General features: G+C 47.1%; 1 long non-coding RNA gene across 1 annotated transcript; it reads right to left on the bottom strand.

Annotated features, from left to right (window-relative positions):
* Positions 1-20,555: 20,555 nt before the first annotated feature.
* Positions 20,556-71,622, bottom strand: LOC141264485 (uncharacterized). Its single transcript, XR_012319965.1, has 3 exons — positions 71,540-71,622; positions 33,942-34,129; positions 20,556-21,049 (listed from the first exon to the last, which is right to left on the bottom strand). It is a non-coding gene; the product is annotated as an uncharacterized lncRNA (long non-coding RNA).
* Between the last annotated feature and the right edge of the window lie 467 nt (positions 71,623-72,089).

The following is a 72,089-nucleotide window of genomic DNA, read 5'->3' as shown; positions in this document are numbered from 1 at the left end:
GCATACTTGTGCTTGTATTGCAAGGAATGGGGGAGGTACAATTGAACACTGCCCTGGGACTATAACTTGCATTGGGATAGTTGCAAATCTGCATCTTCTGATGCGGCAAGGATCACTTATGATGGGCACACTTTTAGACAGTGACCTGGGAGTCAGAGATGCTTCCAGGGGTCTTCCCCATGCTGTTCCCATGTCTTTTCAGCACTTTATGCATGTGTCACACAGCACATGGCCAGATAAGGTTGTAAAATGTTAAAATGACATTTCCCGGTGAATGCATTTGTCATAGTTGAAAGCAATACAAAAGTGCAAAAACGCATAAAAAATGCTACTTGTGAACATAGCCGAAGGTGTGGAGGAGTATTTTTGTTTTTGGTCATTTATTTTAACTTATACACAAGTCTTTTCCCTGGAAAGGATGTTCCTTAACATATTTCACAGGAAAAAAGTTTCACTTTCGTTTTATTGTGAGCCTGTAAAAGTGGCTTAATACCTCTGACCACGTTGTTGACAGCAGTGACCTGGGGGTCAGAAATGCTTCCTGGGGCGATCCCCATGCTGTCCCCATGTCATTTGAGCACTGTCACTATCGTTTTGGGCACTTGTTAGGCTTTTAAAAGACTGCCGGGGGTGCCACCGCAAAAATGCTCGAGTCTCCCATAGACTAACATTGGGCTCGTTGCTCGGGTCGAGCACCAGAGTATCACGGCGAGCTCTGCCTGAGCTTCGAGCACCCGAGCATTTTAGTGCTCGCTCAACACTAATATGCATTATTCCCACAGACCCAATATGTGGCTGATGGCAGGTCCCATAAAGCAGAGTGCAGTAATACTAATTTATGTACCAAATCGATAAAAACTGTGTTATTTGATAACATACACCATGAAGACATTTGACCCAGGGGGCTACAATATCCAACATCCGGATTTCCACATGTTGGATCACTAGGCTTATATTCAGAAAATTCATGTTTTACTGCTGTTGGAGTCGTCAGGAGCACTTGGTATGGTCCGTCATACAATGGTTCTAGTCCATGTTTCTGAACATGCTTCTTCACATACAGATAATCTCCAGGTTTGAGGGTATGACAACCTTCTGCATCAGCTGGATCTGGAATAGAAGATGATACTAATGCATGGGTGTTAGTTAAGGCTTTGGCAAGCTGAATCACATATTGCACAACATGATCTATTTCTTCTGATAATTGTTGTGGGGTAAATCTAGCTATGGCTGGTTGTGACCCAAATAGTATCTCATAGGGTGACAGTTTGTGTTTCCCTATGGGGGTGGTGCGTATGTGATATAGCGCAATGGGAAGGAGCGCAGGCCACTGGGCCATAGTCTCCTGCATCAGTTTGGTTAATTGCCTTTTCAGTATGCCATTCAATCTCTCCACCTTGCCACTTGACTGTGGATGGTAAGGAGTATGTAACGCTACTGTTGATCCGATCATGGTATTTCTTGATATACGCATGAGGAAAAGGCTGGTCCTTGATCACTTTCTGGGACTCCATACCGGCAAACAACTTCAGAGACCAGCTTCTTGGCAGTGGTAAGGTTGCAGCCTCTACCAATGTATCTTCAGTTGTGACAACATATCCAGTATGAAACCTGCCAGAGGTGTCAACATATCTGGATCCATCCGTATATAACGTAAGTTATGGATCATCCAAGGGTACTTCCGCCACTAAAACAAGTGGAGTTGACTCTGCAGTAATTTGTTCCAGACAATCATGCGTTGGAGCCTCTTTCCCCTCTCCTTCAGGTGCTGGTAGCAGGGTGGCCGGGTTGATGGTGGTGCACCGGTGTAATTTCACATTTTCTGGCAACATCAACGAACTCTGCAGCCGCAGGTGTCTCTGTGTGGACAGATGTGTAGGTTGCTGTAAAGCCAGAACAGCCGCAATATCGTGCGGAGCATAAATGTGAGTCTCATGTCCAAGGATGATGTCCGCCATTTTTTCAAGCAATTGCTGTGTGGCGTGAACCGCTCTTGGACAGCTGGGGGAGGCCCTGGCTACCGGGTCCAGATGCGCTGAGTAATAACCGACTGGGCGCTGCTTTGTACAGTGTCTCTGCGTGAGTACTCCGGCTGCATGCCCTCCTGTTTCAGAGACATACAAATGGAAAGGTTGAGGATAGTCCGGGTTTCCAAGGGCAGGGGCTGTCATTATCCTTGACTTTAGTTGCTTAAAAGGCTTGTTGCAGCAGTTCTTGGTGGTCCTTGTTGTTTACATCAGCCAGAGTGTCTTCTTTTAATGCATCATATAGGGGCTGCATCAGATGTGAGGCGTCTGGGATCCATTGTCTGCAATATGTACATAGTCCAAGGAACCATTGCAGCTCTATGGGATCTTTTGGGAATGGTAGTAGGTAGATGGCCGTCTTCCTTTCTTCTGTGAGATGTCTGGCAACCTGAGTAAGGCAGTGGCCTAAGAAAATCACTTGACCAAGGCAAAACTGAAGTTTAGAGGCTGAGACTCGACAATTCAGTTCTGCTAGATGCTTGAGGAGGCTAACATTGGCCCTGATGGACATTTGCTCCGTGGGGGCACACAAGAGAAGATCATCCACGCATTGTAATAGTACTACCTCACAGTTGTCCAGCTGCCATGGCAGCAGACAGCTAGACATGTTCTTTGCAAACTGATTAGGCAAAGATACTGATAGAAATAAATGGCAGGGCTAGGATTGGGACCGCATGAAGCTGTGATGCGTATGCTATGGTGTTTTGAATTGTTTCTGTAAGCAGGTGTTGTGACCTGGGTACATCCAGGGGATCATATTTTGGTCCCACCATTTGTATAACATACTGACATGATGATCTTCATCATACACATTCTGGGTTTAGTGTGTATTGCTGCCTGTATTCCAGGTGTGCCAAGATAGCCGCCACCAAAGGGACATCTGGTCAGAGGCTGGAGGTGATGCAATGGGTGTAGCAACATGGCCGCTGCAGGAAGGGTTGGAAGTTTGGGCGGACATATGTATAACAGATGAGGATGGGGCACTAGGAGTGGCTTGGGTAGTAGCGAGGGGTGGGCCTCCTGGACGGGGCACGTGACATGCAACACAATAATCTGCTGACTGCAATTAGTACAGGTCCACCCCCCCCCGTCCGCCATTATCGGCAGTGGCTGGAGAGCAGTATCTTTGTAATACACATAACATGGCAGCTTTTCCTTACTGTCTGTATTTTCTTCCTCCATCCACTCTTGTTTGACAAATTCTCTGCTGTTCTATACCAAGCCAAAAGCTATTTGTAACAATCCTTTATCTTCTAACTTGCCCTTTTTCTTCTTCATAATGAACCGGCCCTTATCTGGTAGCTCGCATATTTTAGTTAACTGTTTAAGTTTCTGCACATCCTTTTTCCCTTCTTTCAACAAACTCAGCGCAGCCTTTTTTTCACATGTATGCACTTTCCAACAAGCCATTTATCTATCTCGTACTGTAATCTACCCACCCGGGTACGACCCACACAATGACATTACTCTTTTGGTTTTCTCTACATATTTCCTTCCTTCTATTTCAACATATCCTTCATCACAAATCTCATGTGCAACTTTCCTAAACTTTTCAGCATCTTCCAACAATCCACAGTCAACTAATCTTCCCCTTTTCTGACGAATTCCTACGTCCTACAATGCAGGCTTAAGTCTGCCCTGCACGGGAAAATTTAACACCTTAAACACTTTTGGTGCATTCTTAAATTATCTTTTCCCTTCTCGACAGATCATGATAGTCATCACGTCCTCACCCTCCTGCGGGGGAGACAAATTTTCTGCTCCACGGAAACATTGATTAATCACTACTGCCACCTCTCAACCAACAAAGATCCTTAGTTTTGTGCACAGCACGAGTCCGGCTGGACCTCCCAGCTGTTCCACTGACTTTACTTCACCCCCTCCCGTCGGGGGAGTCTCGAATGGCCAGATGAAAGGAGGAGAACTCTTGTGCGCAGCTCTCCGGACACTAAATATATGTATATCTGTGTGCGTGTCCTACTCAATCTTCGATCACTTGCCGCGACTGAAACTAACAATGTTCAGTCTCCTAAGGATCTTTGTCAGAAGTTAAGGAAGATTCACACAATATTCACTTGTCAATCCGAGGTGATACTGCTTTGAAAGTTATCAATATCAGACCCCTAATGGGACTACACCCCTTATAGTCTCACCTTTGACTATATCCAACCAAGACGTCCGGAGACACTGCAAACAACCACGCACTACATGGAAACCACACCAAATGGTCAGTATCACAAGTAAAGAACTGGTGCACTTACCGTGGCTTTTTGTGGGGGATGATCAGTCCCAATTCCAGTGGGGGAGGCTGAAAGCAAGTCTCTCTTTGTGGACGTCCAGAGGTGGTGTGGCGTCCCTGGTTAGGGATCCGAGTCACGGCACCAACTGTTGAGGGAGGGCACCAACGTCCCTTCACGGTTGACCAAATGAGTGTCAAATTATTATGTTGATTGCGCAATCCAACAGAAAACCAAACGGAGGCAGTGCTCTGTATGTGAGGATTCAGAGAATCTCTGATCCCATTTATTTTGCTTAGCATTTTATATTGTTTTGAGTATATCAATAGCCAATCACCTACAGCCATACTACAGTACTACAGGCTTGAGCCAATGTTAGTGCAATTATTACAGAAACACATATATGGTCATATTATCATCGTTAGTTCGAAGCACGATAGAAATTTACTAGGTCAATCCTGACCTAGACTAGTTAGATAACAGGAGCAGGGTGTCTGACAAAATGTTCTTGTGAAAAAAAGTTAGTGTGAGAAAGTTCCATGTAAAGCATGAGAAAAGAAGGAAAGAAGTATGTTATGCAAGGAGTGATAACATGATTTTGAAACAAGCAGACAAAATGGAGTTGCTATAGCATGAATATCAATATGTCCTTTACAATCTACTGGCGGACACAGAAAAGGGCCACTATTCAATATATGGGCCCTTTGCAGCCCAAGGGCTCCAAAAATGCAAAATTGCACCTGCTTTAGAGGTAGTAATGGGCCCCATTACCTCTTGGGCCCCTGTGCGGCCGCACAGGTTGCACCAATGATATGTCCGCCCCTGGTCAGATCCCACTGCTTGGTGCAGGCACCGGCGCTTAGCCCGCACTTTTCCAGGCAGATGTCACCTGAACTTTATAGCTGACATGTGCCCACAAGCGGGTGGAATCGTGATCCACCCTATGGCTGTTAACTAGTTAAATGCCGCTATCAATCTCTGACAGCGGCATTTAACTCACGCTTCCGGGAAGCACGTCATGGGACCTGCCCATCGGCGACCCCGTCACATGATCGCGGGTGGGTCGCCGATGGGTCGGCATGACAACCCAGGGTCTGCAAGAGACCACAGTGGTTGTCACTGCCAGATTGTTATGAGCGCCACCCAGCGGTCGGCGCTCATAGCAAGAGAGTAAATCTGCTACACACAGGCAATCTGATCATCGCCTGTGTGTAACAGAAGCAATCAGATAATTGCAGCTTCAAGTCTCCCATGGAGACTATTGAAGCATGCAAAAACTATAAAAAAATGTTTTTAAAAATATAAAAAAAATAAAAAATATCTAAAAGTTTAAATCACCCTCCTTTAGCCCCATTCAAAATAAAACATGAAAAAAAACCACACACATACACATATTTGGTATCGTCGCGTTCAGAATCGCCCGATCTATTAACCCCTTTATCCCCGAGGGTGGTTTGCACGTTAATGACCGGGACAATTTTAACAAATCTGACCACTGTCACTTTATGAGGTAATACCTCTGGAATGCTTCAACAGTTCCTTTCTGAGATTGTCTTTTAGTGACATATTGTACTTCATGATAGTGGTAACATTTCTTCGATATCACTTGCGTTTGTTTGTGAAAAAAATCTGAAATTTGGCGAAAATTTGGAAAATTTCACAATTTTCAAAATTTGAATTTTTATGCCCTTAAATCAGAGAGATATGTCACCCAAAATAGTTAATAAATATAATTTCCCACATGTCTATTTTATATCAGCACAATTTTGGAACCAACATTTTTTTTTATTAGGGAGCTATAAGGGTTAAAAGCTGACCAGCAATTTCTCATTTTTCCAACAAAATTTACAGTGGTGGCCAAAAGTATTGGCACCCCTGCAATTCTGTCAGATAATACTCAGTTTGTTCCTGAAAAGGATTGCAATCACAAATTCTTTGGTATTATTATCTTCATTTAATTTGTCTTCAATGAAAAAACACAAAAAGAATTGTCCTAAAGCCAAATTGTATACAATTCCACACCAAACCTAAAAAAGAGGGTGGACAAAAGTATTGGCACTGTTTGAAAAATCATGTGATGCTTCTCTAATTCGTGTAATTAACAGCACCTGTAACTTACCTGTGGCACCTAAGAGGTGTTGGCAATAACAATCACACTTGCAGCCAGTTAACATGGATTAAAGTTGACTCAACCTCTATCTTGTGTCCTTGTGTGTACCACATTGAGCATGGAGAAAAGAAAGAAGACCAAAGAACTGTCTGAGTACTTGAGAAACCAAATTGTGAGGAAGCATGAGCAATCTCAAGGCTACAAGTCCATCTCCAAAGACCTGAATGTTCCTGTGTCTTCCGTGCGCAGTGACATCAAGAAGTTTAAAGCCCATGGCACTATGGCTAACCTCCCTAGATGTGGACGGAAAAGAAAAATTGACGAGAGATTTCAACGCAAGATTGTGCGGATGGTGGATAAAGAACCTCGACTAACATCCAAACAAGTTCAAGCTGCCCTGCAGTCCGAGGGTACGACAGTGTCAACCCGTACTATCCGTCGGCGTCTAAATGAAAAGGGACTGTATGGTAGGATACCCAGGAAGACCCCACTTCTTACCCCGAGACATAAAAAGCCAGGCTGGAGTTTGCCAAAACTTACCTGAGAAAGCCTAAAACGTTTTGGAAGAATGTTCTCTGGTCAGATGAGACAAAAGTAGAGCTTTTTGGGAAAAAGCATAAACAGAGTGTACAGGAAAAAAAAAGAGGCATTCAAAGAAAAGAACACGGTCCCTACAGTCAAACATGGCGGAGGTTCCCTGATGTTTTGGGGTTTCTTTGCTGCCTCTGGCACTGGACTGCTTGATCGTGTGCATGGCATTATGAAGTCTGAAGACTACCAACAAATTTTGCAGCATAATGTAGGGCCCAGTGTGAGAAAGCTGGGTCTCCCTCAGAGGTCATGGGCCTTCCAGCAGGACAATGACCCAAAACACACTTCCAAAAGCACTATAAAATGGTTTGAGAGAAAGCACTGGAGACTTCTAAGGTGGCCAGCAATGAGTCCAGACCTGAATCCCATAGAACACCTGTGGAGAGATCTCAAAATGGCAGTTTGGAGAAGGCACCCTTCAAATATCAGGGACCTGGAGCAGTTTGCCAAAGAAGAATGGTCTACAATTCCAGCAGAGCATTGTAAGAAACTCATTGATGGTTACCGGAAGCGGTTGTTCGCAGTTATTTTGGCTAAAGGTTGTGCAACCAAGTATTAGGCTGAGGGTGCCAATACTTTTTTCTGGCCCATTTTTGGAGTTTTGTGTGAAATGATCAATGATTTGATTTTTGCTTCATTGTCTTTTGTGTTTTTTCCTTGCAAGCAAATTAAATGAAGATAATAATACCAAAGAATTTGTGATTGCAATCATTTTCAGGAAGAAACGGAGTATTATCTGACAGAATTGCTGGGGTGCCAATACTTTTGGCCACCACTGTACAAAACCATTTTTTTAGGGACCACATCACATTGGTAGTGACTTTGAGGGGCCTTTATGAGAGAAAATACCCAAAAGTGACACCATTCTAAAAACTACACTCCTCAAGGTGCTCAAAACCACATGCAAGAAGTTTATTAACCCTTCAGGTGCTTCACAGGAATTTTTGGAATGGGGAAGAAAAAAATGAACATTTAACTATTTTCACAAAAATGTTACTTTAGACCCAATTTTTCTTATTTTTGCAGGGATAATGACGTGCCCCTTGGGCCATGGGGATACCCGGAGCCGGGCCTTGCAGATGCTGGGGGTTGTAGTCACCGTGGCGGTGACCCGGTCCGTGACCGAGGGCGGTCAAACCAGTGGTAGTCTATGTGTATCTGGTTTAAATAGTTTGACTACGCCACCTGTGGAATGCGGTTATTTGGAACCACTGCTGCGGAGCAGTCCACTGAAGCTGTTGTTATGCGCAGCAAGGTAGTGTAACTCCCCACAGGAAGAGTGTAGCTTCAGTTCAGCGTGTATGGATGATGGTGGTGATAGTGCAGGGTGTCGCTGTGTAAGAAGAATCGCAGACTCCAGATGATGCAGTCCCAGATCTTTTACTCACGGTTAAGCAGTTCCACTTCCAGGGCCAGTGTAAGAGCCCACGGCGTCCTGTGCTCACGCAGTAAGGAGCTCGGTCGACCCTCAGGTATCTCTGGAGCATTTAGCAGGACCCCCTTCAGTGTGTCCTTTCCGGCCTCTCTCCTTGTACCTCACACCTAACGGCACCACTGTCCAGTGTCCTCGGGCCTTGGTGGGCGACGTGTGTTCCGTCCCCTGGCCCTATGTGGCTACCTTCCTTGTGGCTGGTGTGGACGGCTTGCTGTACTTGAAGTGCTGCAGCCTCCGGTTCCCAGTTGAGCCCTGTAGTCTCTGCTGGTTCAGGGATCCGGTTCTCTTCTTCTGGCCTGACCCCCCTACCTCCTGGCAGCGGCGGGCGTACGGGTGGCGGCTGCACGGCCCGTACCCCTAGGGTCCCTTCGGTTCCTGTCCTGGAGCCTTCTTGCTCCCCTTTCCACTCTTCTCTCCTTTCAGGATCAGGCCTCTTAACTAGGCCTGCCTGTGGAGCAGAGCTTGTGAAGAGCCCCTGCTCCTGTTACTTCTCCTCACTCTCCACTACACGACACTCCCCTGAACCAAAATGGTTCCTTCCTTTTATACCACCTACTACCGTGCTCCCAGGATCTACGTCCTCCACCCATTCACTACCTAGTTCCCCCTCTCTAGGTGGTTCCCCCCACTCTAGCCAGGGATCAGGGACTGTGCTCTCCCGTAGGAGCAATCTCGCCCTGTCCCCCGAAATGTGGTGTAGTGGATGTAGTTTTAGGGTCCTGAGCCATACTCCTTCCTTACCTGAGAGTGAGATACCACACCTCTGGGTGAGATGCAATACCTCTGTGGCGACCGAACCCTCAGGGGTGCCACAATAACGGGAAAAAATGGGCCCCAAAATTTGTTGTGCAATTTCCCCTGAGCACACAGATACCCCATATGTGGGGAAAAACCACTGTTTGGGCGCACGGAAGGAGCTCCATTTGACTTTTTGAATGCAAAATTTGCTTGAATAATTAGCGGAAGCCATGTTGCATTTAGAGAGCCCCTGATGTGCCTAAACAGTGGAAAACCCCCACGAGTGACACCATTTTGGAAACTAGACGCCTCAGGGAACTTATCTAGATGTGTTGGGAGCACCCTTAACCCCCAGGTGCTTCACAGAAGTTTATAACACGGAGCCATGAAAATAAAAAAATCGAACTTTTTCCACAAAAATTATCTTTTAGCCCCAATTTTTTTTATTTTCACAAGGGTAAGAGAAGAAAATGGAAACTAAAAACTGTTGTGCAATTTCTCCTGAGTACGCCAATACCCGTTATGTGGGGAAAATGCAATGTATGGGCGAACGTCAGGGTACAGAAGGGAAGGAGCACTGTGTGACTGTTTGAACGCAAAATTGTCTGGAATCAAGAGTGGACGCCATGTCGCATTTTGGGAGCCCCTGATGTGCCTAAATAGTGGAAACCCGCCCACAATTGACTACATTTTGAAAACTAGACCCCTCAAGGATTTTATCAAGGGGTATAGTGTACATTTTGAACCCAGAGGTACAACAGAATTTGATAACATTAGGTCATCATATTGAATAAGCTGTCATTAGTCTTGAACGCAAGTGCTCGCTACTTGAGTTTGCATCGGGTACTTTGTATGCACCATGTATCACGGGTGCTCGAGTGACATGTTCGAGTTCCTGCCACGCATGTTTCACGGTTGTTAGACACATAAAAAAAAACATGCGGGGATCGCTCGTGCATGGCAGGTGATCCCAGCAACTTTTTTTTGGCCGCGAAGCATATGGGGCAGAGACTCAAGCATGTCACTCAAGCACCCGCGATTCTCAGCGCATACCTGAGCACCCGATGCAAACTCAAGTAGCGAGCACTTGCGCTCAACACTGGTCGCCATATCGTCATCATTTTTTTTTCTGTACTTTTGAAAAAATCCCAACACTAACCCTAATACAACCCCAACCCTAACCCTAAACCTAGCCTAACCCTAGCCCAACCCTAACCCTAGCACAACCGTAACCCCAACCCTGATACAACACCAACCCTAGCACAACCCTAACCCTAGAGTTTATTTTTTTACGCCGTTCCTCGTGTGGTATTAGACAACTTTATTCTTCGGGTCAGTGTGATTACAGTGATACCAGATTCATATCGGGTTTTTATGATTGACAGCTGTCACACGCTAAAAGACGCTTTTTTTTTGCAAAGACTAGGTTTTGCATCGCCATATTTTGAGAGCTATAATTTTTCCATATTTTGGCCGAGAGAATCGTGTGATGGCTTGTTTTTTGCGGGATGACTTGACGTTTTTATTGGTACCATTTTCGGGCATGTGACTTTTTTATCGCTTTCTATTCCGATTTTTGTGAGGCAGAATAAACAAAAACCAGCAATTCCGGAATTGTTTTTTTTTTTATGCCATTCCACGTGTGGTAAAATTGATAAGGCAGCTTTATTCTTCGGGTCAGTACATTTACAACAGTATCGCATTTATATTTTTTTTATGTTTTGGCGCTTTTACACAATAAAAACTATTTTCTAGGAAAAATAATTCTTTTGTATCGCTTTATTCTGAGAGCTATAACTTTTTTATTTTTCGGATGATGGTGGCTTGTTTTTTGCGGGACAAGATGACGTTTTCAGTGGTATCATTTATATTTACATTCATCTTTTTGATCGCGTGTTATTCCATTTTTTGTTTGGTGGTATGATGATAAAGCGTTGTTTTTGGCTTCGTTTTTTAATTATTTTTTTTTACCATGTTCACTAAGGGGTTAACTAGTGGGACAGTTTTATAGATCAGGTCATTCTGGATGCGGCAATACCAAATATGTGTACTTTTATTGTTTTTTTTTTTTTCATAATAAATAAATATTATGGGTACAATATATTTTTATTTTTTGGGGATTATTTTTTTCATTTTTTTTAGATTTTTACAATTTTTTTTTTTCACTTTTTTTATTTTTACACTATGTCCCACTATGAGACTTTCACTTTTTGCAGCATGATCGGCTGTATAGCATAGAGAGCAGCAGCTCCCTATGCAGCCTGTCAGCTCCGCACACCGGGGAGACATTACTTTGGTCATGCACTGTGCCTGACCAAAATAACTTCCTACCTCCTGGTGACCCGGATGTTGTCATGACGACATCGGGTCGTCATGACAACATCTGGGAGCCGCCGCAGACATCGCTGGAGGCTGGAGAGGAGGTAAGTATCAGCGCTTACCTCCCCCCCTGCCCCCGCAATACTGCGATCGACTTAGATTGCAGCATTGCGGGGGTTAATGTGTCGGGACTGCTCCCTGCAAATAGAACCGGGTGTCAGTTGTGTGCGGACGATCGCATTATGCGTAATAGTACGTAGCTGGTCCATAAGTCCCAGGGCACAGCTACGTATTATTACGGACGTCGTCGGAAAGGGGTTAATATATAAAAAATAATTAATCCGATCAGTAAACAGCGTAATGAGAAAAAAATTCTAAATGCCAGAATTACGTTTTTTTGGTAGCCCCAACATTGCAATAAAATGCAATAACGGGTGATCAAAACATCGTATCTACCCCAAATGGTATCAATAAAAAAGTCAGCTTGGCGCGCAAAAAATAAGCCCTCACCCGGCCTCAGATCACGGAAAATGGAGATGCTGCGGGTCTCGGAAATGGCGCTTTTTTTTTTAGCAAACTTTGGATTTTTTTTCACGACTTAAATAAAAAAGAACCTATACATGTTTGGTATCTACTAACTTGTAATGACCTGGGGAATCATATTGGCAGGTCAGTTTTAGCATTCAGTGATTGTGGTAAAAAAAAAAAAAAGAAAAACAACTGTGGAATTGCACTTTTTTGCAATTTCACCACACTTTAAATTTTTTTCCCGTTTTTCAGTACACGAAATGGTAAAACCAGTGATGTCGTTCCAAAGTACAACTTGTCCCGCAAAAAGTCCTCACACGGCCATATTGACCAAAATAATAAAAAAAGTTATGGCTCTGGGTAGAAGGGGAGCAAAAAACGAAAACGCAAAAACGGAAAATGCTCCGATCATAAAGGGGTTAATATATTTCTCCGAATGGTCATAAATGTATCTGAGTAACAGAAAAAACCCAAAAACATAGCTTAAAGTTATGACATAATACTTGCCATTTGCATTCTTATTATAGTGCCGGCTTTTTAAGCATGTTTTCTCTGAAGTGCCCCATCATTTTAGAGTAAAACGTACATGGCTGAAATAACACAGAATGTCTGATATATGCTCCCGGAGGTTTGGGCAGCATGAACTGGTTAATGACAGTGGCTGTATGTTTAGAGTTGTTGTCCTGCTACAGAATAAATTTGGAGCCAATCGGAAGCCTCCCTGATATCTATCACAAAATAAGTAAGTATCTGTCTGAATTTCTCAACATGGAAAATACCAAGAAATCGGCAACAATGAGGAATGTGGACTCAGTGGTTGGCCAAGGAAACTGAGTGGAACAGATGAAATCGGAAGATGTCCAGCCGTGCCATCAGCTCAGAACTGGCAGCGACCAGTGAGACCCAGCTACATCCAGCTACTGTTTGGAGACGTCTGGCTAGAAGTGGTTTTCATAGAAGAATTGCATCCAAAAAGCAATGACTTTTACATGGAAACAAGGCCAAGTGACTCAACTGTGCACAAAACCATAAAAACTGGGGTTCAGAAAAATGGCACCAGGTGCCTTAGTCTGATGAGACAAAATGTGAGATATTTGGATGTAACAGAAGGCAGTTTATTTGCTGTAGGGCTTTAAAGTGGTACAATAACGAAAGTCTTCAGAAGTGCATTGGCTTATTTGTTACATCTTTTTTTGTCTCCAGCTCCTTCACTATTGTATCCCTCTGCTCTGTGTGAAATGGAGGGTCCTTCAGTGCTGCCATGCGACTACTGTAAACTACATTTCCCACAAGAGGGACAGAGCTGACAGGAAGAGACATGGTTAAATCCATAGTTAGGAATTAGTTTGTTATTAAGTATTAATATTTATGAACAGGTATATTAATAAATGTATTTTTATGTGTCCCCATCACCCATTCTTAATGGAAGAATTCTACATGTTATTCAGATTTATTTCCCCTGTGTCTTCTCCTATCTGATGCTTTAGTGGTCGGTACTTCTGTGGTTGCGGAGCTGCATTTATCGCACAGCCAACAGCATAGTTGGATAAGATGATAGATGTTCCTCGTAGTGCCCATGTTCTCCATGTGCAGTGAGGAGGGCATCATTGCATCTCATTGAATGGTACTAAGTGGATAGAAGAATAGCTGGCATCTACTGAGCGTGTGTGACCTGTCATGAAAGAACTAGAGGACTTATTCATGGGCAACCAGGTAAGCAAAAACCTCTGACATGCTGATTTTTCAGGGGTGATACCTGGAGCAGAAGCCACTTTTGGAAATTGATTGCATTCAACGAGTTTATTTATTTTAGGGTTTTAAACCACTGAACTATGATTGATATTGAGGGGATAATCCTTTAATGGTGTCCTCAATGCAGAGAAATACAGGCAGATACTTAGTTATTATGCAATACCATATGATAGGCTCCAAATGTATTCTGCAGCAGGACTACGACCGCAAACATACAGCCAATGTCATTAAGAACTATCTTCAGTGTAAATTAGAACAATGGGTCATATAACTGATGATATGGCTCCAACAGAGTCCTGATCTTAACATCATCAAATCTGTCTGGGGTTACATGAAGAAACAGAATGATTTGCGCAAGCCTGCAGCCACAGAAGATCTCCAAGATGTTTGGAACAACCTCCTTGCCAAGTTTTTTCAAAAACTGTATGCAAATATACCTAGAAGAATTGATTAATAATAATCTTTATTTTTATATAGCGCCAACATATTCCGCAGCGCTTTACATACATTATCATCGCTGTCCCCATTGGGGCTCACAATCTACCTTCCCTATCAGGATGTCTTTGGAGTTTGGGAGGAAACTGGAGAACCCGGAGGAAACCCACACAAACACGGGGAGAACATACAAACTCCTTGCAGATGTTGTCCTTGCTGGGACCCCAGCACTGCAAGGCTTCAGTGCTAACCATGAGCCACCATGCTGCCCTCTGTTTTGAAGGTAATGGGCGGTCACCAAATATTCATTTGATTTAGATGTTTGTATGTGATGTCTACTTTCACTGACAGTTAAGAATGGATCAATCATGGAACCCGTGATATGGCCATTTCTCCTTGAGACATTTTTCAATATGACAACACCAGGTTGCAGGTTGCTCCTGCTACTGTGAGCAACCTGCATTGCATGAACATGCCACAATGGCGATCTCCAGGGTCTCCAGATTAGTCTCCCATCGAGCACATTCGGGACATCATTGGTCGGCACTTGCAAAGGGAATTGCCAGCAGCGGATCTTGATGATTTCAATGCACAATGCATTCCTCAGACATCCATTAAGAACCATTGATAGCAGCAAAGGCATGTAAGTTTGGGGATTTCTGCAAGTGGCACTTATTCTTGATACTGAACAAATCAAGATGTTTTAAAAATTTTACTTCCAGTTTTTCATCATTTACATGTCATCAATATGTCTGTCAATCCCGTGATGTCCATAATTCCAGGATTTTCCTTCTTGGTGTTGCAATTTGAATATTGAAGATAAGGCTTACTACGTCACTGTTTGAATCTGTACATAGTGGGTGGCGATGCTGTTGCAGACCACCAATATTTAACCCCTTTACCCCGAAGATTGTTTGCACGTTAACCCCTTTACCCCCGAGGGTGGTTTGCACGTTAATGACCGGGCCAATTTTTACAATTCTGACCACTGTCACTTTATGAGGTAATTACTCTGGAACGCTTCAACGGATCCCCCTGATTCTGAGATTGTTTTTTCGGGACATATTGTACTTCATCATAGTGGTAAAAAATTTTTCGATATGACTTGCTCTTATTTGTGAAAAAATCAGAAATTTGGCAAAAAGTTTGCAATTTGCAAATTTTGAATTTTCAAGCCCTTAAATCAGAGAGTCATGTCACACAAAATAGTTAATAAATAACATTTCCCACATGTCTACTTTACATCAGCACAATTTTGTAACCAAAATTTTTTTGTGTTCGGAAGTTATAAGGATTAAAAGTTGACCAGCGATTTCTCATTTTTCCAACTAAATTTACAAAACCATTTTTTTAGGGAACACATCATATTTGAAGGGACTTTGAGGGGTCTATATGACAGAAAATATTGAAAAGTGACACCACTCTAAAAACTGAACCCCTTAAGGTGCTCAAAACCACATGCAAGAAGTTTATTAACTCTTCAGGTGCTTCACAGAAATTTTTGTAATGTGAAAGGAAAAAATAAACATTTAACTTTTTTTCACAAAAATGTTACTTTAGACACACTAGTCGCCATATTGTCATAATTTTTTTTTTCTTTACTTTTGAAAAAATCCCAACCCTAACACAACCATAACCTTAACACAACCCTAATCCTAACCGTAACCCTAACACTACCACAACCCTAACCATAACACAATCCTAACCCTAACACAACCCTAACACAACCCTACCCCTAACCCTAATCCTAACCCTTAAAACAACCCTAACCCTAACAAAGCCCTACCCCTAACCTTAGCCCTAACACAACTCTAATCCTAACCCTAATCCTACCCTAACACAACCCTAACACTAACTCAACCCTAACCCTAACACAACCCTAACCCTATCCCGAGGGATCCATTCACTATAATGAGGCAGCAGAGTTACTCTGGACTCCATCTGGCCTCTGTTCAGCGGTGTCCTTTTTTTCAGAGGTCCACAAAACTGTGGCCAATGGACCCAGGCCAGACGACGCCCACGGTGCCTCCATCTGCCTCATTACAGAGACTCTTCTGCCGGGGGTTCCATCTGAATCATGTATTTCAGAGATTTACACGGAAACCCTGGTGTAAGTGACTCGTCCCCTGGGCCGTGGGGTACCCGGAACCGGGCTTCTGTATGATGCTGGGGGTAGTAGTGGCAACCCAATCCCGTGGCTCAGGGTGGTCAGACCAAATGGTGGCAGTCTATTTATCAGTGTTTTGTGAATGTCCGACTACGCCACCCGTGGATTGCGGTCAGGGATAACCGCCGCTGCAAGGCAGACCACTGAGGCTGGTGTTGGTGTGCAGCACAGAGGTAGAATAACTCCCCATGGGAAGAGTGTGGCCTCAGGGCAGTGTAGGTGAATGCTGGGGGTGATAGTGCAGGCCGCAATAGTAAGAGTTCAGAGTCCGCTTCAAACAGTCCAGGGTCTTTATTGCAGATGTTAATACTGACTCAACAGGAGTACCGGTTAGGAGTGGGCCTGGGTATCTGAGAGCATTCGGGCGAGCCCCACTGGTCAGGGTGAGTGTGTAGGCCTACCGTTCTCTCTATGCTCTTTCTGACTATCCCCCTCTTCGTGGTGTAATAGCCCACGTCCCTGAGCTGGCCGTGTACTTTGCCTGTATGGCTTGTGACTCAGGCCTTAGGTACCTTTTGCTTTCTCCTGCTGTACTGGTCCCTCTGTGTGGCGGAGCCTCCAGGCTTCTTAGGCCAAGGGACCTGAAATCCCTCGCGGGTTGGTTCTCTGCTGCTGGGCTTGCAACCCTGACAGCCTCGGACCCCAATGTCCGGTGGTGATTCTCTCAGCCAGGACCGGCTCTCGTCACCTCTGTCCCTGGCTCGCAGTCTCTCCTCTGCCTCACGGACTCCTCAGCTGCTGCTGACCTGTCCCTTCCTCTAAGGAACCCTTCTGGTCACTTCAGAAGTGGGTTCTGGTCTCTCTAACCCTGCCCCAGTTCCAGCTTTTATAGGGGCAGCCTGCTCCCCCTACTGGCCTGAGACAGGAGGTGCTGCATGATAATGGTCCCTGACCAGGGAACCTCCCTCCTGCTCTCAGACACAGCCTTTAATATTTGTGGCATCCAGGCCTGGGGTGACACATAAGCGTTCAGTGGAGAGGGCAGAGTAGATGTGAGCAGAGCCTTACTGTGATCTTTGGGAGGCAGAATGAACAAATCAGTAGCAGATGAAGAATTGGTTTTATTTATTTTTTACGCTGTTCCTCATGCGGTATAAGTGATTAGACTTGATTCTTCGGGTTGGTGCCATTATAGTGATACCAGATTTATATCGGGTTTTTATGATTGACAGCTGTCACACACTAAAAAACCCTTTTTCCTTGCAAAGACTAGTTTTTGCATCGTCATATTTTGAGAGCTATAGTTTTTCCATATTTCGGCTGACAGACTCTTGTAAGGGCTTTGTTTTTTGCGGGACAAGTTGACGTTTTTATTGGTGCCATTTTCGGGCACGTGACATTTTTTGATCGCTTTCTATTCCGATATTTGGGAGGCAGAATAAACAAAAACCAGCAATTCAGGAATTGTTTTTATTTTTTTTTATATGCTGTTCCTCAAGGGGTCAAATTGATAAGGCAGCTTTATTCTTCAGGTCAGCACATTTACAGCGATACCACATTTATATTGTTTTTTTATATTTTGGCGCTTTTACACAATAAAAACTATTTTATAGAAAAAAAATACCCTAAGTTTAATAGGAAATGACAGCTGCTACTGATGACATTTTTATGTAGATAGGGAGGAGGAGCTAGAGGCAGAGCTCCACCCACTCGTATATACATAAAATCTCATCAGTTGCAGCTGTTCATCTCCTATCTCAGTAATGGGGAAGTCTGTCTCCACTGAATACTGATTTTACCTCAGAATTGAGAATTTTTCTCATAAGACATATTACAAAGTTGCTTATTTTCGCATGCACTATTGATTTATGAAATAATAATTAAAATGATGGTTACGCTTTGACGTAAAGGGTAGACAGGACATCCACTTGAATTAAAGTATAAAATCTTATTATTTTTAAAACTCCATTAAAAGGTATAAAAAGACATGCCACATAGATAACAGACTGATGTGTGTCTCGCGTGTAACGTGCCCTTAGTCATAGCCTAAAATAAGCTAGACTCACAGCGATGAGGGAAGCGAGTTTGAGGTTCTTGTGAAAGCAAAGTCTTGTGGAATAAAATGATTATTAGAGGAAGATGAGAATTTTAATTTTTTAATTCCCCTGAGATTAAGTTTTGGGGAGGTATGTTTGGCTAGATAGTATAATGGGGCATTATTTTGTTCACATTGGAATTTATTGCCGAAAGCAAAGTCAAATAACGTTTTTATGGATTAAACTCTTTCTTCCCAAATAATGGTCCTTTTTGGAGTCTTGAAGGATTTTTTTTTCTTTTTAGTTTGTTGTCATGTAATTAAAATAAGACTTTCATGAGTTGCCAGCCTCACTGTTGATGTAGCAGACACAATCAAGTTGCAGACTTGCTCATATTTTCTGTCATGAATTCTTTGGCTATGGGATATTAGTCTTCTCTGTTTTTAAAGCCAATGTAAACTACACCTTAAAAAATCCAAACCAGGGAGCCAAGATCATGATTGCAATGTACTGTTAAATAATCTAGCTAGATTATCAAGATTTTCTGCCTGAAAGGATTTTCAATACATAAGTGGTTACGAGGACATGACAACTGAGGGCTGATTTGATTCATCCAGGCCCACTAGATTTTTTCTTAATATAGGGAAGAATGTTAGCTCTACACACAATAGAATTTAGATATAAGAAAATTGTGTAAGGCCTCCTTCACACATCCATGTTTCTGGTATGTGTGGCATCCATTTTTTTAATGCTTACAACAGGAACCCATTATAACCTATGGTGCTAAGCAAATTTCCATTTTTTTCACGGACTGCATGTCCATGCAAAACACACGGAGACATGTTTGTTTTCCTCAGGCAGCACAGATGACAGGGGTCAAAACAAGTCTATGGGTACAACATGTGTGCCATCCATGAGCTGTCTGGGTTTAACATTGCAAAATATAGGAAAAGCTTTGTCATTTATTCCTTTCTTTATCCATATCGGGAAAAAATACTGACACACTGATGGTAAGAAAGAACAGACAGATGACACACTGATCCAAAACAGTGATGACACAGGTACCATCTTTTCATGTACATTTTTAAACTCGAACGTGTGAAGGAGGCGTCAATTGGCTCTGTTCGTGGTTGCCTGGCAGCTCTAAATAGGACGTCCATGGACATGCATTGCACTAACTATTCTGTCTTTCACTTCTGAGTGGAACCCTGGCCTTGATACTTCAACAGTTGTACAGGAATGTGGGCTTACTCTGGGGCCCTGGATTGAGCCCACGAGTAGTTGCTGGAGCAGGTGGGTGGGAATGGTTAGATATCCTGGTCAGAACCAGGAGATACAGTTAAAGGACAAAATTCTTAGGCTGAAGAACAGTCAGAAAACGAGCCGAGATCTTAAATAATCACTAGAACTAAAGGAGCAAAGGACAGGGGTGTTGACCATAGAAAGCAAAACTTATAACTGGCAATGTGGAACAAGGACTCGGGTTAACATTGAGAGCAGCCCCAACCAAGGCTCACAGAAGTAGATAATTTAGAACCAAAAGCAAGGAATTAACATCCAACTGAATATCACCACTAGTCCCAGAGAATTAAACAGCATTGTCGTTTTGATACCCTCACTTTAGCATATAAAAAAATCACTCCTATTCTCATCCAGAAAAGTTGGACTAGTGCAATCCATATGCTTTACCTTTTGTCATGCCGTTTTCTTGACTCGGGTCCGTATGCAATGCGTTTTTTACATAATCCCTTACATAGAGTATTATATTTTGTCCACTACTTTTTCATGGATGACCTTTCCTTAGGACAGGTTATCAATGTCTGATTGGCCCAACACCCGGCACCCCCGCCGATCAGCTATTATCGCTGTCAGCCAGAAGTACTTACATTGAATAGGAGACGGATATGCAGTACCAATCCCCGGCCACTACAAGTATACGGAAAGCTCAGCAAGTAGGCACTTCCAGCGGGGAAGCTGATCGGCGGTGGGGCCAGGTGTGGATCCCCGGCTGATCAGAAATTGATGACCTATCCCAAGGAAAGGTCATAAATGTTAAAGTAGTGGACAACCTCTTTAAAGATTGCTTAACTAGTTTTGTAAACTATCTTATATAAAGATATAGATAGATAGATGATAGAAAGATATTAGATATATAATAGCTAGATAATAAATGGGTAGATAGATAATTTCACAACCCCCTACATATTTTAAAATTTCACCCTTTTGTGCCTTCCATATGGAGTTTATAGTTTATAAATTAAAAAAGACTACATGTGGTCCCCCTATTTTATGAAGCCAGCAAAAATAAAGCAGACAGCTGTGAGCTGATATTATCAGGCTGGGAAGGTCCATGGTTATTGAGCCATTCCCAGCCTAAAAATACCAGCCCTCAGCTGCCTCAAAAGTAGAGCATCACATGAGATGCTCCAAGTCTGGCGCTTTGCCTTCGCTCTTTCGGATTGCCCTGGTGCATTGGCAATTGGGATAATGGGGCTTGGGGTTGATGTCAGCTATGAATTATCCAAAAACACAGTTGACATCAAGCCTTGGGTTTAGTAATGGAGAGGTGTCTATTAGACACCCCCATTACTAACCCAGTACTAAAAAGGAAAAAACACATACACGCAAAAATAGTTTATTTGAAAAACACAATCCGACTTTTTCCTTAGTTCACCAATTTCTTTTAAAGCAAAAATAAACCCATGCAGGTCCGACGTAGTCCACAAATGGAAACCTGAAAACAAAAAGAGAGAAATAAAAACAAGACACTGTCCCTTGTTCACCATATTTATTATAAAATTCACCAAAGTTCACCAATTTATTATTAAAAAAAAAAAAAGGTCCTACGCAGATCTGAAGTAGTCCAGGGCTTCCCACCCAATGTTCTCCAATTCAGTTGTGCAAAACCTATGGAGCCGCAAAATGAGGCTTTTAGTAACAACCACTCATGGCTCACACTGAACTCCACGAGACCCGGTAACTGCGAAGTGCAGTAACTGTACTGACGCCACCGCTCTTCACAGTCTTTGGGCATCGCAGAGCGCAGCTTGACCTGGCGACTCTGATGAGCGGTGACATCAGTAACGTTACTGATCTTCGTCTGCACCTGCCCTAATAGATACGCGGCTGGTCTGATCATATACTTTCTTAGTAGAAAAACATCAAAACATCAAAACTGAAGTCTTAAATTCCACTATGCAGTTCTCTGATTATTCTACCTCTACATTTAACCGGTTCCCGACCGCCCACTGTACATAAACGTCTGCGCTGCCTGGGCTCTGTGCAGCGCGGACGTTTAAAAACGGTGGGTGGTCTCGCAGCGCTCAGGACCCCCAGGGTCCTGCAAGCGCTGCGATTCCGGTGCAGAGCGTTAGCTCTGACAGGGAACATCATCGGGACCGGATTGGATCAGGTCCCAGTGATGTTAACCCTTTGCTGTCTTCTATATGCTGCGATCTATAGTGATAGCGGCATATAGGAGACAGCAGGAGGAGAGGGGGTCGTCTTACTTACCTCCGAAGACCTCCGATTCCTTCTAGGACCTGGGGTTGCTATGGCAGCTGGAGGTCACATGACCGCCTCCAGCTCTGCCATATATGGTGTCCTGTCTGGCTCAGCCTACAAGCTGAGCCAGACAGGAGACTCTGACTGAAACAGGGAAGATCCCATGTAATGTAATGTAATATATGTCTATTACATTACATGAGATCAGTGATCAGAAAAATAAAAATTAATGTCCCATACAGGGACTAAGTAAAAATGTAAAAAAAAGTAAAAAAAAAAGTTTTTAAACTGTTAAAAAAAAAAAAAAAAAAAAATCACAAAATAAATAAAAATAAATAAATAAAATATTAAACCAATAAATCCGTATATTTTTACAAAACCAAAAAAAAAACACATATTTGGTATCGTTGCATCCAAAACAACCCGAGCTATAAAACTGTCACACTAATTAACTCCTTCTGTGCACACCGTAATAAAAATAAATAAAAAACGGAGCAAAAAAATATGCTTTTTCATCATATCGCCAAACAAAAAGTGGAAAAAAAATGCGATCAAAAAGCAAAATAGAAATAAAAATGGTACAGCTGAAAATGTCATCTTGTTCCGCAAAAAACAAGCTGCCATACAGCTCCATCAGTCGAAAAATAAAAGTTATAGTGCTCAGAATAAAGCAATGCAAAAAAAATATTTTTTTCTATAAATTTGTTTTATTGTGTAAAAGCGCCAAAACATAAAAAAAATTACAGTAAGTGTAGTATCGCTGTAAACGTAATGACCCGAAGAATAACGCTGCCTGATCACTTTTACCACACGCAGAACGGCATAAAAAAAAACCTCAAAGAACAATTCCTGAATTGTTTTTTGTTAATTTTACCTCCCAAAAAACGGAATAGAAAGCGATCAAAAAATGTCACGTACCCAAAAATGGTACCAATAAAAATGTCAACTCGTCCCGCAAAAAACAAGCCATCACATGACTGTCGGCCGAAATATGGAAAAATTATAGCTCTCAAAATATGGTGATGCAAAAACTAGATTTTGCAAAAAAAAGCGTCTTAGTGTGTGACAGCTGTCAGTCATAAAAACCTGATATAAATCTGGTATCTCTGTAATCGCACCGACCCGAAGAATAAAGTAATCTCATCACTTATACCGCACGAGGAACGGCGTAAAAAATAAATAAAACCAATTCTTCACCTGCTACTGATTTGTTTATTATGTCTCCGAAAGATCGCAGTAAGGCTCTGCTCACATTTATCCTGCGCTCTGCGCTGAGCACTTACACCAGAGTTTCCGTGTAAATCTCTGAAATACGTGATTCAGCCAGAACCCATGACGGAAGATTCCCTGTAATGAGGCAGATATAGGCCACTGTGGACGCCGTCTAGCCTGGGATCCCACGGTGTCATTTGTTTTAGGCGTGCATAAAAGTGCGGTTGGCCAGTTTTGTGCACTTCTGAAAAAAAGGACACCGCTAAACAGAGGCCAGACGGAGTCCAGAGTAACTCTGCTGCCTCATTACAGTGAATGGATCCCGCAGGGGTTTCATCTGAATTACATCACTTGGAAATTTAGATGGAAGCCCCGATGTAAGTGCTCAGCCTAGAGCGCCGGATAAATGTTACGTAAAATGTTCCCAATAAAAGCTTCAACTCAGTCCTCAAAAAAATCTAGTCCCCACTCAGGTCCGTTATCTGTTAAAAATATAAGGGACTTCCAAGTTACAGGTAGCAGAAAGGCTATGGAAAAGCGAAATGGCCCTTATCCCCCAAAAGAAATTCAGAAAATTTTGTGCTCCCTAATCCAAATGCCTATTCTACAATAATTTGTTCTCCAATTGTCAAATAGCACTCCGTCCCCCCCAGATCTCGCCGTATGGCTGATCGGTACTATACAGCCACATATGGGGTATTGCCACTTTTAGAAGAAATTGTGTGACACATTTTGGCACCATTTTTACCCATTGCCCTGTGTGAAAATGTAAAATCTGAGGGTAAAACATTTTTTTGTGGTAAAAATCTAATTATGCTTTTTTCACTGCCCAATGGTATAAATTTAAAAATTAAAAAATACTCACTACTTCCCTAGATGAATTCCTTGAGAGGTGTAGTTTACAAAATGGGGTCACTTGTGGGGGTTTCTGCTGTTTCGGCATATCAGCGACTCTTCAAATGTGACATGGTGTCTGCCACCTATCCCAGCCAACATAGCGCTCCTTTCTCTTCCGAACCCTGCCGTACACCAAAGCAGTGGTTTTCCCTGACATATGGGGTATCGGCGTACGCAGGAGAAATTGCACAACAAATTTCATGGTGCAATTTTTCCTATTACCCTTATGATAATGCAAAATTAAGGGATGAAAAACGTTTTTGTGGGAAAAATGTGAAAATTTTATTTTCACAGCTCAATTTTATAAACTTCTGTGAAGCACCTTGGGGTTCAAGGTGCTCACCACACATCTAGATAAGTTCCCTAAGGGGTCTAGTTTCCAAAATGGTGTCACTTGTGGGGGGTTTCCACTGTTTAGGCACATCAGGAGCTCTCCAAATGCAACATGGCGTCTGCTAATTATTCAGACAAATTTTATATTCAAAAAGTCTAATGGCGCTCCTTCCCTTCTGAACCCTGCAGTGCGCCCAAACAGTGGTTTTCCCTCATATATGGGGTATCAGCACGCTCAAGAGAAATTGCACAAAAAAATTTGGGGTCCATTTTTTCCTGTTACCCCTGTAAAAATAGAAAAAATTGGGTCTAAAGTAACATTTTTGTGAAAAAAGTTAAATGTTAATTTTTTTCTTCCACATTCCAAAAATTCCTGTGAAGCACCTGAAGGGTTAATAAAGTTCTTGAATGTGGTTTTGAGCACCTTGAGGGGTGCAGTTTTTAGAATGGTGTCACTTTTGGGTATTTTCTATCAAAGACCCCTCAAAGTGACTTCAAATATGATGTGGTCCCTAAAAAAATGTTTTTGTAAATTTTGTTGGAAAAATGAGAAATCGCTGGTCAACTTTTAACCCTTATAGCTCCCTAACAAAAAAAAATTTTGGTTCCAAAATTGTGCTGATGTAAAGTATACATGTGGGAAATGTTATTTATTAACTATTTTGTGTGACATATCTCTCTGATTTAAGGGCATGAAAATTCAAAGTTAGAAAATTGCAAAATTTTCAAAATTTTCGCCAAATTTCTGATTTTTTCACAAATAAACGTAAGTTATATCGAAGAAATTTTACCAGTATCATGAAGTACAATATGTCACGAAAAAACAATCTCAGAATCAGGGGAATACGTTGAAGCGTTCCAGAGTAATTGCTTCATAAAGTGACAGTGGTCAGAATTGAAAAAATTGGCCCGGTCACGAAGGCAAAAACAGGCTCTGGTGCGAAGTGGTTAATAATCAATTTTTAATGGTGACCTTTGTTAATGAAGGGATACCTAACATGTTTTTTAAATGTTTCGTTTCTCTTCTTAAATAAAAAAAAATAACAATTTTTTTTAATAATCGTGTTTATCTTTTTCACATGTTTTTTTCATTTTAGATCTTTAATATTACTTTTTAAAGAAATATCTTCATGTGTGAAACAGATATGACTTACTAGAAGTTCACTAAGGACTACTCTGGAGCCTGTCCCCTAAAAATTCCTAAAAGTTATGACATGTCATAGAATGTCCAAGTGCTGAGACCCCCTAATGAAAAAAGGTGAGCGCTGTGTTTCCTCAGTGTATCGCTGGTGGGTGTGGACCCACTGCGACATGGGCTGGGCTTATCCTGGAGGGGCATGACTAAGTGTCTTCACTAGATCCCTTTATGGTGAGAATAGGCTGGACCACTGGTAGATACCAGGTACCACTCCGGGGCAGCTGGATCAGAGATTCGGGAGTATGAGGTACAGGTGGATGAAGGCAAAGGCGTGGTCAGACAATCCGAGGTCAGGGCAGGCAGCACAGGTTTAATATATATAGCCGAAGTCAGGAGCAGAGAGATCAGGATTAACGTGAAGGTAAGATGGGTCAATAACAAATGAAGCAAAACAGGAATAGACTAATAAAGGAACTGAGCTACTGAGAACCTAAGTTCAGGCAAGGAATCAAGGGTGTAGTCGCCTGATATATCACCTGCTGGCCTGTTGATAGCCCGGGGAAAGAGATCTCTGCAGGTCTGGATGGATACAAATTCCTGTATGTTTCACAAATAGCAGGGCTGGAAGTGCAGCACAAGGCAGCTCAGATCAATGGTCAGGTACTGGGTGGAGCAGAGCAAAACAAATGGTAAGTAGGGCAGTGCTTATGTGGCACCCCCAGGGGTCCGGTTGCCACAGTGGCATTGCCTCCCTCACAAGAGGTGATGCCATGCCTGGAAGCAAGCAGAGGTCCCCTAGTCAGGTATACTAGCATGCAACACTTTCCTGGCTCCAGACCAGCAAGGGGAGCTCCTCCCCTTAGCAACTGGAATCTGGAGGCGGGGTTAGAGTTAGTGAGAGGAGTTGAATACAGGACAGCGACGAGGAAAGACCTGGGGAGTGGAGCTGCACGGCAGTTCACCCCAGAGAGGAGCATAGAAGAACCAGACACTGGAGTCCAAGGTTGTGGGGCACTGAAGGCCCAGCAGCAGAAACCGGAGGGCAGGAGACTGCAGGTCTCCTGGCTCCATCAGACGCCCGGAGGCTCAGCAGCACATAGGGCACAGTACCGCCACGTGGTAGCGACACTCCAGGAAGGCCCGAGCTACCTGCCATACGGGTGAGCACAAAGACGTTTTACTCAGGGACGAGGGCCACAGCACAGCTATAAGCAGCAGGGCCAGAGAGATTAGCGCAAAGGGAAGGCCTCCAACTTCACCTGGCGAGGTGGATTCCCAACTTACTTCCAGGCCGCCCGGACCTCTGCTACCAGCTAGTACCTGTGCCCCGGTCTGCCTAACTACGGCAAGTAAAGATAAGAGGAAGCCGCCATTAAGTTGGGGAGTGATTATTAACTGCGCCATCCCCTGCACTACACTGTACAGCAACATCTATAACATCACCATTTCCTGCCCTGGAGCTAAGCTCTGCCTGTGGAGAGCTGAACCAACTCTGCTGCATCATCAGCAGCTCCAGAGGATCTGCACCGCAGCGGCGGCTCCATATAGCCGCATACCACAGGTGGCGTCACGAACATTATATATAGAAACTCTATTCCCTTTTCTTTAAAACCCCCTTTATTGACCGCCCTGGGTCACGGACCGGGTTACCGCCAGTGTGACATCCCCCAGCATCGACCGGCCCGGCTACCGAGTACCCCATGGCCCAGGGGGCGCGTCACTTAGAATGTGTGCGAGTGGACGTCATAATAGTACCACCCCACCTTACACCCCCTTCTTTTTTGGCCAGACCAACAGAGAAATTTTTCAAGGACTGTAGTGGTGCAGATATTCTCTGCAGGCTCCCAAGATCTCTCCTCCAGACCAGAGCCCTCCTAATCGCTTAAATAGAATGTCTTCCCTTGGACCCTTTTAGAATCAAGAATGTCTTTGACCTCAAACACATCCGAAGGCCCCTAAGGAACGGAAGTAGAGGCAGGAGTATGGACCTTGGGGAAGTGATTAAAGACCACTGGCTTTAGGAGCAAGACATGAAAGGCATTTGTGATCCGTAGAGTCACAGAGATTACGTTTCCTGAGGATTTTGTATCGACCGAGGTACCGGGGTTGAATATTTCAGGATTATAGACAGACTTTATCTCCAGGATGATACTGAAGTGGCGAACCTCTCTTCTTGTCTTCATGAGCCTTCATCCGAGACATGGCCTTAAGGAGAAAAGCCAGGATCTGCTGCCAGATCTGGAGGAAGTCGTCATATGAAGTATCAGCTGCTGGCTCCCCGGAGGAAGCAGACATAGGAGACATAAGAGGTCTGCTACATCCTGCTTGTGGTTTGGTAATCTGACCTGGTGTTGGTAAGGCCTGTTTCTTTTCTGTGATGTTGTTTGAATTCATGTACTTTTGTGAGCCGTTTAGTTTTAGAGTAGGACTCGCAAGTATGAGGATCCTTGACGGGGGTTGCGAGCTTGCGTATTTTGGCCAAAATATCGACCAATAACTCATGTAATGTATTTATCTTGTACGTTATTTTTCATCTTTTTATTGCACATTTTTAATTTTTTGTAGGATGCAGACTGGCCTTTTAGTGTTGGTTTGGTGAATTGGGGCATCTGTCTTGTGGGGTGCACGTGTATAGTGCTGGGCAGCCTGCTTGATTTAAAATTATGGGCGTCATTAATAGGCTGTAAGCCAAACACTGTGTATCACACCTATCTGTGTGACTGGGGTCCTATGCAAGCCTCATTTGTGTGCATTTGTAATACTATACAGCCACTCACATATCTGCCAATTCATGGAGGGGATGGCTGTCACATCAGTATTTTGCACCTGTGCTGTCCCTGCCTTTATCATGGAGGTTTGCTGCGTCCTGCTTGTGCTTTGGTAATCTGACCTGGTGTTGGTAAGGCCTGTTTCTTTTCTGTGATGAGTTGACACCAAAGCTGGTCCCCGAGCTTGCTAGCCTGGTGGCCAGATGTACAGTACAGACCAAAAGTTTGGACACACCTTCTCATTTAAAGATTTTTCTGTATTTTCATGACTATGAAAATTGTACATTCACACTGAAGGCATCAAAACTATGAATTAACACATGTGGAATTATATACTTAACAAAAAAGTGTGAAACAACTGAAAATATGTCTTATATTCTAGGTTCTTCAAAGTAGCCACCTTTTGCTTTGATGACTGCTTTGCACACTCTTGGCATTCTCTTGATGCGCTTCAAGAGGTAGTCACCGGAAATAGTCTTCCAACAACAAGGAGTTCCCAGAGATGCTTAGCACTTGTTGGCCCTTTTGCCTTCACTCTGCGGTCCAGCTCACCCCAAACCATCTCGATTGGGTTCAGGTCTGGTGATTGTGGAGGCCATGTCATCTGGCGTAGCACCCAATCACTCTCCTTCTTGGTCAGATAGCCCTTACACAGCCTGGAGGGGTGTTTGGGGTCATTGTCCTGTTGAAAAATAAATGATGGTCCAACTAAACGCAAACCGGATGGAATAGCATGCCGCTGCAAGATGCTGTGGTAGCCATGCTGGTTCAGTATGCCTTCAATTTTGAATAAATCCCCAACAGTGTCACCAGCAAAGCACCCCCACACCATCACACCTCCTCCTCCATGCTTCACGGTGGGAACCAGGCATGTAGAGTCCATCCGTTCACCTTTTCTGCGTCGCACAAAGACACGGTGGTTGGAACCAAAAATCTCAAATTTGGACTCATCAGACCAAAGCACAGATTTCCACGGGTCTAATGTCCATTCCTTGTGTTCTTTAGCCCAAACAAGTCTCTTCTGCTTGTTGCCTGTCCTTGGCAGTGGTTTCCTAGCAGCTATTTTACCATGAAGGCCTGCTGCTCAAAGTCTCCTCTTAACAGTTGTTGTAGAGATGTGTCTGCTGCTAGAACTCTGTGTGGCATTGACCTGGTCTCTAATCTGAGCTGATGTTAACTTGCGATTTCTGAGGCTGGTGACTCGGATAAACTTATCCTCAGAAGTAGAGGTGACTCTTGATCTTCCTTTCCTGGGGCGGTCCTCATGTGAGCCAGTTTCTTTGTAGCGCTTGATGGTTTTTGCAACTGCACTTGGGGACACTTTCAAAGTTTTCCCAATTGTTTGGACTGACTGACCTTCATTTCTTAAAGTAATGATGGCCACTCGTTTTTCTTTACTTAGCTGCTTTTTTCTTGCCATAATACAAATTCTAACAGTCTATTCAGTAGGACTATCAGCTGTGTATCCACCAGACTTCTGCACAACTCGACTGATGGTCCCAACCCCATTTATAAGGCAAGAAATCCCACTTATTAAACGTGACAGAGCACACCTGTGAAGTGAAAACCATTTCTGGTGACTACCTCTTGAAGCTCATCAAGAGAATGCCAAGAGTGTGCAAAGCAGTCATCAAACAAAAGGTGGCTACTTTGAAGAACCTAGAATATAAGACATATTTTCAGTTGTTTCACACTCTTTTGTTAAGTATATAATTCCACATGTGTTAATTCATAGCTCTGATGCCTTCAGTGTGAATGTACAATTTTCATAGTTATGAAAATACAGAAAAATCTTTAAATGAGAAGGTGTGTCCAAACTTTTGGTCTGTACTGTATAAGGGCATCCAGAGAAGATGGTAGATCCCAGCCTGCTAACTCATCCTTGATATGGCCGGATAGGCCTTGCCAGAAGGCCGCCAATAGGGCTTCTTCATTCCAAGCCAGCTCCGCAGACAAAGTACGGAAGCGTAAGACATACTGGGCCACGGTGTCTGTGCTCTGCCTTAAGGACAAAATGGACAAAGCAGCTGAGGAGGTGCAACCTGGAACCTTGAATACTGCATGGCACATCTCCAGGAAATTCCCAACATCATGGGTCTCTGGACCACCGCTCTCCGAAATAGGGTTTGCCCAGGCCAGGGCTTGTCAGGACAGCAAAGAGACCATAAACGCTATCTTGGTCTGGTCCAAAAGACAGAGTTGAGCGTGGAGTATGAAGTGGATCTGACACCGATTAATGAGACCGCGGCTCTCCTTGGGGTATCCATCTTAACAGGATGGAAATGGGAGGTGGAGCTTAGCAGTTCCACCAAAAGCTGGAGAATTAGGCTGTTGCATCTGAGAAGCTGACTGTCCAAAGGAGGGTTGGCCAGACATAGTAGAAGCAAAAGACAAGGAGGAATTTGCAGGGGACTGATCCTGCAGCTGGGTTGTCACCATAATGATGGCCTGCATAAGCTGGTCCTTATGTTCACGCTGAGAGCAAACCTCCTCGTACAGTACTTGTACCCTAAACTTTGGGTTCTTGGGTCTCGATTTGTCTGTGGGATCCATGGCATGGCCTTAACTCACTGTAAAGCTGCTGGGTATGAACCCATTGTGCCATGGGCAGGGCTTACACTGTAGGAGCGTGACTAAGAGTCGTCATTAGATCCCCTGATGGTGAGGATAGGCTGAGCCGCAGGTAGACACCAGGTACCAATCAAGGGCAGTCCCCAGGAATGCAGCCGCTGACCGAAGGGTCAGATACTCAAGTACGAGGTACAGGTGTATCAAGGCAAAAATGTGGTCAGACAATCTGAGGTCAGGGCAGGCAGCACAAGTTCAATATACACTGCTCAAAAAAATAAAGGGAACACTTAAACAACACAATGCAACTCCAAGTCAATAACACTTCTGTTAAATCTACCTGTCCAGTTATGAAGCAACACTTATTGTGAATTCAATTTCTCCTGCTGTTGTGCAAATGGAACAGACAACTGGTAGAAATGATAGGCAATTAGCAAGATACCCCCTATAAAGAAGTGGTTCTGCAGGTGGTGACCACAGACCATTTCTCTATTCTCATCCTTTTTGGCTGTTGTTTTGGTCACTTTTTCATTTTGCCATTGCTCTCACCCCTAGACGTACAGTAGCATGAGGCGGTGTCTGCAGTACAACCCACAGAAGTTGCTCAGGTAGTGCAGTTCATCCAGGATGGCACATCAGTGCGAGCTGTGGCAAGAAGGGTAGCTGTGTCTGTCAACACAGTGTCCAGAGCATGGAGCAGATACCAGGAGATGTGGAGGGAGCCATAGGTGGGCAACAACCCAGCAGCAGGACCGTTACCTCCTCCTTTGTGCAAGGAGGAACAGGAGGAACACTGCCAGGGCCCTGCAAAATGGCCTCCAGCAGGCCACAAATGTGCATCTGTTTGCACAAATGGTTAGAAACCGACTCCATGAGGGTGGTATGAGGGTCCGACGTTCACAGATGGGGGTTGTGCTCACAGCCCAACACCGTGCAGGACGCTTGGCATTTGCCACAGAACACCAGGATTGGCAAAGTCACCACTGGTGCCCTGTGCTCTTCACACATGAAAGCAGGTTCACACTGAGCACATGTGACAGACGTGACAGAGTCTGGAGATGCCATGGAGAGCGATCTGCTGCCTGCAACATCCTTCAGCATGACCGCTTTGGCGATGGGTCAGTAATGGTGTGGGGTGACATTTCTTTGGAGGGCCGCACAGTCCTCCATGTGCTCACCAGAGGTAACCTTACTGCCATTAGGTACCGAGATGAGATCCTCAGACCCCTTGTGAGACCATATGCTGGTGCGGTTGGCCCTCGGTTCCTCCTAATACAGGACAATGCCAGACCTCATGTGGCTGGAATGTGTCAGCAGTTCCTGCAAGATGAAGCCATTGAAGCTATGGACTGGCCCGCCTGTTCCCCAGACCTGAATCCGACTGAGCACATCTGGGACATCATGTCTCACTCCATCCACCAACATCACGTTGCACCACAGACTGTCCAGGAGTTGGCGGATGCTTTAGTCCAGGTCTGGGAGGAGATCCCACAGGAGACCATCTGCAACTTCATCAGGAGCATGCCCAGGTGTTGTAGGGAAGTCATACAGGCACGTGGAGGCCACACACAATACGAAGCCTCATTTTGACTTGTTTTAAGGACATTACATTAAAGTTGGATCAGCCTGTAGTCTGTTTTTCCACTTTAATTTTGGGGGTGACTCCAAATCCAGGCCTCCATTGGTTAATAAATTTGATTTCCATGGATGATTTTCATGTGAAACAAAGTATTCAATGAGAATATTTCATTCATTCAGATCTAAGATGTGTTATTTGAGTGTTCCCTTTATTTTTTGAGCAGTGTATATTGCCAAAGTCAGGAGCAGAGAGATCAGGAAAAACGTGAAAGCAAGCTAAGTAAATAACAGGTGACACAAAGCAGGAATAGGCCAATACAGGAACTAGAGATTGAGCTACTAAGAACCTCAGATCATGCGAGAAAGGTGGAGTTGTAGGATATATCACCTGCTGGCAGGTGATAGGCCGGGGAAGCAGATCTCTGCTGGACAGGATGGATACAAATTCCTGCAGAGATCGGTCATGACTCACAAACAGGAGAGTTAGAAGTTCAGCACAAGGCAGCTCAGAGCATGGTTAGGTACTAGGTAGAGCAAAGCGAAACACGCGTTGAGTAGGGCAGCGCTTAGAAGGTGTGCCAGTGGCCAGTGTAACACTCATCTTTGATCGGAATTGATGGTCTCTCCTTGGAGTGCCAAATTGAAAACGAACAAGCATGTCTCTGTGTCACCCTGGCCTGGATGCCACAAATGTATAATAAAGCTTTGTCTGAGAGCAAGGGGGAGGTTCTCTGGTCAGGGACCATTAGCATGCAGCACCTCCTGTCCCAGGCCAGTAGGGGAAGCAGGCTGCCCCTATAAAAGCTGGAACTGGGGGCAGGGTTAGAGAGTTCTGGATGACCTGTCTCTGGAGTGAGAGGTGTCCCAGAGAAGGGAGAGCCAGTTCAGCTGAGGCTGAGGAGGACGAGTGGCAGCAGAGTAGCCACGAGCTAGGGACGGAAGGCGAGGGAAGCCTGTCCTAGCTGAGAGAGAAACTGAACTACCGGACTTTGGTGTCCGAGAGACCCAAGTTGCAAGCCATACGGGCGAGAAGACACGGTGAGCTCAGGAACGTGGGCTGTTACACCACAAGGAGGGAAATAGCCAGAAAGAGCGCAGAGAGTACGGTAGGCCTTCACCCTCACCAGGGCCAGCTTCCCACTTGTTCTCAGACATCCAGGCCCCCTCCTAGCCGGGACTGTTCTTGGGTCGTCTCACCTGCTCTAATAAAAACCCTGAACTGTTTAAGAGGCCTCCGTTTCCTGGCTATTGCGGTCGGAATCATCCCCTCCATCATCCATCTATATACTGCCCTGGGGCCATACTCCTCCCGTGGGGAGTTGTACTATTCAGTGCTGCACATTTACATTTGCCCCAGCGGTCTGCACTGCAGCGGCGGTTAACCCTGACCACAATCCACGGGTGGCGTAGTCGGACATTTAAAACCCTACAAATAGACTGCCACAACATTTGGTCTGACCACCCTGAGCCACGGATCAGGTTGCCACTACTACCCCCATTATTGCCCTGTTGCCCGGCTCTGAGTGCCCCAAGGCCCAGGGGGGCGAGTCAGCTTTGGCGTTGTCGGCAGGATTCTGAGCAACCCGCCACAAACGGGTACTGCGTGCCTGAAAAGACCGTGTGCGTACCTTGGGAAGGAGGTTTTCCGTCACCCAGAGCCGTTTCCCGCCATTTTCAGCCGTTTCCCGCCATCTTCAGCCGTTTTCCCGCCATCGGACGCCATCTGCAGGACGCGGCGCGGGAAGAAGAAGGGCGTGGACGTCCAAACCGCGCGAGACCTGAAGCTCCACCCTACGCACCGACGCTGCGCAAGATCCTGGAAGGGAGAGAGAGAGACGCTGACGTCACCAGGACGCGACGCAAGGTCCTCGACCGGAGCAGCACCAGCGGAGCCGCGGCCTACAGAAGAGGATCGTCGGAAGGTAGGCCATGCTTAACTAGGGGGGGGAGGAAGATGACGGACGTGGAGGGACCTTCTACCACCAGCGTGGCTGCAGCAGCGGTGATGCCGTTCTCTATGCCCTACATCCCCGGAGCAGCCTGGCTGCCGCAATACTTAGGGGAATCCCATACATTGACTGACTTCAAAGAAAGACTGCACAGTTTATTTAAAGTTTATCCCCTGACAGAAGAACAGAAAGTGAGCATTCTGACGGGGCAGGTAACCGGTGCAGCCCAGCGGGAGGTGAAATCCTGGTCAGATGAGGAGAAAAGGACAGTAAAGGACATTCTGACCCGGCTGCGGAGTACCTTTGATACCCGTACCTCAGCAGAGATTAAAATGTGGTTCTATGGCTGTAAGCAGCGAGCCCAGGATAGTATCAGAGACTATGCTTTGAACCTGCAAGAAGCCCTGAGAGCTATCAAACAAGCTGACCCTGGTAGCGTGCAGGACACCGATAAGCTGTTAACTGACCAGTTCATAGAAGGTCTGCTGTCCAGCGCCCACAGGACCCAGCTGCGCCTCATGGCCCTGCAGAACCCCGATTTGACTTTTGCGCAGTTCAAGGATAGGGCCATCCGGGTGCTCCGAGAACCCCCACCAAGTGGCGCTGTAACTTCCCAGCGCCCTGCCATTACTTACCACCAGGGGGCGGCACCCTATCCTGCAGGCCTTGTGGGGGCTGATGCGCAGGTCTCAAGCCCATCCCCGCCTGCAGACCTGCACCATCAGGTCCAGGAACTAACCAGAATTGTTGCTGCATTGACCAGGACCGTACAGTCGTTACAGGTGGACCCGTCAGGACCCATCAAGCTGGCTTCCAGTCCGGAGGATGTCTCGTGGCGTCGACAGAGGAGGATCCCGCCGTTCAGAGGGAGGCCCGCTGACTGCTACACTGAGGATGGACAGCTGATTTGCCGCCGTTGCAGTCAGCCAGGACACATAGCAAGGTACTGTACTTTAAATGGGTCCGACCTGGGGCAGAGGGCCAACCCCCAGGCATAAGGTCATCAGGCCCGTCTAATTGGCATGATAAGTACGTGGGGGGACGACCGGTCTTACCTGTAGTGCTGGACTGTATCCCCATGACTACACTGCTGGACACCGGGTCTCAAGTGACTACCATCCCCTACGTACTTTTCAAGCGGTACTGGAATGACGCGGATATAACCCGTTATCCAGACGATGACTTAAGCATCATCGCCAGCAATGGCCAACCTGTGCCGCAAGTGGGGTTCAGAGAGATGACCATCAAGATTGGTAAGGTTGAACTGCCGGCACAGGGAGTGATCATTGTGGACATTGATCGCCGTGAGAGTCACCCTAAAATAACTGTGGGTACTAACGTGATTGAAAACTGTCTTTCAGAAGTAATTATGATTTTGCAGCAGGTGGCGATGAATGCTAGTTCCAGCCAACAGAGTCCTCAAAGAGATAAAGGCTCTGATGATACGGCAGCAGGTAGAACTGTCTGGTGGTGAGATCGGTAGCGTAAGATTGAGTGACCCATTCCCCATTTCCATGCCTCCCAAAAGTAAAATGATGATCTGGTGTCGGACTGCAATCGGGTTGAGAGGCAGAGACTACCAAGCCATGGTAGAAACCGTGTACTCAGACAGCAGGCCCACCATTTTGACAGCCCGGAGGGTGGTTGATGTCCGTCATGGGAGGGTGCCCGTTCGCATTCTCAACATTGGGGAGAGGGAGGTACACTTACCCAGGTACGCTACACTTGCCAAACTGTTTGCTGTTGAACACAAAGCTATCAGGGCCGTGGAACCTTTGCCTCCATCTCCACAGGCGGAGGGTAATGGCTCCCAGAAACAAAAGGAGGACTGGTGCCAGGAACTCCATGTGGGTGCTGACTCCACTCCCCTGCACCAAAAACAAGGAGTCTACCGGGTGGTACAGGAGTACGAGAGAATCTTTAGTAAGCACCCGCTAGACTTCGGCAGAGTAAGAGGGATAGAACACAACATCCCCAGGGGGAGCCACCCACCAATAAAAGAGAGACACAGACCTGTACCCCCTGAACATTATCAGAACGCAAAGGGCATGCTGAGAGAAATGAAAGAAGCTGGGGTCATTAGAGATAGATGGAGCCCCTGGCCAGCTCCCTTAGTTTTGGTAAAAAAGAAAGACCGTACCATGAGAATGTGCGTGGACTATAGAAAGGTCAATCGTATCACCCATAAAGACGCGTATCCGCTACCTAGGATAGAGGAGTCTTTAGCAGCCCTAAAATCAGCTAACTTCTTCTCTACTTTGGATCTTACTAGCGGGTACTGGCAGGTTCCTGTGGCAGAGGCTGACAAGGAGAAGACCGCCTTCACCACCCCGATGGGACTGAGCGAGTTCAATTGTATGCCCTTCGGGCTCTGCAATGCACCAGGGACCTTCTAGAGGCTGATGGAATGCTGTCTAGGGCACCGAAACTTCGAGACGGTCCTCCTTTACCTGGACGACGTGATCGTCTATTCGAAGACCTACGAGGACCATGTAAAGCACCTGGCCGAGGTGTTCGAAGCCCTGGCAGGCTATGGCCTGAAGGTGAAATCATCAAAGTGTCACCTGTTGAAACCGAAGGTCCAGTACCTAGGGCACGTGGTGAGTGCAGAGGGAGTAGCCCTGATCCTTACAAAGTGACGGCCATCAAAAGCTGGCCAAGCCCCTCTAACATCAAAGAAGTGAGGCAATTCCTCGGGTTGGTAGGCTACTACCGAAGGTTCATCCTCGGGTTCACTAAGATGGCAGCCCCTATGCAGGACCTCCTGATAGGACAGTCTAAGTCCAGAAGCCAAAAGCCACCCTTCAAGTGGGACAAGCCGGAAGAGGAGTCCTTCCGCCAGTTGAAGATGGCCCTCACAGGGGATGAGATTCTGGCCTACCCCGATTATAGCCAGCCTTTTATCCTCCACACGGATGCCAGTAATGTGGGGCTGGGAGCCGTACTATCACAAAATCAACAGGGCAGAGAAAGGGTCATCGCGTACGCCAGCTGGAAGCTGAGACCCACCGAGAGAAACCCGGAGAATTACAGCTCTTTCAAGCTAGAATTCTTGGCAGTGGTGTGGGCCGTAACGGAGAGTTTCAAGCATTAACTGGCCTCTGCGAAGTTCACTGTGTATGTAAGGTGCCCCAGCGAGGTAGTCGTGGGCGAACTGTAGTCCCCACTCGCTATGGCACCATACAGACAATACGTGTCCTCCCTCTGAAGTGTGGCTGTGTATGTAGTGCTGTTCACTTACTTCAAGCCATCCAATCGCGGCTGTCTCCAGGCATTTTTCTTCTGGGACCAGGGCAGCAATAATTTCAGAGGACACGAGGTTCTTAACCAGAACTTGGACTTTACTTGGGGAAGAGGAATATGTACAATATTTACAGGCAGATATAATGGATAAGGCCCGACAGGTTATCATCTCTCTCACAGGCACTGACAACATCTTCAGCCCTGGTTCCCCCTGTAAGTGAAGCATCTCTTGTGACTATCTCTAGTCCACGAGACTCTTCTGTAACAACAACAGTGATCTGGATCTGATATCTCCCCCACGTCTTAGCCTAGAGTCCTATTTAACTTCCTCTGCTTCCTGCAGACTAGAAGTGCCCCGGGTCCTCAATACTTCTCTGTTGAGTTTCTCCGGCCAGCTAACAGGACTCTTGCTCTAGCGTAGGGAGACTTTCACACTGGTGATCCCACTGTCTGAGGGTATGGAGCTCCCGTCTACCCTAGCAGCCACTTATATTCAGGCTGCCCGCACGATTCCCCGTACTGTCTCTTAATGGCCTCTGGACACTAAAACCGAGGCTTTTTGTCAATGTGCCCACCCCCTGTGAGCTGTCATCACACAGCATTAACTCACCACTGCCTGCAACCCTGCTAGCAGACTCAACCTGACATCTGCACTCAGAACAGTGGCATCTTGTGGCCGTTTACAGGTACTGCAGCCCACAACGAATTATGCCAGGAACAAGCTCTATATCACTCAAGGCTTGATCCGGGCACTAAGTTCCCCCTCTAGTCTACTAACTGGACCACTAAAGCTAACCCCCTTAGCTTGGTCTACCACAGAGAGGGAGGTCTGACCTCAGGGACACTTCCTTTAACTATCTCAGTACCAAGGGAAGGCTATGCCCTTCCCCACTATTACATGTACACGGACAACAATCCGTTAACGCATCTGGACAATGCTAGACTTGGTGCCCTAGAGCAGCGGTGGATGGCCCGGCTAGCAAATTATGACTTCACCATCAAATACCAGGCAGGCCAAGCCAATGCTAATACAGATGCCCTATCGAGAATGCCCCACTTGCCCGACAAGGGAGAAGATCCGGACGAGCTGGAGGAAGTAGAGCTCCCTGCATTCCACCGGTATGGGGCCACTCAATACTCCCACCGCGTGAAGGAGGAAGACTTAACCATCATGATCAATACCCTACCTCACCACAGCTGGGCCGAGACCCAAGATAGTGACCCTGCAATCCGCATGGTGAAAGACCTGCTGACCCGAGAAGACGCCCGTCTAGATCCAGATGCTCCAGAGGAAGCCAAGCAGCTATGGAAAGAGAAGAGCAGGCTGTTCCTCTATGAAGGTAAGCTGTGCAGAAGACTCGTCAACCACCGGACGCACGAGCTGACCTGGCAAGTCGTGGTCCCAAGGCGAGATGCAGCTATGGTCCTGGAGGCTTACCATGACAGAGCGGGGCACTTCGGCTGGAAGAAACTGGAGTTCCTGCTAAGAGGACGGTTCTTCTGGATCGGCATGAGAGGGGCTGTAGAGAAGTGGTGCAGAGACTGTGGCCCTTGTAATCTACGGAGGAAGGACCGCACCAGCCAGAAGACACCCTTGAGGCCCATAGTCACCAAGCAGCCTCTTGAGCTGGTAGCTCTGGATCATGTCAAATTGGCTCCAAGCCGGTCAGGATACGTTTATGCCCTGACAATCGTGGACCACTATTCCCGATTTCTAGTGGTGGTCCCTGTAAAAGACTTGACAGCTCAAACGGCGGCCAGAGCCTTCCAGCAACACTTCTGCCACCCACACGGGTATCCGGAACAGGTCCTGACAGACCAGGGTCCAGCGTTCGAGGCTGAAATCTTCCAAGAGTTCTGCAACCTCTATGGCTGTAAGAAGATTCGGCCTTACCACCCACAAACCAATGGGATGTGTGAGAAAATGAACAATATAATCATTGATCTCCTGAAGACGTTGCCCCTGGAGGAAAGCAGCCTGTGGCCAGAAAAACTGCCGGACCTGATAGACTTATACAACCATATCCCGGTGAATGCTACAAACTGCACCACGGCTTACCTGATGCGAGCCAGACCAGGTAAGCTGCCCATAGACCTGGAGATGGGAGTCCTAACACCCGAGGACACCTCCCCAGATGCGGACTGGGATACGGAAAGGCGACTGCAGTACAAGAAGGTACAGGAAAGTGTGGAGAAGAGCCTGGCCCAGGCGAGAGAAAAACAAGAGAGGCTCTTCAACCAACACGCCCCTGCTGGTCCCCTAGAACCTGGTGAGCAGGTCCTGAAGCGAAAAAGAAGGCTACACAAGCTGGACGACCAGTGGGAAAGCGAACCCTACACAGTACTGCAGTCTGATCACGACAACCCGAAGGTGTGCGTGGTCACTAAGGATGGAGGAGAAACCACTAGTACCGTCTCCAGAGACCACCTAAAAAGGTGCCCCGAGCAACTACGGAATGCAGAAGAGGATCAAAGTGACCTTGAACCCGCAGAGGACAAGGAAGAAATGATCAGCACCGTTCTTGGAGAGTTCCCCCGGACCTGGACTCGGATAAAACGATGCCATAGTGGTACCCGTCCTGCATTTCCTGCAACCAACTCAGCAGCAACCTACACCAGAGCGGGAAAGTGAAGAAGAACAAGCAGCTCCAGAGGCAGAAGAGCCTGTACCAGCAGCCCAGGAGAATCAACCATCTGCTGACAGTGAACCTGCCATGCCTGCGGTAAGCCAGAGGACCCGCGGACAGCTTCCTGCCCTGCCTGTAAGTCTAGCCAGTGATTGCACCCCGAGCGCTTGTGAGAAAAGCCAGGTTAGACCACCACCAGACAGTGGGTTACGTAGGTCAACCCGGAGCACTAAGAGGCAAATACCAGCTCGCTGGAGAGTGTAGGGTGTGATACCGAATGTAAATAACCTACAAAATGTTGAATTGTTTAAAATGTAATCGCATGACCAGTAACTACGCGTTTTCTCAGTTTCTTTCAGTTAATACATGGACTAACAGGTTATGAACTGTGAGTAACCGAGACTTTCCTGTAAATACGTTTGGAGCTTAACCAACGGAAGGAATAAGGACTGTCTAAGACTTGGGGCCACGGCAGACCCCCCCACCTGGTTAAAGCTCCCCGTTGTTGTTGGTGAAATGGACACCCGGTCACAGACCACACTGTGACCTTAAGAACTCAACCTGTGCGTCGTTTGCTTTTACTTGCCTAATAATGTTTTTATGGTCATGCATATTACTTGTTTCTTGTTTAGTCCCGGAGTACTAAATTTTACTAGCGGGGAATGTGTCACCCTGGCCTGGATGCCACAAATGTATAATAAAGCTTTGTCTGAGAGCAAGGGGGAGGTTCTCTGGTCAGGGACCATTAGCATGCAGCACCTCCTGTTCCAGGCCAGTAGGGGAAGCAGGCTGCCCCTATAAAAGCTGGAACTGGGGGCAGGGTTAGAGAGTTCTGGATGACCTGTCTCTGGAGTGAGAGGTGTCCCAGAGAAGGGAGAGCCAGTTCAGCTGAGGCTGAGGAGGACGAGTGGCAGCAGAGTAGCCACGAGCCAGGGACGGAAGGCGAGGGAAGCCTGTCCTAGCTGAGAGAGAAACTGAACTACCGGACTTTGGTGTCCGAGGGACCCAAGTTGCAAGCCATACGGGCGAGAAGACACGGTGAGCTCAGGAACGTGGGCTGTTACACCACAAGGAGGGAAATAGCCAGAAAGAGCGCAGAGAGTACGGTAGGCCTTCACCCTCACCAGGGCCAGCTTCCCACTTGTTCTCAGACATCCAGGCCCCCTCCTAGCCGGGACTGTTCTTGGGTCGTCTCACCTGCTCTAATAAAGACCCTGAACTGTTTAAGAGGCCTCCGTTTCCTGGCTATTGCGGTCGGAATCATCCCCTCCATCATCCATCTATATACTGCCCTGGGGCCATACTCCTCCCGTGGGGAGTTGTACTATTCAGTGCTGCACATTTACATTTGCCCCAGCGGTCTGCACTGCAGCGGCGGTTAACCCTGACCACAATCCACGGGTGGCGTAGTCGGACATTTAAAACCCTACAAATAGACTGCCACAACATTTGGTCTGACCACCCTGAGCCACGGACCGGGTTGCCACTACTATCCCCATTATTGCCCTGTTGCTCGGCTCCAAGTGCCCTACGGCCCAGGGGGGTGAGTCATCTCTAAGATCTGTAAATCCATGCATCGATATCCCCACCTTTCCGAGGAGTGACAAGCAGAGCCGATCACAGCCAAAGAGACACAGAGCTCAGCTGAGCGTTCTTGCTTCATGTTTTTAGTGGGTAATTGGGGTTTAAGCACCCAGACCACCACTGATCAAAACTTATGACATCAATGCATGTTAGGAATTTAACAAAATGAGATTTACACTTCAAAATTATTAATCTTATGGAACTATGGGACTAGAATACCCAGAGAGGTTGTCAAAATTAGGCCTATTTACGTTGGAAAAGAGAAGGCTTAGAGGAGACCTCATAAACATGTATAAATACATCAGGGGGCAGTACAGAGATCTGTCCCATGACCTGTTTATACCAAGGATGGTGACAAAGACGAGGGGGCACACTATGCGTCTGGAGGAAAGGAGGTTCCTGCACCAGCATAGAAGGGGATTCTTTACGCTCAGAGCCGTGAGACTCTGGAACTCTCTGGGAGAGGAAGTGGTGATGTCCAACTCACTTAATGAGTTCAAGAGAGGTCTGGACGCCTTTCTTGAGAACAATAAAATTACATCTTATGCTTAGTGATAGTTAATTAATCCAGAGATTTAATCTGACTGCCAGATTGGAGTCGGGAAGTGAATTTTTCCTCAATGATGTAAATTGGTCTATACCGCATGGTTTTTTTTTTGCCTTCCCCTGGATCAACGCTGCGGAATAGCTGCAGTGCACAAGAAATAGGCTGAACTGGATGGACGCTTGTCTTTTTTCAGCCTTATAAACTATGTAACTATGTAGCCAGGCTAAGGATGACTGGGCAATAGGAACCATCCTCCCTTGTTAAATTGCTATTGATCTTGGCATCATAAGTGTTTTGCCTCAATCTCTGTAATCAGAGATTTACACACACAAGATGGATTACAATTACTATGCAGCTATCAGAGCTATGCCTTGTAACAAGCCTCACATTGTATGTGTCCATTCAAACCATCAGGAATTGACAAGTAAAGTAGATTAGAAAATTGCATAACTTTTCAATGTACAGAAAATATGAATTTTGTGCTGCAACATGAATAACCCCTTAAAGAGGTTGTCCAGGCTAATCCTATTGGTGACCTATGCTTAGAATGGATCATGTCTGCACAAAATATGGCCCACGGGTTTGTTGAGGCAGGACATTGGCTTCCTTCGTTGTATATTCAAATGTATTTGCTTCTTTCAGACACAATTACAATCATCGTGTCTGAGCTACATGGAAACAAAAGGGATGGGAATGACCCCAATAAGAGCAGATGTCACCTATAAGGTACCTGGATGTAAATGTTTATTGGCGATCCTGTCTGCATCATTTCCTGTATGATCCAAAGTCTGATGATGGCTAGCAACAACAAATCCCAGTATCTCCTTACCATTGTTAAGGATATACTGGGAAATGTAGGTTCAAGCAATACAATTATACATGGGGCTGACCTGAAATTACAATTGATCGCTGTACTAAGCTTGTTGCTGTATATATGTACTGATGATATTTCTGACGCTGCATTCATGTACTGACGGTGTTTCTGGCGCTTCATTCATGTACTAACGGTCTTTCTTCATCCATGTAGTGCATGTAGCAATCCATAACGGGCTTCATGGCTATGCTAAATCTTAAAAATCCTCAAAAGTTAGAGATGAGGAGGATTTGGCGAGTTTCTGCTCCAAAAACTCAGTTTAAGTTAGAGTTGTGTTCACACTGAATTTTTTAGAGCACAAACTGAGCATAAATTCTCCAAATCCTCCTCAAATACTGAAAACTTGGTTCTGGTGACGTATTAATGTACTGATGGTGGTTCTGGTGATGTATTCATGTAAGTACTCCTATAAAAAAGATTTTGCAGCCATTGGAATTGGTTCAGTATAGCAATTTCACCATTGGACCAAAAAATGCTGTTCACCTCTGGAAAAAATCATCAATGTCAGATCAGTGGAAGTTTAACACCCAGCACCCTCACCACCCATCAGCTGTTATCTGCTCAGACGGCAGCCAGGTGTAGACAATAAATGTAGCTGAATATCTTAGCTCCATTCACTTTGTAGTGGCCCCTGCCAAGAACTGCAGATCAAATCCTATTATCTAAAATAGGGTGTTGGACCCCCACCAGTCTGAAAGTACAGCAAAGTACTGTAATGCACATGACGCGCCCCCTGGGCCGTGGAGTACTCGGTGCCGGGCCGGTCGTTGCTAGGGAAAATGTCACAGTGGCGGTTACCCGGTCCGTGACCCAGGGCGGTCAATAAAAGGGGATATTTACAGGGGAATTAAAGTTTTTATATACAGTTCGTGACGCCACCTGTGGTATGCGGCTATATGGAGCCGCCGCTGTGCGACCTGCCCCCTCCACCTCCTGGTAGATTCGGGCGTATGGGTGACCTCCAGCACTACCCGTACCCCTGGGGGGGTGTCTCTCTCTCTCTCTCTCAGCTCCTGCTCCCTCTACTTCTCCTCTCAGACTGTCTCTGGCTCTCCACTCTCTAGAATGTTCCACCCTCTTTTTATATCACTTCCTTCAATGCTCCCCTGATCTTCTTCCTCCACCCACACCCACTACATGGTTCCCCCTACTTTGGTTCCCCCCACTCCAGCCAGGGACAGGGCTCAGCAGGGAAGCGATGCATCTTGCCCCTCCTGCTGGTCTGGAGTAGTGTAGTGTTGGATGCAGGTGTTAGGGTCCCGGGCAGTACTCCTTCCTTACCTGAGAGTGAAATACCACACTTCTGGGTGAGATGCAGTACCTCTGTGGCGACGGAACCCCCAGGGGCGCCACACACATGCGCCGGGAGAGGCCAAAAAGTGCCGATGAGCAAAGTACGCCTGCAAAGGAGCGCGATTGGGGGACACTGTGTGAATGACATAGAATGCGTCATCCACATGAAGCAGGGCAGGAGGACGACGATTGCGTCAAGAGAGGAGGCGCTGAAGCAAGATCAGTGACGTCCATCGAACCAGACCACGCTGTATGGGGAGATTAGAAAAGGTATTTTTTGTGTTATGCAGAGGGGATTGGAGACTTATATACAGCTTACTAGAATGCTATAAAAGAGGCCTTAAAGATGGTGTCCGTGGTTTATATTGAGAAAGCAAGTTAGTTCTGGTGAGGTTATTCGGCACCAAACAACAATCTTTCTATTTAAGGACTCCCTTATATGAGCTCAACACGTTACATCAGATAAAAAGTGATATTCTGCGGCATGCTTCAATGAAAATTGGTATTGTAAGTAGAGAAAAGTGGCACTCACCAGTCCGTAAAAAAAAAAATAGTCCTTTATTCAAAAACCCGGGACTCACTCCCTGCTACCTCTGCATACCTTATCGATGTCCTAGATTTTGGAATAAAGGACTATGGTTTTTACAGACTGGTGAGTGCCGCTTTTCTCTACTTACAATACAAATTTATATTGAGAAAATCTGGTGACAGGTTCCCTTTAAAGCAAACATAAAGGGGTGGATGCATGCTGGGAACAGGTTAACATGACCTCAATTTCTGCTCATGCTAGGTGAATAAGGACTATTACAATCTGGAATACATTTTGGTATTTTTATTATGTCTTTAAATTAAATGGAATGGCTAAAAGCGTGGGAAAAATCACTATCGTAAATTAAATCCACATGATTGGATAATTACTTGGCAAGCAACCTCCATGAGTACAATGATTGAACAACAAAGAATTTCTGTAAAATGATGCATACTCGTAGATTGTAATAAACTGATGAACATTATTTCTTGAGCAATTCTGTTAATTAATCAATTATCCATGTGCAATGCATTTGAAGAAAACCAAGATTTCTTAGCTAATGTTTAATAAACACAGTAGGAAAATCCAAAATTGAAATCTAACTTTGCTATGCTGTGATGAATTATGTCTTATTCACTGGGGTATGGGTGTTTTTCAATGTTCACTAAATAGGTTATATTTCCTAGCCATTTGCAAAGACGTAAAAAGTATTATACACACGAACCCGTTACCATGAAAATGCAGTTCAAACTGCAGGTACTATGTTATAGAGCTGGGGGAGCTGAGGAGATTGATATATACAGAAAACATTCAGTACAACCTGTGCTTTTATCACTTTAAGGGGTATTCTCAAATTGTCTCTTGAGCAGCTCTGAGCCATACAGTCTCCATACAGTCTCCTTACTTCCATTCATGATCTTTACACCACGGGAAGAGTTGTCAGAAATCAGTAACATAATAATATGTAGGTAAATGGCAAAGACAGTCTTCAAAATGATACAACACAGCTTGACCACTGTTTGGATTTGGCAAAGGATTTGTTCCTGTCAGAGGGCAGTTGTAATTATCTGGGCATTTAGTAGGCTCATGGTACTGTGGCGCCCCTGAGTGTTCAGTTGCCACAGAGGTACGGCATCTCACCCAGAGGTGTGGTGTCTCCTTCTCTCAGGTAAGGAGGGAGTGCTGCCCGGAACCCCAACACCCGCATTCAACACTACACTACTCCAGTCCGGCTGGAAGGGCAAGATGCATTGTGTTCCTGCTGAGCCCTGTCCCTGGCTGGAGTGGGGGGAACCAAAGAGAGGGGGAACCAGTAGTGGGTGTGGGTGGAGGATGTAGGGTAGGGGAGCACCATTATAGGAGGTATATAAAGGGAAGCCATCTTACAGTGGCAGTGAAGAGTAGGACAGTGAGACAGAGAAGTCAGTGAATGGAGAGGAGGGGAGCAGAGTCTCTTCAGGAGCTCTGCTCCATGTGTGGGGCCTAGCAATAGAGGCCCAGGAGGGGAGCAGAGGAGAAAGGCTCTGTTTTACAGATGGGATCCCAGGGGTTACGGTGAGAGCAGGACGGCACCCGTACGCCCCGAATCAGCCAGGTGTCAGAGGGATCAGGCCGCAGGAGGGGAACCGGTCCCTGGACCAGCCGTGTTACTCCAGGTCTCGACTGGAAAAACCGGAGGCTTCTGCACTTCCATGGTGCAGTCGCCATAGTCTCACCCTAGTCACCGTGAAGGGCATCAAGTAGGTCTGGAAACTCCAGGTTGCCCAGAGGGACTTCAGAGCACCCGATTGGGACTGTGTGTGGGAAGCGCAGGGCAGGAGGGAGAAGACCCAGCGCGACAAGTCGGTCTAGTAAGGAACATAAAGAAAGCGGGGTTCCGTCAAGCGCTCCTGATATATTTGAGAAAGTGCTGAACCCCTGGTCTGGTGGACGCAGTGCGACGCGGAGGCTGACACTCGTACAGTGTACCTGAGAACCTTGAACAAGAACTGTGAGTAAAACTCGGATGACTGCACTGCACTGCCTCTGTCAGTTATTTCCGCTGCGCCATCTCTCCTGCACCACAAGCCCCAGCATCACCACCATTTGCACCTACACTGCCCCAGGGCTCGCTCCGCCTGTGGGGAGCGAAAACATCCCAGCTGCCATCCCATCACCCCCGGAGGTCTGCAGCAGCGCTGGTAACCATTACCGGAAACCACAGGTGGCGTCACGAGACAAACTGTACACTAAAACCCCTTTTTAAAGAGAGACCCAGAGTACGGGCCCCGGAGCCAACTGCCGTGACCTCCTAAACAAGGTAAAAGGCCGGGGTACCGAGTCCCCTATACCCCCCTGGGCGAGCTCTCTCTTTCACAAACAGGATTTCGTGCCCATTGCCACCGGGTACTGTGTGCCGTAATTGAACTGTGTTTTAACTGTGGTGAACATCGTCGCCATTACCTGGTCGCCGCACGGGAAGAAGAGGGGCGTAATGCGGGAACCAGAGAGGCGTGACTGCTAGAAGAGCGCGAAGCTCAAGCCCCGCCTTGCGCTCTGATGCAGCACCAGGAAGCGTCAGGTCCTGGAAGGAGATAGTCGTCTGCGGAGCTGCGGCCTACCCGAAAAAGAAACAGGAGGTAGGCTACGGTTTACTAGGGGGGCGCAACCATGGCCAACGACCAGCAAGACGCCGGAGCACTGGATAACGCTCTTGATGCTCAACTTGCGCCCGGCGCTGCTCAGGCCGGAGCGGCCGCCCCACCAGCAGGGGTCGTGACTCCGTTAATACCCATGGTCCTGCCGTATATATCCCTGGAGCAAAATGGCTTCCCCAGTATGACAGCAAACCAGATACCCTGTCTGGATTCAAGAGAAAGATATGCGGTGTATAGGACATGTATTCAATGACTGGTAAACAGAGAGCCGCTGTTGTGCTGGGACAATTGACTGGTGCCGCCGAGCGGGAATTTGAAACCTGGCCAGCCGCAGACCAGGAATCAGTATCCATTATCGTTAAGAGACTGCAAACTGTGTTTGAAAACCGCACTGAGACAGATCTCCGGATGAGGTTCTACCACTGTGCCCAGAAACCTGAGGACAGTATCCGGGACTATACCTGGTGCTTACAAGAAGCCCTGCGGGCCCTGAGACAGGTTAGTCCAGCCAGCATACATGGTGAGGACGAAATGCTGACAGAACAGTTCATCCGGGGGTTGAGGTCCCAAGAGGATAGCAGAACTGTACGGTGGTGGGCCTTAGATCATCCAAATGCCACCATTGATGCCCTGAAGGACATGACTATTAAGGGTCTGCAGCCCCTGGAACCATCAGATACTGCTATCCAGCATTACCAGGGTGGGGTCACCCCAGTGCCCGCAGCACCCACTGCTCCTTCATTAATGGCTGAAACAAAGATGCAAACAGTGCCCCCTAGTGAGCTGGACAGCCTGCGCTCTGAAGTGCATCAGCTAAGTAAAACCCTGACCACTGCCCTGAGCGCCCTGCAGCTACAGGCAGAGCCCGAGCCAGAAGGAAGGATCTTACTCGCCGACAGTCCTGAGGATGTCCCCTGGATGAGGAGAAGAAGGAGGACAACGCCACCTCGTGGGAGGACCAACGACCAATGTCGCCCTCCAGGAGACTTCATCTGCTACCGTTGCCACAAGGCAGGCCACACCGCGCGGAACTGTCCTTTAAACGGGCAAACCCTGGGGCCGAGGGCCGACACCCAGGAGTAGACCAACCAGACCCATCAAGCTGGTACCACCAGTTTGTAGGAGGAAGGCCTTTCCTGCCCATCGTGCTGGACGGGATAGCAACACCTGCACTACTGGACACCGGGTCACAGATAACCATCATACCTGACATCCTCTACAAAAGGTACTGGTCACTAGATGAACTCCATCCGCCAGCCCCAAATCTCTCTGTGTATGCATCCAATGGCCTTCCTCTTAACCTAGTAGGGGTTAAGGACGTGACAGTGAAGGTGGGGAGAGCGGAACTAAAGGACCAAGGGCTGATTGTAGTGGAGTCTAACCCTGGTGATACAGACTTGTATATGATACTTGGTGCAAATGTAGTTGGTAACTGTTTGGGAGAAGTGTTGTTCTTACTCCAACAGATGGCTGACACTGCCAAACCGGGGCAGAGGAAGGTGCTCCAGAAGGAAATTTGAACCCTTCTGTACCAGCAACAGGTAAAACTAACAGGTGGTGAGATTGGTAATGTACTGGTGACAGACCTGATACCCATTGTGATTCCCCCAATGAGTGAAATGCTGATTTGGTGTAGGGCAGCAATAGGTCTCAAGGGACAGAACTACCAGGAGGTGGAGCCAATTAGCTCAGAGCATAGACCTACACTCCTAACTGCTAGAGGGGTAGTTGATGCACGCAATGGGAGGGTACCCGTACGTCTCCTAAATTGTGGAGAGGAGGAAGTTAAATTGCCACGATACGCCACTGTTGCCAGACTGTATACTGTGAATAATGATGCCATACACACAGTGGAATCCTTGACCCCACCAGATACAGTGGAGGACAATGACTCCGAAGCTCAGCTGGAGGAATGGTGTCAACAGCTCCATGTTGGGACTGACGCCACTCCTGTCCATCAAAAACACGGTGTTTACAGAGTGGTTCAGGAATATGAACAAGTTTTTAGTAAGCACCCACTTGATTTTGGAAGGGTTTAAAGGGGTACAACACCACATACCCACCGGTAACCATCCACCCATTAAGGAGCGTTACCGACCCATACCACCAGCACATTACCAAAAAGCCAAGGAAATGTTGCATGACATGAAAAAGGCAGGGGTCGTAAGGGATAGCTGTAGCCCCTGGGCAGCTCCCCTGGTCCTGGTCAGAAAGAAGGACGGTAGCATGAGGATGTGTGTAGATTATAGACAAATTAACCGAATAACACATAAAGATGCATACCCTTTGACCCGTATAGAGGAATCCCTGGCTGCACTAAAATCTGCCAATTACTTCTCTACATTGGATCTCACTAGCGGGTACTGGCAAGTCTCTGTTGCTGAGGAAGACCGGGAGAAGACAGCCTTCACCACCCCGATGGGACTGTGTGAATTCAACAGCATGCCGTTTGGACTCTGCAACGCACCCGGAACGTTCCAGAGGTTGATGGAGTGTTGCTTGGGACACCGGAACTTTGAGACCGTGCTGCTGTACCTGGATGACGTTATCGTGTACTTGAGGACGTATGAAGACCATCTGAAGCACCTGGCGGAGGTATTTGAAGCATTGTCCCGGTATGGGATGAAACTAAAACCTTCCAAGTGCCACCTGCTCAAACAGAAGGTTCAGTACCTGGGACACGTAGTCAGCTCAGAGGGAGTAGCACCAGACCCGGAAAAGGTCACTGCCATCCAGAAGTGGCCTGAACCAAGAAACATCAAAGAAGTACGGCAATTCCTGGGACTGGTCGGGTACTACAGGAGGTTCATAAAGGACTATACCAAAAAGGTAGCACCTCTACAAGATCTCCTGGTAGGACAGTCCAAAAGAGGAAAAAGTCCCCCATTCCAGTGGGGCAAAGAGCAGACTGGGTCTTTTGCATCAATGAAGGAAGTCCTAACTGGTGAAGAAATTCTGGCTTACCCTGACTACAGCCAGCCTTTCCTGTTGTACACCGATGCCAGCAACGAAGGACTGGGAGCTGTGTTGTCCCAGAAGCAAAATGGCAGAGAAAAGGTAATTGCGTATGCCAGTAGGAAGCTTCGCCCTACTGAGAGGAACCCGGAGAATTACAGTTCCTTCTAGCTGGAGTTCCTGGCCTTGGTCTGGGCTATCACTGAAAGGTTCAAGCATTACCTACCCTCAACTAAATCCACAGCCTTTACTGACAATAATCCCTTGACACACCTGGAGACAGCCAGGTTGGGAGCCATGGAACAGCGTTGGATGGCCAGACTTTCGAATTATCAGTTCACAATCAAGTACCGGGCAGGTCACAAGAACACCAATGCAGATGCCCTGTCAAGGATGCCCCACCAGTCAGACACCGAGGATGAAGTGGATGACCTCGAAGAAATTGAACTACCTGCTTTCCACAGAAATGGAATGGTCCACGAGCAGCACGCCTCCAGAAGATGTCATTGTAGGACGCCAAACCCTCTACCTCATCACAGCTGGAAGGAGACCCAGGACAGTGACCCAGTTTTCAGCCTCATCAAAAGACTGATAACCAAAGAAGGTTCTCACCTGGAGAAGGATGCTCCCCCACAAGCCAAGCACGTGTGGAATGAGAGAAGCCGGCTGTTCATCTACAGAGAGAAGCTGTGCAGAAGGTATGTCAACCCCAAGACCCATGAAATGGTGTGGCAGATTGTTGTACCTAGAGGCCTACCACGACCAAGCAGGTCACTTTGGCTGGAAGAAGCTGGAAACCCTGCTGAAGGACCAGTTCTATTGGGTTGGAATGCGGAGTTCCATAGAAAGGTGGTGCCGGAATTGTGGACCCTGTAGCCTCAGAAGGAAAGATTACGGCAGCCAGAAAGCACCCTTGCAGTCCATCAAAACAACCCAACCCTTGGAGATTGTCGCTCTGGATCACGTCAAACTGTCACCCAGCAGATCAGGCTACTCCTATGCCCTGACCATGGTGGATCACTATTTCCGGTTCCTGGTGGTATCCCCTGTCAAGCACCTGACAGCAGAAACTGCAGCAAGAACGTTCCAAGCCTACTTCTGCAGACCCCATGGATATCCGGAAAAGGTGCTCACAGATCAAGGCCCTGCTTTAGAAGCGGAGCTATTCAAGGAATTCTGCCACCTGTATGGATGCAAGAAGATCCGGACTACGCCATATCATCTGCAAACCAACGGTATGTGCGAGCAAATGAACAACATAGTTATAGACCTGTTGAAAACCCTACCTTTGGAAGAAAGGAACCAGTGGCCAGAAAAGCTACCTGACCTAGTGGACCTGTATAACCACATACCCGTGAGTTCTACTAATTGTACCCCAGCGTACCTTATGAGAGCAAGATCTGGAAAATTGCCCATGGACCTGGAGTTCGGAGTGGTAGAACCTGCTGCAGATACGTCCACTGAAGACTGGGACACAAGTCGGCAAGAGCAGTACAGAAAGGTACAGGCCTGTGTCGAAGACAGTCTAAACAAGGTGAGGGAAAGACAGGAAGAGCAGTATAACAAACATGCACCAGCAGAACCCTTGGCACCTGGAGAGATAGTGCTAAAGCGGAAAAGAAGAGGTCACAAGCTCGATGACCAGTGGGAAAGAGAGCCCTACACTGTGCTAAACTCCAGATTTGACAACAGTAAAACCTGCCTGATTAGTAATGATGGAGGTAAGACAACCGCAACAGTCTCAAGAGACCACTTGAAGGTGTGCTCAGGTCTACTGAAGACAACAGAGGAAGAATTACCTCCTATAGCACCGGAAGAACCCAAGGAAGACGTGCTTCACACAGTTCTAGGAGATTTCCCTGCGGACTGGCCTCAACTTGATGGAGCAGTTATTATACCAGTAATACACTTCTATCAACCACAAGAAGAACCTGTGAGCGCCCTAGAGGAACCTGCTCAGGAACAGGAAGAGTCCCCAGTCAGAGGAGGATCACCCATTGAAGCAGAGCCTGAAGGCCCTGTAATCAGTGCACTTGCCAGTCCCATAGAGAGATTGAGGCAGTTTTATAATCTACCATCACATACACCTGATCGGTTAACAGAGAGTGCATGCACAGACACCAGTATCACCCCAGTGCTACGAAGGTCCACACGCAGCACACAAGGCCAAATCCCTGCCAGGTTTAGGGATTAAAATACAAAATGCCTAAAGTATAAATAGTTACCCAGTTGGGTATTGCCTATTATTTATTGTGTAAACTGAAATTAATGTGTGCCTGTAGTTACCCGTCAGGGTACAGAGACTTGTAGGCTGAGGACTGTGAGCAGCCAAAAACTGTCCTTGTAAATAGCTGCACTCATCAAAAGTGCCCCCTTATTTGACCACTGAACATAAAAACCGTTTGGCGTGGCCGAAGACGTGGTCCAGCACCTGGATCACTTATGCCCTGTAGCCACGCCCAGGGCCTACGTTGAGGTTTTTAGGATGGGTTATACCATCTTCGGTGAAATGGACACCTGGTTACGGGACATACTGTAACTTTATTATTATTATTGTTATTGTTGTTACCTGTTTTAAAAACAAAAGCTACAGTCCAGGAGTACTGAATTGTACTAGGGGGGAATGTGGCACCCTGCTGTTCACAGGTACCACAGGACCCAAAAGGGTGCATGGATGGACTTCTCCACAAGAGGCCCTCGTTACAAACAGACACCTCCACCCTTCCACCTCATACCACCAGAGGGAGCCCGTTAGGGATATATATATATGGAAGGTGGAGCCAGGCAGTTCAGTCTCAGTCTGAGAGAGAGTGTGCTGCCACTCAGAGCAGTGATGATGCAGCACATTTGCTGCTGTATTGAGGGCCCTGAGTGTGGCCGGAGGCAAAGAGGAGAGGAGAAAGGAGTTGAGGGGGCAGAGGAGCATCATAGGCTCACCCCAAGACACGAACCGGACACCGGGTCCGCGCCTACAGGGTCCTTTATACCCAGTAGGGATCACCGGCATACCAGGAGGACTACAAGTCCCTGGTCGACCTGAAGCTAAACCCTTGACAGGACTAGGAACCATGAAGGCCCCGGCGTCCAGGGATAGTGGTTGCCAGAAAAAGGTCCTACTACCAAGCGACAGGTGAAGGAACAGTACGACACAGAAGCTAGACCCAGTTGCAGGCTGGACAGAAGCTTAGAGAGAGGGAGACATGGACCAGGAGGCCTTATACCCGCTCACTGGGGAGAAGTCCTGAAGTGAACCCTTCCTACCGAGTACCCTGGACCGTACCCGACATCTGCACCAGTAAAGGTACTGAACTACAAGCCCCAACATCATCACCACCATCTGCACCTACACTGCCCCGGGGGCCCGCTCCGCCTGTGGGGAGCAAGAATATCCCAGCTGCCATCCCATCACCCCCCGGAGGTCTGCAGCAGCACCGGTAACCATTACCGGAAACCACAGGTGGCGTCACGAGACAAACTGTATACTAAAACCCCTTTTTAAAGAGAGACCCAGAGTACGGGCCCGGGAGCCGACTGCCGTGACCTCCTAAACAAGGTAAAAGGCCCGGGTACCGAGTCCCCTATATTCCCCCTGGGTGACATAGCTCCCTTTCCTGGCGTCACGAACAGGATTTCGTGCCCGTTGTCATAGGGTGCTGTGTGCCTTATATGAACTGTATTCCTACACTGAATGTGGCGCCCGCCCCAGAAGAACGGGCACCATTATGTACGTGATCAAAGACAACAATATGGAACCTCCCATCGTGGGCCGGATCCCAGAATGGCGCCAAAGGCAGAACCCACCCCTTGCAACTGTGACTGTCTTCATAGATGTGTCCGTCAAGGCGGGTAGGACGTCCCAGGGAGTGACTGACAGCAGGCTGCCATGGAACCGCCCCAGAAAAGGGAGGGGAGGAGGAGAGAAGGAATGGAGACAGGGTGTGGTCTTGACCAGTCTAGACAGACCGCACCCGGCAGCCAGCATGGAAGGAGGTCAGGACCAAGCCTCCGCCTCTGGACTGCTAGAGTTGGCGACCCCCCCTCACCCTGGAGGGAACAGACGTCGAGCTATCCCCGGAGGATGCTGAATTCCTCCAGAATGAGATCCAGGAGCTGAGCCAACAGGTGGAATGGGCTCAGTGAGCAGCGGTCGCCAGATGGAAGAAAGAGCTGCTGGCGAAGATAGCAGCTCGGCGGCAGCCAGCGCCGGGTACCACCAGCGGCACCCCAGCCCCGGCGGAGCCAGATGAGTGCCAGGAGGCCGTGTGCAGCACAGGAGCTGGTAGGAAGAGTCCCCCTGTCCCGGGCACTGCAAGCGCCGACCTGCTCCTGGGCCTCCTACAGCAGCACTCCCCGTACCCAGGCATGTACATCTTGGAGCATCTGCTAAGCTCGGAACCTCCACCCCCGGGCGCTGTCTCTGCGGGCCTGCTGCTCGGCTCCCTCCCGGAACCTCCACCCCCGGGCACTGACTCCGAGGACCTCTTGCTTGGCTCCCTCCTGGAACCTTCACCCCCGGGCGCTGATTCTGCGGACCTCTTGCTCGGCTCTCTCCAGGAACCGCCACCTCCGGCACCCGAGTGGGTGTACGGAGCGCCCTCTTTCGACTGGTCCGTCAGGTTTGAGGACCAACAACAGTGCCCACTACTCCCGACACAAGCGCCCCTGGTTGCCTGCCCAGGAGGAGAAGAGTTTACGTGGGACAACCAGGGGGGGGGGGGGGACCTGATGGGGTTCCCGCAGGAGACCCAAGCCCAGGTGCTGGCAAGAAAGGAGTTCTGCAAACGGGAGCTCCTACAACTAGAGAAGGAGCGGCGCACCCAGCGGGCGCGCAGCGAGCGGTTGGAGGCCCGGAACAAGGCCGCAAAAGCCCTAGTCGGGCAAGCGGAATCTGCCCTTCCTAGTCCCCGTGAAGAGGGACTGGTCGTTAAATTCGACTTGAAGGCTGGGTGGGGCTTCATCCGCGATCCCCACTTCAGCAGAGACATCTTTGTTAACCGGCAGGATGTTGAGCCCCATCTGGAGCAGAGCCATCCCAACCGGAATTTGTACCCCGGTGACCGTGTCACCTATACCAGACACCACGTGGAACGCGGGTGGTATGCCCTCCAGGTATACCCTCCAGGTATACCGCGTGGTCAAGGAGGAAGAGGACATGCCCCCGCAGTTCATGGCTGATGACCCGGCTGGGTCAGCCAGCAAAAATCAAGAGTACCCCCGCCGGGGACCCCACTACTAGGTACCAGTAAGTGGGACTGAACATTGTAAATAAGTTACCCGTAAGGGTACAAACAGAAAATTCGTTTTGGTGTGCATTTGGTTACCAGTCAGGGTATACAGACTTCAGGCTGAGGACTGTGAGCAGCCAAGAACTGATCTTGTATATAGTTTGCACTTCTTAAAGTGCCCTCTATTGGTTTTATATTTGCAACCAAGAGACCTCAGAACAAAAACCCGTTTGGCGTGGCCGAAGACGTGGTCCAGCACAAGGATAGCTAAAGTCCTGCAGCCACGCCCAGGGCCTACGTTGAGGGTTTTCGGACGAGTCCCTCATGCTGCTTGATTTACACCTTTACCAGTGAGATGGACACCCTGTTTGGGATCTTACTGCAAGTTGTTTGAGAAAACGTGTATATGCCAGTGAAAAATTTTATATTGTTCTTGATAATGGTAACCTGTAACGTTCAAGTAATGTGCCTCTCATAAAGGGAAGAAAAAGTTTAATAATCTTCTAAGCGAATGCATTCTAAAAAATTTTGTATGTCTAAAATACCGTGTTTTTGCTCAGTTCCAGCCCGCGGACGTGCTGTGTTTTACCAGGGGGGAGTGTGGCGCCCCTGAAGGTTCAGTCGCCACAGAGGTACTGCACCTCACCCAGAGGTGTGGTGTCTCCTCTCAGGTAAGGAGGGAGTGCTGCCCGGAACCCCAACACCCGCATTTAACACTACACTACCCCAGGCCAGCTGGAAGGGCAAGATGCATTGTGTTCCTGCTGAGCCCTGTCCCTGGCTGGAGTGGGGGGGGGGGGGGGGACGAAAGAGAGGGGGAACCAGTAGTGGGTGTGGGTGGAGGATGTAGAGTAGGAGAGCACCATTATAGGAGGTATATAAAGGGAAGCCATCTTACAGTGGCAGTGAAGAGTAGGACAGTGAGACAGAGAGGTCAGTGAAAGGAGAGGAGGGGAGCAGAGTTTCTTCAGGAGCTCTGCTCCATGTGTGGGGCCTAGTAATAGAGGCCCAGGAGGGGAGCAGAGGAGAAAGGCTCTGTTTTACAGACGGGATCCCAGGGGGTACGGTGAGTGCAGGACGGCACCCGTACGCCCCGAATCTGCCAGGTGTCAGAGGGATCATGCCGCAGGAGGGGAACCGGTCCCTGGACCAGCCGTGTTACTCCAGGTCTCGGCTTGAAAAACCGGAGGCTTCTGCACTTCCATGGTGCAGTCGCCACAGTCTCACCCTAGTCACCGTGAAGGGCATCAAGTAGGTCCGGGAACTCCAGGTTGCCCAGAGGGACTTCAGAGCACCCGATTGGGACTGTGTGTGGGGAGCGCAGGGCAGGAGGGAGAAGACCCAGCGCGAGAAGTCGGTCTAGTAAGGAACATAAAGAAAGCGGGGTTCCGTCAAGCGCTCCTGATATATTTGAGAAAGTGCTGAACCCCTGGTCTGGTGGACGCAGTGCGACGCGGAGGCTGACACTCGTACAGTGTACCTGAGAACCTTGAACAAGAACTGTGAGTAAAACTCGGATGACTGCACTGCACTGCCTCTGTCAGTTATTTCCGCTGCGCTATCTCTCCTGCACCACAAGCCCCAGCATCACCACCATCTGCACCTACACTGCCCCGGGGCTCGCTCCGCCTGTGAAGAGCGGAAACATCCCAGCTGCCATCCCATCACCCCCGGAGGTCTGCAGCAGCGCCGGTAACCATTACCGGAAACCACAGGTGGCGTCACGAGACAAACTGTACACTAAAACCCCTTTTTAAAGAGAGACCCAGAGTACGGGCTCGGGAGCCGACTGCCGTGACCTCCTAAACAAGGTAAAAGGCCCGGGTACCGAGTCCCCTATACCCCCCTGGGCTAGTCAGTACTAATAAATTTGTTAGAGATTCGTGGTTTGAAGAGGATTTTCTAAAAGGTCTCCCAACTGGGAGGTCAATGGTTAGGCCTTGGTTAGGTCAATGAAGCTCCTTTTCAGACATTGATGCTGCTCATCGCTTTTCTCTTGGATTTGATAAGCTACGAATGTCATGTCAGTGGTATCATGTGGTCGTCTGAAGCAACGCTGAGACTCAGGAAGGATTTTCTTGTGAATGCGGATTATTTAGAAGGACATGGTTAAGGGTTCACACAACAATGGAGAGCAGTCAGTGACCTGGTAGTTTCCACCGTCCAATTTGTCTCACTTCTTAAAGATGGTGATAAAATAGGCATTTATTTTATCAAAGTCTCGATAATTTCTTGAAGCTTGCATGCATGTGATCTTCCACCAACCTTGAATATCTCTGCAAGGATACCATCAGAGCCACAAATCTGGTTATCCTTTTTTTGATGACTCTCCAGCCTCCAATTATACGTACGTATGTCAGCCATTGCTCATAGAAATGGATGTTGAGGAATAGCCTCAATGGAAGCATCTGACACTGTAGATTCATAATATTCCTTCCAGCATTGTAAGATGGCAGTTTTATCTTTCAGGAAAATTCCATCTTGAGATGGGTTAGGGGTGGGACCATTTGAACTAGGTCCATAGAGGGTCTTCCTCATCTGAAAGAAGCTCGGCATTTCCTGGCAATTAGAGAAATTTGCATTTCTTTAGCTTTATTTGCCTAATTGATATTCTTAATGTTGCAATTTTTCCTCTGGGTCTCAGGTTTAAGGCATTTCTGTTTATTGCACTTCTGTTACCACATGCAAAAAAAACTTTCCTTTTGCTGTGTAGGAGGTCCGCAATTCTCACATTCGCTCTATCACATACTGTAAGTCCTGCTGTTTGTACAATGTATGACTAGGGGTGGGATTCAGCCAATTCTTAGCCGGGACCAGTTGTTAAAATTACAGCTAGTTTACCTAACCGGCATTAAGCAGCACCCTAATCCAATACTGAAGACTGGGGGCCCACCAGTAACAGAGCAGGTTTAAATTAAATATGTGTCCTCGGATGCAAATTCAGTTCAAATGTATTATGGTGCACAAAGCCACTGGCTTCCTTTTTCGAAATAGTTCAAATGTCGCAGGCCTATCAGAGGCCAGAAGCTGACTTCGGCGCCCCCGTCATTGGTGGCATATGGCGTTATTGCCTTTTTTTTTTTCTATGTTCCAGAATAGCAGCAGGATGTGGGACATAGGGGTCAGGATGGGGAACATTATTTCATAAAGGGTCCAGGATGTGGGACATTACAAGAAGGGCTTAGGATGAGGGACATTATTACAGGAAACAGCAGAGTATGGGGGGACATTATTACAGTAAGGGACCAGAATGGGGGACAATATTAAATAAAGGGGGCCAGGATGAGAGATATTTTTACAGGAAGCGCCCAGGATGGGGAACATTATTAAAGGGGTTTTCCGCTTTTAAGCTACAAGTCTGCAGTCACTCTATGTGCTCACTGAACACTGTGAAGATTCTCTAGTGCCGGTAGCAGCAGCCACGTTACCGCAAGTATGTGATTTGCATTCATGCAGTCACGTGCTTACTAGATGGATGTAGCCTCACTCAATGGAAGTTTATTGAGCAAGACTGGAAACAGTCTAGTCGAAATGTGGCCGGGAGTATGCAGATCATGTTTTCAGGATTTCCTTAGTATTGCACAGGTGATGGAATTATTACCTGTGCAATAATAAGGAAATCCTGAAAACATGATATGTTGGTGGGTCTTGAGGACTGGAGTTCAGAACCACTGTTCTAGAGCTTTCCAGCTTTGATGGTCTCACCTGTTCAGTGTTGGCCACTCCCCTCTCCTATCAAGGATGCCAGTGTTAGTTTAATGCTGCCTGGTTCTGGAGCTGGAGGAGTTGGTTGTTTGAGGAGGTGATTGAAGTGTTTATCTAAGGACTGTTGCTTGGTGATTTGGCTGTGTGCAAATCCTCTTCCTCTTCTGTTTTGTTTTTTTCCTTCCTTCACTCCCTGGCATTCCACCCTGTTGTTTGTGAGTGCACAGTTTTATGATTGGTAATTTATTTATCCTTGTACATCTTCCCTTGTTAGTCTGGTTTGTGTGTTCTTATACACTACTACTCCCCACTTTCCCGATTGGGGGAGGGGAAAGATAAGGGCTGACTCAGGAGCTCAGCAAGGTACGTGGCCCCGGCCTCTTCACCATTAGAAGTAATCAGAGGAACAGGGATAGCTAGGGTGCCACTAGAGTTAGGGACAGGGAAGACAATTACCTGTACATTTACACTATATACTATATACAGAACTCCTGTGTATAATGGTACTGGTGATGCTATTAGTGTTATTATTGTGCTTTTTATTAACGATCAGTGTTTTAATATTCGGTCAATGTGTGGTGGTAATATATGGTCTGATCATTGTGTAGTGGTAGTTGTCCCTTGTATGTAGAATTATTCAGTCATAATGTGGTGGTTTGGTCATGGCGTGGCAGTATTTGTCCCTTGTATGTGGTATCATTCAGTCACTATGTGGTGGTAATATGTGGTCTGGTCATGGTGTGACCGTATTTCTCCCTTGCATGTGGGATTTTTGCGGTTACTATGTGTTTGTACTATGTGGTCTGGTCATAGTGTGGTGGTATTTCGTACATATTTGGCCTGTGGCTGCTGAGGCCAAAGATTTGGTCTTGCAGACAGCTGAAGTGACAGATTAGCATGTGGTCATCTTTCCAATCTGAGCAGGATTCCTTTAGTACTAATTTTCAAAACTTGCAGAAAACCATTTTATACTATTCACCATACTTAGAAATGACGGGAAGTTTGACTAGAACAACATGTACTTGACTTTTAGTTGCCGTTACAAGTATTTTATGGTTGAGGAAAATGTGCTTGAAAATGGGTGTGGCTAGCAAAATGGGTGGGATGTTCAAATGGACGTAGCTTTTCAAATAGGCATAGCAAAAAAAGGGAACATTTTGTTCTAAATTTGAATCCAAGCCTTTAGTATGCCCGATGGTCATCTCAAGTATGGCGTGAACTTTTGCATCAGCGATGTTCAGGTCTTCAAGTCAAGAGGAGAGGCCTTACTGTAAATAATTACAGTATATGGGCCCTTTGCAGTCCAATAACTCATCATAATGCACAATTCCACCAGCTCTGAAGGTAGAAATGGGCCCCATTAGCATTTGGATCCCTGTGCGGAAGCATTGGTTTCAACAATGGTATGTCTACCCCTGGCTCACTGATGAGGCGATATCATCACCATGGATTGACCGCTATGACCGGAGTAGAAGAAGTTAGAGATATCTTGCACGAAATGCATTATTCGTACATATTTTCACCATGTCACATTTTCCCAATATATTCTGACTTGTACTCTCCCATCTAGGATGTGATCTGCGTGATCTGTTTACAGTCGGCTTCTGTTTCATCCTTAGAAATTGGCTGCTATTTCCAGGAGCCTGTTGGATGGAATAATGACTACTGAGTGCCAAACATCTGATTCTATTTTGGACAAAAAAAAAGTTTAATTCCAAATATTGAGGCTGTCAAATAGCAGCTGCGCAGTACATAAAGATCTTTGTGTTAGTAATCTAGAGATCTGGGTCCCAGAGCTTCAGGCACAGCAGCAGATAATGATGTGTTTATTAGTGTTAGCGTAAGCCCTGCCAGATCAGCAGATACCAAGCGTGTTGTACAAATACAGTATGTGTACGCTTACTGTTCAGATAACCTAACCTTACATTACATAATAGGATCCACCCACCTCATTTTTCCTTCTTTATAGAACATATAAATATTTGCATTAAATATTCAGAATAATAAGGTACAAAGTCTTTACTCATATGAATATGTCATCTTTTCCAAATTCAGAATTATTCTCACACAACAGAAACCCTTCCTAAAACATAGCCCTTGGAAAGTTATGTCACCTCCAAAACAAATTTTTCTACTCCATGCGCAATTCGATTTTTCTTATCTAGGTAGCTACTTGGCTTCTTCAAATTCAATACAACCAACTTTTGGGCCTCAACTATCTATCAATTACCTATTTTTTAAAAAGTTGTTTTCCCATTAAAAACACTTTTTGGCTGTTTCATTCAGTTCTTGATTTTGAAATGAGACTGACAGTTAACACCCCCCATGGCCGATCATTAAGGAACCATGGTCTTTCATTGAGGGAACCATGGTTGTTCACTGAGGAATAGTTTTGAGCGAGCATGCTCGACACTGCTCGGTACTCACCCGAGCATCTCACTACTCGAGATGTTCGGCGAGCACTGAGCATTTCCGGGTTACTCGGGCGGGAGCTCGGGTCTCCGCCCTGCACGTTTGGCGCTCTTTACAGAGCCAATGAACATGCAGGGATTGCCAGCCAGTCACTGTAATGCCGCAGCCATGTTGTTTGTGGGCATTACAGTGATTGGCTGGCCGCACAGCATCACCTCGAGTATTTAAAGCCGGGCGCCGCCATCTTAGACACAGTCGCCCGGATCAGACAGTGTAGGGAGAGTGCTGTCGAGCTAGGGAGAGATATATAGTGCGAAATAGGTAGTGTAGGGTCTCTAAAGCCTGCCAAATCAAACAAACAGTCCTTCTCAGGATTAATAACCATCCCAGATATCAGGCAGGCAGGCTGTATAGGAGACGCAGTGGTTATACCGGCAAACGCTGCATTACAGTCCTGTGTGCTCCTTTTGGTCAAATTGCTAGACTTATCCCATGGTCTCAGGGGCCAGGAAAAATCCTTTTTTTTTCCTCATCTAAATCCTGTATTTCTTTTTTTCCTCAGTCAGACTGTACAAATACGCGTCTTATTAACCTTTTGGTATCCCCCCCCCCCCAAAAAAAAAAAAAATTGAGTGTGTCTGTGACTGTTCAGACACCAATATATCCGTTTAAAAGAGTCTCGTGTAGGCCAGAGAAATAGAACTGTGGTTTTGCAGTTCCACGGGTCGAATCTCTGTATTATCCTGCTTTTGGCATTTTTTGCCGTAAAAAAAAAAACAGTAATAGTGTCTCCCTGACTGTTCAGACACAAATATATCTGTTTAAAAGAGTCTGGTGTAGGCCAGAGAAATAGAACTGTGGTTTTCCTCTTCCACGGTTCTAATAGCGTAAGCTATTTTACTTCATTTACAATGGGCAAGGCGCGTGGCAAGGGACGTGGAACTGAACGTTCTGGTGATGGTGCGTGTAGAGGACGAGGCCGTGGCCAAGGTGAAAATGTGCCACAACCAACAGCCACATCTTCTCGCTCCCACTTCTTGACTGAATTACTAAGGAAACACACTACAACACCAGTATTGCGAACTGATCAGTGTGAACAGGTTATTAATTGGATAGCAGATAATACTTCTAGTTACCTGGGCACCACCACCTCCGGTCTGTCTTCCACACAGTCAAGTTTTAGTAGCCGTGAGTCTCGACCGCATACTCCACCTCACCCTGATGCTCCTTCCTCCCACCGTGCTGAGTGTTGTCAGACAGCAACTGATCCCACAGTTGGACACTCTGAAGAGCTGTTCACTGGTCCATTTCCATATTTGGGCCCCTCGCCTGCTCCGCTTGAAGTGGTGGAAGAGGAGATCCCATGTAGCAATGCCCAAATATTTGAACAGCCACGGCCAAAGGAAGTCGACGCTGGCAATTTGTCACAAGAGGTGAACGATGACGAGACACAATTGCCACGAAGTGAGGAGGAGGAGGATCGTGGTGCACAAGTGGAAGAGGAGGAGGTGGTGGATGATCTAGTAACTGACTCAACGTGGCAGGAGGACGTGCAGAGCGAGGCCACCAGCACACAGGGGGAGGGAGGCAGAGTACCCCAACAGGCAGGAAGAAACAGTGTGGTGGCCGCACACAGAAGGCGGGCAACAGTTCCCTGTAACACCAACACGAGGGACGTTGCCAGTACAACCGGTAGGTCTTCCAGAGTCTGGAATTTTTTTAAAGACTCTGCTGATAACCCCAAAAAGGCCATTTGTACCACCTGCCATGCCAGCATCAGCAGGGGTGACAAAACTACCAGCCTGACCACCACCAGCATGATCAGGTACATGTCAGCAAAGCACCAGACTTTGTGGGGCGAACCCCAGGGTCCACAACCAGTGTCAGCGGGTGTCACCACTGCTTCTTCCGCTGTTGTGCGTGTAATAGAACCCCCTGTTGTGCGTGCAAGGCAATCCCCTGTCCATACTGCATGCAAAGATGCCCCCTCCTCTCAATCTTCACTTGTTATGGCAGTTTCTCATGAAACAGCATCAACGTCCACGTCCCACCGCAGCGTTCAATTGTCCATATCCCAGAGCTTTGAACGAAAGCGCAAATTCGCAGCCAACGCCCCACAGGCCACAGTCCTAAATTCGCACATTTCACGACTGCTTGCGTTGGAAATGCTGCCTTTTAGGCTGGTGGAGACGGAATCCTTCCACAACCTTATGGCGGTGGCCGTCCCTCGGTACTCGGTCCCCAGCCGACACTATTTTGCCCGGTGTGCCATCCCCGCACTACACAAGCACGTGTCCCAAAGCATCTGCCATGCCCTCAACAACACAGTTACTGGGAGAGTCCACCTGACAACGGACACGTGGACAAGTGCTTGTGACCAGGGACGGTACATCTCCCTGACGGCACACTGGGTAAACATAGTGGAAGTCGGGACCCAATCGGACCTTGGGACGGAACACATCCTCCCCACACCGAGGATTGCGGGCCCTATGTCAGTCAGAGTTGCCCCCACAGTGTACAGCTCCTGTTCATCATCCTCCTCCTCCTCATGTTCAGCCTCCATCTCAGATATCACCACATCAGTTACAAGCTGGAAGCACTGCAGTACTGCCTCAGCCAAGCAGCAACAGGCTGTGCAGAAACTCATAAGCGTATGTGATAAACCTCACACTGATTGTGAGTTGTGGACAGCTGTAAAAGAGCAGGCAGATCTGTGGCTGAGACCGCTGAACCTATATCCAGGCATGGTCGTGTGTGACAATGGACGTAACCTGGTGGCGGCTCTGAGGCGAGGCGAGATCACACACGTACCATGCCTGGCTCATGTGCTTAACCTCGTGGTTCAGCGGTTTCTTAAATCGTACCTCGAGTTGCCAGATCTGCTCATCAAAGTACGCCACCTGTAAGCTCATTTTCGGAAGTCGGCTACAGCTTCCGCCGCCCTGGCTGTGTTGCAGCAGCATTTGCAGCTTCCGGCACACCGACTGGTGTGTGATGTCCCCACACGTTGAAACTCTACCCTCCACATGTTGCAAAGGACTTGTGAGCAGAAGAGAGCAGTTGTGGAGTACCAGCTGCAACAAGGCCGTCGATATTCAGGTCAGACTCCACACATAAGACCTCAGGAGTGGACCTGGATGACTGACATATGTACCATCCTGACAAACTTTGAGGAGTCCACAAAGATGGTGAGTGGCGATGACGCCATCATTAGCGTCAGCATCCCACTTGTCTGTATTTTGCAACGCTCTCTGCAGAGAATTAAAGAGGAGGCATTGCAGCCAGAGTATGATGAGATGGATCAAGAAGCCGTAAAGGGCGATTACACACAGCCCAGCCTCATCTCATCCCAACGTGCATTGGGGGACAATGAGGGAGAGGAGGAGGAGAGCATGGTCAGTCGTCATCTTGGTGAGGACTCGGAAGTCTTGCCCGTTACCAGTCTGGCACGCATGGCAGACTTTATGTTACGCTGCCTTAACCGTGACCCTCGCGTAGTCAAATTGTTGGGTGACAGTCATTACTGGTTGGTGACACTTTTAGACCCCCGCTACAAGGAGAACTTTCACTCTCTTATTCCTGAGGTGAAGAGGTCTACAAAAATGTGGCAGTACCAGAAGGCCCTTGCTGCAGAACTGTTAAAAAAATTCCCATCTGAACACGCTAGCGGCAGAGGTCACAGTTCGTTGACCAACCAAGGAGTACAGGTGAGAGAGACGCAACTCCAATCCAGCAGAGGCAGGGGAACACTGTCAACATTCTGGGACAGTTTTCTGAGACCCGCCCAGCTTACAGGCCCTAAGGCGCGGGGTACTCTCACAAGGAGTGGAAAGTTTCAATAGATGGTGAGGGAGTACCTTGCCGACCGTACCAGCGTCCTCCGTGATTCCTCTGTGCCTTTTAATTATTGGGTATCCAAGCTGAACACTTGGAATGAACTCGCTCTGTACGCCTTGGAGGTCCTGGCCTGCCCTGCCGCTAGCGTGTTATCGGAGCATGTTTTTAGTGCCACTGGGGGAATTATAACTGATAAGCGCATTCGCCTGTCAACTGACAATGTGGACAAGCTGACCCTTATCAAAATGAACAAGGGCTGGATTGGGCCAGACTTCTCATCACCACCAAATGACAGCAGAGTAACATAAAGTCAAATCCACTGTGTTGTTTCGGGAGGTGTATTCCCATGCACTGCTTCACACCCAGACATGGGTATACGCTTCCTCATTTCGGCTGTATTTTGCTCTTCTTCTTATCCTCAACCTCCACCACCACTATACCACCAGGATGACCATGGTCCGTGTTGCCAGTATTGCAAGTTCCTCCGTCCTAATTTTTGGCAGCTTTTGCTTGGAAGGCATAGGCAAAAACTATGGGAGACCCACTCCCCAATAATGGGAATAATGTTTTTAATATGCTGTACTGCATGGCTCTTGTTTGCCAGCATTGCAAGTTCCTCCTTTCTAATTTTTGGCAGCTTTTGCTTGGAAGGCATAGGCAAAGACTATGGGAGACCAACTCTCAAATAATGGGAATAATGTTTTTAATATGCTGTACTGCATGGCTCTTGTAAGGGGCATGAAAACCATCTTGTTAAGCTACTCTGAACTCCACGTCTCTTCCAAGGGGCATTAAAACCATCTTGTTAAGCTACTGCGACCTCCACCACTTTTCCAAGGGGCATTGATATTGTCTTTTTATTCCACTGCGACCTCCACGTCTCTTCCAAGGGGCATTAAAACCGTCTTGTTAAGCTACTGCAATCTCCACCACTTTTCCAAGGGGCATTAAAACAGTCTTGTTAAACCACTCTGAACCCCACAGCTCTTCCAAGGGGCATTGAAATGTTGTTTTTAATTAACTCTAACCTCCACGACTCTTCCAACGGGCATTGCATTTCCTCCTAATTTTAGTTAGTTTTTGCTTTTCAATGTATAGGCGAACACTAAGGGAGACCCACTCCCCAATAATGGGTAGAAGGTTTTTAGTATGCTGTAATCCACGTCTTTTTCAAGGGGCATTGCAGTTCCTCATAATTTTTGGAAAGCCTTCCATTCACTGCTTAGGCCAACAGTGCACAGGAGACCCAGTTGCTATAAATGGAAAAAACGGTTTAGTTAAGGCCCTCTGGCCTCCATGTCACTTCCAAGGGGCATTGGAGTGCCTCAAAATTTTTGGTAGGCATTGCACTCACTGTATGCCTTATAACTGTGTAGCCGAACCGCTCCTTTTGGTACAGAAACATATCCTACAAGACATGTGTGGTTGACTGGCCTGATATTGATGTGAATGGTCCCTGTTCCTCCTGCTCTTTCTCCTTTGCCACCACCGCATCCATCATTCATCACCTGAAGCTTTGTTTTAACGGGAGTCATAGAACTGGGATAGTAGCAGGAAAACATCCAGCAATCCTCGGAGGAGGTAGGATATGCGCCAAAACGCTGACCACCTCAGGCCTAGCCGCTACTACATACATGCGCTTGCATTCCAAGAAAACAAAGCAGATGCTAACTTCTATCATCATCATCATGCTTCTCACCTTGACACTCTCAACTCCCCTGATGGAGATGCCAGGGTCCACCGGAGGAGTCTGGTTCTCTGGTGGGCTCGTCCAATGCTGCCCTAAAGCAGGCCAGGCTAAGAAAAGTGTGGGAGAAGTTGACAGGAGAAATAGGGGTGGCTGGGGACCGTTTATGGACACCCGGCCGCCCCCAGGCGACTGAGGACAGTGTGTGCACACCCGGGTTGGGCTGGCTGGGGAACGAGTATGGACACCCGGCCGCCCCCTGGCGGCTGGGGACCGAGCGTGGACACCCGGCCGCCGGGCGGCTGGGAACTGAGTATGGATACCAGGCCGCCGACGCAACCATGACATGGTGGCCGGCGTCTGCCTCCACATGCCTAAAAGGCCCAATTTCAAGTGCAAGCAAGCTAGCAGTTTGGTATTGCAGCCTGGGGGTGGGTGGGTGGCAGGTTGCACACTTACGCTTGCATCCCAAGAAAACAAAGCAGATGCTAACTTCTATCATCATCATCATGCTCCTCACCTTGGCACTCTCAACTCCCCTGATGGAGAAGCCAGGGCCCACCGGAGGAGTCAGGTTCTCTGGTGGGCTCATCCAATGCTGCCCTAAAGCAGGCCAGGCTAAGAAAAGTGTGGGGGAAGTTGACAGGAGAAATAGGGACGGCTGGGGACCGAGTATGGACACCCGGCCGCCCCCTGGCGGCTGGGGAACGAGCGTGGACACCCGGCCGCCGGGCGGCTGGGGACTGAGTATGGATACCTCACTGCCAAAGCAGCCATGAGGTAGTGGCCAGCTTCGACCTCCTCCAAACTAAAAGGCCCCATTTCAAGTGCAAGCTAGCAGTATGGTATTGCAGCCTGGGGGTGGGTGGGTGGCAGGCTGCATACTTGCGCTTGCATTGAAAGGAATGGGGGGAGGTACAATTGAACACTGCCCTGGGACAAGGACTTGCACGGGGATAGTTGCAAGTCTGCATCTTCTGATGCGGCAAGGATCACTTCTGATGGGCACACTTTTAGGCAGTGACCTGGGTGTCAGAGATGCTTCCAGGGGTCTTCCCCATGCTGTTCCCATGTCTTTTCAGCACTGTATGCATGTGTCACACAGCACATGGCCAGATAAGATTGTAAAATGTTAAAATGACATTTCCCGGTGAATGCATTTGTCACGGTTGAAAGCAATACAAAAAGTGCAAAAATGCATAAAAAATGCTACTTGTGAACATACTCCTCCACAACTTGGGCTATTTTTGATTTTGGTTATTTATTTTACCTTATACACAAGTCTTTACCCTGGAAAGGAACTTCCTTAACATATTTCACAGGAAAACCGTTTCAGTTTCGTTTTTGAACGTTTTATTGTGAGCCCGTAAAAGTGGCTTAATACCTCTGACCACGTTGTTGACCTGGGGGGCAGAAATGCTTCCTGGGGCAATCCCCATGCTGTCCCCATGTCATTTGAACACTGTCACTATCATTTTGGGCACTTTTTAGGCTTTCTACAGACTGCTGGGGGTGCCGCCGCAAAAATGCTCGGGTCTCCCATAGACTAACATTGGGCTCGTTGCTCGGGTCGAGCACCCGAGTATCACTGTGAGCTCGGCCCGAGCTTCGAACACCCGAGCATTTTAGTGCTCGCTCAACACTACTGAGGAACCATGGTCGTTCATTTAGTTAGAGGACATGGGATTCCCATTCTAGTAACTGTGGGACCTAAATGGTGGAACTGATAAGAGACACTTGACACTCATACATACGTTCAAAGTGATTTTTTATTATCAGATATGGAAAATCCAGAAATAATAAGAGACGTTTTGGTCAATACAAGACCTGTCCTTCATCATTCCTCTGGATGATGAAGAACTGCCTGAAATAGCGCTGAGTATACATCTGCAGTGTCCACTGCTTAGACTGGACGTGCGTCCTGTCTAAATGTAGTAGAAAGCAATGAAACATCAGGAGAACTCTTGCAGGATGTGCCAGTGGTGAGGAGAGATTGCCATCTGCTGGCTAGACGAAATCAAGCGGAACCAAGTTGAGCTAGAAGATTTGAAGGGGGAGTAAATTCAGATGCCAAACCTGATCAGGTGACCTCCAGGAAGGATTTCCTGGATATAAAAGCACAGTGCACCAAACCACAGAGATTTGGTGCCAAGCTGCAGAGCAGAGGAGACGTGCTCCAGAGGTACCACGGAGCCCAGCTCAACAGGCCTCAGCAGGAGGCTTGTGTCGCCTAAGTGCCGGATGTGGCCTGATAAGGTCCGTACCCCCCAAAGAAGTGCCCCGAGTTCTGCGCATGTTGGCCAGAGCCAGGACCCGTGCTCTGCACTGATTACGTTCCCAGGACAAGACGTCGCCTGTCAAGAGCCGATGCCTGGACCCCCTTGCCCCAAGCCGAGAAGAGCAGAGAGAAGACCGCGACAGGAGAGGTGCGCCAGCAAAAGGAACAGCGCGAGTGAGCAGGGCCGTCACTTCCAGCTTTCACCTACGGTACCGGGGACAGTTGGGATTCGGACTTCAGGTTGGGAGGGGACCGGTTGGTGCGTGGGAGGCTAAAAGGGATCTGATTGACTATATCCAGAAGAGACTTGCGGCCTAGCGGGAAGAACCGGTGACCCCCGCTAGGGCCATATAGAGAGACAGAGAATTCACGTGGTAACTCCCACGACTGGGTGCATCACATTACAGAAAAGAACTTTGTTACTTGTTGAAAGATTGCTTTTGTTAATTCAAGTTACTGTTTATTACCCTTGTTACTAATCCCCCTTTCAAAATAATTGTTATTCATGTAAAGTGGTTATATCAACCCCTGACTGTTCCCGCCTCGTGGTCTCTGTGCGTTGCATTCCGGCACCTGTGTTACATAAGCAGTGGACACTGCAGATGTATAAGCAGCGCTACTTCAGGCAGTTTTTCACCCTCCAGAGAACTGATGAAGGTATTGTATTGACCAAAACGTCTTTTATTATTTCTGGATTTTCCATATCTGATAATAAAAAAATCACTTTGAACGTATATATGAGTGCCAAGTGTCTTTTGAGTTGAACAACGGATTGGGATCCTACTTGTGCACCTAGAGTCCAGAAGTGCCATGCCTTATTTCATATACTAAATGGTAGAAGTCCCAGGGATCCTTCAGTTTTTTTCCTATGTAGGAACCCCTTTAAAGAGAATGTAAGCTCCTAAATATTGCTGAAATATCTATTCAAAAGAAAGGGCACTCCTTGAAAGGCATACATGCTGCAGTGATGAATGATGAAGCCTGCAACTGGTATCAGGGCTGCCGCATGTGCAGAATAAAAATTTGATTTCTCTGGCCAATACAAGGCAAACTAAACTGCACGTGCGCAAGTTCCATGCTGAATAGCACAGGCAGGAGATTTTGATATAGGGGAAGTCATTCATGTCAATCAAAAAAAGAGAGACTTGCGTTGTGCGGATTCCACAGGCAGCTGGCATGGTCTGGATATTACTAGCGGACTGTTGTGAGCAGATTATCATGCAATCCTAAAGTTATACAAAATACTTTTTTTAAGGTATGTAGGGCTATGGGGCACTAATCGATATATGTTTGGAAAGTGATTTATAAAGTATGGTGAGTGTGATTTGGCATGCTAAAATCTACTAGCAGATTTCCTTTAAATGTCTACACTACAATAACAACTGAATCATAAGCAAAACATTACACCACAGTTAGAGGAATTGTACAAGCTTAGAAAAAACATACACACTTGGTTGTATAAGTGTAATAAGTGCACATACACACTGTGGCCATTAGCAGACAAATATAACCTAGTATAAAAAACAAGGCATATAAACCTTACAGTAAGTAAATAGTAACATTTAAAAAACATAGGGTACTTAGTTAACATTTTTTTTTATGAAAAAGAGTAAAAGCCATCCCACCATGAGAAGGTGCAACAAATCAGGTATCTCTGATATCTCACCTCGATATGTGCAAGTAGGTCTCAAAATAGACGGGGCAGGGCTAGACCTGGGCTTGACTATGCTTTACACCTGCAGCTGGAAAGCTGAATATAAGGGGCACAGACCAAGGAGGCGGCCACACCTTTAATTGTACTGAGTACAAGAAATTGAAGCAAAACAAAACACCAAGGTTACTTACCGGTAGCCGGTTTTTCCTGAGCCCATGACAGCACACCTTGAGAGAGAGGATCTGCCCCACCAAGGACAGGAAACCGTCTGAAATAAAAGGGCGGTACCTCTCCCTCGCTTCAGTTGTTTACAGAGCATTGAGAGGACCTTCCTAAACAGGTTAGGCACATACCAACACCACAATATACATATACACACCACCCCAAACAGTGCACACCAGGGTGTGAGAAACATAGAAAAAATAAGGGGGGGAAACTACGGGTGCTGTCATGGGCTCAGGAAAAACCGGCTACCGGTAAGTAACCTTGGTGTTTTCCCCTCCCCCATGACAGCACACCTTGAGAGAATTTTGGAGAATTTATGAGCACCCTAGGGAGGGACCACAGCCTGAAGTACCCTTCTCCCAAAGGTGAGATCAGAAGAGGATAGATCCAACCGATAGTGCTTAAAGAAGGTGGATGGTGTAGACCAAGTAGCAGCCCTACATATCTGCTCGATCGAGACGTCTGCTCTCTCTGCCCAGGAGGTTGCAACGGCTCTGGTGGAATGAGCCCTCACAT

The sequence above is a fragment of the Phyllobates terribilis genome, unplaced genomic scaffold (assembly GCF_046119375.1).
Source record: "Phyllobates terribilis strain yellow unplaced genomic scaffold, ASM4611937v1 Scaffold_4__5_contigs__length_816908805, whole genome shotgun sequence".
NCBI lineage: Eukaryota > Metazoa > Chordata > Amphibia > Anura > Dendrobatidae > Phyllobates > Phyllobates terribilis.
This window is presented reverse-complemented; position numbering and strand designations above follow the sequence as displayed.